Below are 70896 nucleotides of genomic sequence, written 5' to 3'. Positions count from 1 at the left end.
ATTAAATCAAAAAAATATATAATTCAAACAATTAAGCCAAAAGTTATGTCGTTCCGAAATTTACATCATTTTAGGGTATAAAAAATTGAATGAGGACTATACTCAATTGTTTTGGACCCACAAATACATATCCCAAGTTCATTAATACATGTACACACTACACCAAAAAGGGCATTTTAGCACGGCAATTTAGTAATGCTTAAATTACGTTGCAATTTAGTAATGACGAATGTAGTGACCAGTATATATTAGCCACGTGACCAGAGTTAATAAAAAAACATGAGCTCTTTCAAAAATAAAAAAATAGCATGGGCACACGTTAGGACCGTTTCTTTTCTCTTCACCATAAAACCCTATTTCTCTTTCTCTCTCTTGCTCTCAGATGCGATTATTGGTATGATTTTTCGTCGAGGTTTCGCTCTCTCTTATTCAAATATTGTTCGATTCTTATAATAGCCCTAACCTAATTAATTAGTAAATTAAATGTGATTGAATAATTAATCATGTAATAGTGAGTAAAATTAAGTATAGGACCTAATTAAGGGAATTGGGGTCACTTTTGAGGTAAAAAGTGTACTCAGTAAAAATTAAGGGGTATAAATGGGTGTAGGCAAAAGTACCCAAAGTATAAAAATAATAGTGGAAATATTCCTAGAAAAATATTCCAGACACTTGAGTAAAGTTTGGTAATTAATGGAGTTGAATAGATAGATGAACCAATACCCATTTTATTCCACTTAACTTAAGTTAAGTGACTAGACCACAAAAAGAACCCAAAATCCCTCCCATTCCTGTCGACCACCAGAAGAGGAAAGAAAGAAAGGAAGAGAAAGAGAAGAAGAGAATGAGAAGAGGGAAGAAGAAGGGGGAAACCCTAGGTTGAGCAAACCTTAGCCAAATTCGTCCATTCCAAAGCCTAAACCACTCCAAATCCTCCCCTCTTTCACCAACAAAGCTTGATTTTGAGTGGGAGTCTTTGTGGAGTGGGATTTTCCTTGCTTTTTGGGGCAAAAATTTGGGGTTTTGAGGAGATTGAAAGTGATTTCTTCCATGGGAGCTTAGGAGGTTAACATCCCTTGGTTGTATACCCCATTTTGGTAAGATTCTTCTCCTTGAACTCTATTTTCATGAGTTTATGTTTAGATGAATAGTGTTTTAGGGTTTGTGATTATGTGAGTAAATTGGCTATGTTCTAGGTGGATTGAGACTTAGTACATGTTATGAAAAATGCTAGGAATGACGTTTAATCGGTAGAAATGAACTTATTTAGCTATTTGATTGTGCTTTGAAAATTGCTAGGTTGTATACTTAGTTTGTGGATTTTCTTGCATTGGTAAACAATGAGTTGGTTGAATGTTAATTGTACCTATATGATGGCTAGGATTGAGCCTTGTGGATTAACGTTGGAGGACCAACCATTGGAGGAAGCTATGGAACTTGATTAGCTCACTTAAATTGGTATTGATTGTAAAGCTTGGTTGTTGAGTTGGTGAAGAACAAAGGTGGACTGAAGCTTTGAGGTAAGCCTTCGGACCTTGGGTGTAATTCCCTTGATTGTTCCACCAAGCCCTGATTGGGTAGTGGTTGTGATAGTGTATATAAATGCAATGAAATAGTGTAATGATTTGTTATACGTATGTGTATGCTTTGGTGTGGCATAGGATGGTGTTTCCCTATGTTGGTATGTTGCATGACGATGCATAAATCATACTTAGTAGTTTAGCTGGCCAGTAGGACTATTTGCATCTGAGTATCCTTAGGACAGCTTGAGAGCTCGAGGGATTTCTCCTGGAGATGTTATTTACACTTCACATAGATATGTATTTACTGCATATTATTGTTATTGCTATTACACTGTTTTTGGAACTATGGGGTGGAGAGATGCTCCAAGGACCCCTGGTTTACTGGATATATTCGTATATCTCACCCCGTGTTGTGGGGACCCCCTTTCAGGTAAAGATGCTGCAGGAGCCACCAGTGGCAAGTGGCCTTATTTGGAATAGTAGTGATACATGAAGATGCTGTCTTTTGAGATTATACATGTTATTTTGTAGTTTACATGTATAGGATTGTTCATTGATAGATGTATATCCTTTTTTATTTGAATGGACTTAGCCTATGCTCATGCCTTTGGTTATCTCTTTAGCGGATGGGAGCCAAGGGAATGATCATAGTAATTTGTAAGCTAAGTTCCCTGATTTGTAATGAAGATATGTTGTAAATGATGCTTACTTTAAGTTATGTGTATGTATGCACTTTGTAACATCCCCGTCTCGAGCCGGTTCAATTAACATACATATGATATAAACAGATACAGCGGAAGACTTATCTTACGGAAATACGGGCTAACTTTTTTTTTCTTCTTAGCTTCATACAAAGTATAACCAAAATCGGACAGAGTAACCTCTGTAAATCGGACAACTGAGGATTTTCCAATCTCACTCCCAAGAGTTCCTGATAGACAGTTTCAATAATATTCATATTCAAAAGTACCAGTCATGCAATATAATCAGATACCCATCCATGGGCGCATGCAGAATTTGGCTCTGTGCCACTAATCTAACAGCATGCAGTCCAATACATAAACATAACTGAATACTACATAGTCATATCAACATGCCTGAATACAAAAGGTACATGCATCAACTGAATGACATGTACAAGACATATACAAAATACAGGATCTAACATAATGATCCATCACTACGGAAATACGAAATACATAGGTACACTCCAAAAAGATTAGTAGCCTACAGCTACTCAAAATACTGATCCGTCAAACGTCTCAGCCCCGTGTCGTGTCCCTACCTAACGAAGGCTCACCGGAAGTCTGTGCACCTGAAAATGTTGCCCCAACGAGGGGTAAGATTTCAAATCTCAGTAAGCTCCGGGTATATAGAGAATTCTCCATACCCCTGGCTCACTCCTGCATGAAAGTCAGATACAGAGTATACCAGTACAACATATAACAGATATCATAACAGAACAGAACATATAACCATATCATAACAGAGGTGTGCGCTGTAATTCCCAAGGGATGACCCCAAGCGGAATTCAATGCACGTGTTCCCAAGGGATGACCCCAAGCGGAACCAGAGTATCTCAGAGGTGTACATAGTCAATCTCAGGAAAGTCCTAAGAAGACATCAGTGTACCAGAAGTCAATACAGAATTTATATCAGAACCAGTCATATCATATCATGTCATATCAGATCATTTCATATCATATCATATCATTTCATATCATATCATATCATATCATATCATCAAATAACTCTATATGAATGCACCTATACAGAGTATCAATGCAGTCATAGAGTCCAACCATAGTCCACTAACTATGGTGGAGCACTCAAGTAGGAAAAGACTCCTTAAACATAGAGCTTACCTCTTGAAGCTTTACCAATACGCTTACTTGTGGAACAAGTTACTTTTATCGCTTCAAGAGATTTCCGATCCTTCTCAATCCTTAGGCACACCTAGAGAATAATTTACAATGCATCAATAAAATGATACTATGCCATGATTATTTCATAAGCATACATTTTATCGCTTATTTTCCTTTCTTTATATTTTTGCCAATTCTATGCCAATACACAAGTCTAGACCTCTATATACCCGTTGACATTCTTTAATTTAATCAAGCATTTCCTTAAGAATTTTCCACATAAATCACGCTATTTTCTTTAAAGTCGCGGGCATACCCTTAGGGACTCAAGGTATTTTTCAACCATTTTTCCTGTCATTTCACTTCTTAACTCATCCATGGGTACATTAAAATGCAACACATTTTATTAGAATAAAATGTAACCAATATATATATACCCCTAAACATCCTATAGTTCGAAACATAGAGCAAGTATTTGTAGGATTTTTTTTCCAACTTTGGCATTTCCACCAATTCATCCATTTACACTACATTCCAACATATTTTACCTTTTCAAACATACAATAAAAATTTGCATGATGAACCCTATATAACCCATGAAGGCCGAAACCTAGGGGAAAGGTGCACAAGGCTTTTCAATTTTTTTTTATCACAAGTTGATGCTTACTAACACTATCCTTCCTAACCAACAACAATCCATCATAATTTTCACCTACTTGCACACATAAAACCCCTCTCAAATACATCAATTAAAATTTGCACAATAACTCTCATTACCCTATCAAAGGCCGAACATAAGGAGGGAAAACATATGATTTTCTCTACTTTTTAACATGCATCAAAATGCTCCTTTTCATTACTTACATCCAAGGTACCAAGGATTCATCAACAAATCAATTTTTAACTCATAATACTCTCCCATCAAAACATATCTATCAATTTATAACTTAAATAATCAAGACAACATAATGAGAATAGAGGTTTGTTACCTCCAACAACTACCCCAAAGCCTAGAAGTCCTTTACCAAAAGGATCTCCACCAAAAACTTCATTTTTGCCCTCTTGATGAATAGTGCACGAATTTGGAGGAGAGGATAACTCTTCACACACTCAACAAAACCTCAAATTGATGGTTGGAATGGGTTCATTGGGTGGTTTACAAGCAATTTCATGTGGTGGGTCTTTGAATTTGGAGTAGAAATGATGGAGAATCAAGGAGGAGAAATTCAAAACCCTACCCCCCCTTCTCCAATGGTGCAGCTCGGGTTTGAGAGGGTGAGAGGAGAGAGAAACTGATTTGGGATAATGAGACTAAGTCACTTATAAGGCTAGCACATGTGGCCTTTTTTAACAGATATTTTTCTATCGCGTATTTTACTTAAAATGACCCGGAACTTAACTTAAAGCTACGGACTTATTTTTATTTTTTTCTGTCCACATTTACATTCATTTTTATTTCCCAAGAAACAATATTCATAATTCACAGTACAGTTTCTGCACCGTTTTTGACGAAAAGCACTGTGAACCACTAACTGTACTTTATTTATTTTTGAAACTTAACACTTATAAACTTATCATTTTCTTGGGCCTATTTTGACTTGTATGACATATATTGGATTTTCTTACTCTTATTCCATCATTTACTTATTTTCTGGACTCTACCGGTTGCTCAACAGCAGTACAAAATATCTGGTAGAAACACTATTCACGAGATTTTCACGGAAAGTGCCAGACTATACAATTTTTCATTCTGAACTCATATTTGTCGTCAGAATTGTCAAATTATGTCTCTCAAATCATTTTTCTTATTTAAGCTCTACCGGTTAATTCACAAGATTGTGAATTCTCCGACAGAACGCACTGTTCATAATGTAAAGCCTGGCAACTTGCAAGGATTAACGACTGTCCCCACACACTAACACGAGACTTTTCAGTGTGCTTTGTCCTCACTCGCACACTTCCCGGGAAAACTTCCCATGAGGTCACCCATTCCAGAATTGCTCCAAGTCAAGCACGCTTAACTGTGGAGTTCTTCCGATCCAGGCTATCGAAAAGTAGATGCATCTTGTTAGTATAGGTAGTACCGATTAATTCTTATAAGTCATTCCCAACTGTACCGTCTCATACCAGCACAGTCTCTGGAATCCCTCTCTTTCGGGTGTTGATTCGATTCATTCATGTACCCCCGTCCTTAGAAGCCTGCCAGGAGCCGCTCCTTGTCCATGCCCTTTCGCACCGGCGATCACTCCCCGCCCTCGTCAGCGCCCGGGATGTTACATGCCCACCAGCTTCCGCCTGGTTCGTCCTCGAACCACACCGTACTGGATGAGAGGCCCTGCTCTGATACCACTTGTAAAGCCTGGCAACTTGCAAGGATTAACGACTGTCCCCACACACTAACACGAGACTTTTCAGTGTGCTTTGTCCTCACTCGCACACTTCCCGGGAAAACTTCCCATGAGGTCACCCATTCCAGAATTGCTCCAAGTCAAGCACGCTTAACTGTGGAGTTCTTCCGATCCAGGCTATCGAAAAGTAGATGCATCTTGTTAGTATAGGTAGTACCGATTAATTCTTATAAGTCATTCCCAACTGTACCGTCTCATACCAGCACAGTCTCTGGAATCCCTCTCTTTCGGGTGTTGATTCGATTCATTCATGTACCCCCGTCCTTAGAAGCCTGCCAGGAGCCGCTCCTTGTCCATGCCCTTTCGCACCGGCGATCACTCCCCGCCCTCGTCAGCGCCCGGGATGTTACATGCCCACCAGCTTCCGCCTGGTTCGTCCTCGAACCACACCGTACTGGATGAGAGGCCCTGCTCTGATACCACTTGTAAAGCCTGGCAACTTGCAAGGATTAACGACTGTCCCCACACACTAACACGAGACTTTTCAGTGTGCTTTGTCCTCACTCGCACACTTCCCGGGAAAACTTCCCATGAGGTCACCCATCCCAGAATTGCTCCAAGTCAAGCACACTTAACTGTGGAGTTCTTCTGATCCAGGCTACCGAAAAGTAGATGCATCTTGTTAGTATAGGTAGTACCGATTAATTCTTATAAGTCATTCCCAACTGTACCGTCCCATACCAGCACAGTCTCTGGAATCCCTCTCTTTCGGGTGTTGATTCGATTCATTCATGTACCCCCGTCCTTAGAAGCCTGCCAGGAGCCGCTCCTTGTCCATGCCCTTTTCGCACCGGCGATCACTCCCCGCCCTCGTCAGCGCCCGGGATGTTACATGCCCACCAGCTTCCGCCTGGTTCGTCCTCGAACCACACCGTACTGGATGAGAGGCCCTGCTCTGATACCACTTGTAAAGCCTGGCAACTTGCAAGGATTAACGATTGTCCCCACACACTAACACAAGACTTTTCAGTGTGCTTTGTCCTCACTCGCACACTTCCCGGGAAAACTTCCCATGAGGTCACCCATCCCAGAATTGCTCCAAGTCAAGCACGCTTAACTGTGGAGTTCTTCCGATCCAGGCTACCGAAAAGTAGATGCATCTTGTTAGTATAGGTAGTACCGATTAATTCTTATAAGTCATTCCCAACTGTACCGTCCCATACCAGCACAGTCTCTGGAATCCCTCTCTTTCGGGTGTTGATTCGATTCATTCATGTACCCCCGTCCTTAGAAGCCTGCCAGGAGCCGCTCCTTGTCCATGCCCTTTCGCACCGGCGATCACTCCCCGCCCTCGTCAGCGCCCGGGATGTTACACATAACATAGTCATGATTACAGTCAAAATACTCAGAATCACTCACTGAACCTAATTATGGCATTTAAATCCTTAAATTAAATCTCTAATTAAGATTTACCATTTTGGGTCATTATACACTTTATGTATTGGACTTGTTGAGCTGGAAACTTAATTAGGTACCTAGTGATAAATTGAGAAACGTTGAGAAAACAAAGGAGATGCTGCCCAATTTTAGTCTAATCCATGGGGAGAGGTTGAAGAAGTACTAGGAATAAGCTTGGAAGCATGGACATGTGAGGCTTGTCAAATGGGATTCACTTCTCTTGGGTTTAGAATTGAAAAATGAGCATGTGAAGAGTTCCTGGCAGCGCGCTTAAGCGCCCTGCTGCCCCTGCGAGAGACATTGCTTTCTGCCGTCGCGGGCTTTAGCGCCCAAAATGGGGGCTTTAGCGCCCAGGTAGCGCGCTTAAGCGCCCTGGTTCGCGCTTAAGCGCCCTTAGCGACTAAAAACGATTTTTCTCTCTGCCGGTGGGCGCTTTAGCGCCCGATAGCGCGCTTAAGCGCGCGCGGCCTGTGTCCAATATAAACATGTATTGTTATAATTGTCATAACTTGAGCTACAAAGCTCAAAATAAGAAGCGGTTCGAAACCATGCGTAGCTAATAAAGAGAGGAAGACATTTAACAACCTCTGGTCTAATATAATAAAAGTATGATGTTAAGCTTAATTTATTTTATTCCGCAATGTAATATGGTTATGATCACGCAATTGGGCATTACAAATTCGGCATGTTTTAAAAAGAAAAATTTAATCGGATTTTAATTGAACCCATGTGATTGTAACTGCGCTTAATATCATAATGTGATGTTAACAAACCGGTTCTAGAACGGGGTGTTACATTTTATGGTATCAGAGCAGTTTCTTAGGGAAACTTGTGGACTATTGTTATATCTGCTTGGTGTTTGATGTAACGCCCCGTTCTAGAACCGGTTTGTTAACATCGCATTATGATATTAAGCGCAGTTACAATCACATGGGTTCAATTAAAATCCGGTTAAATTTTTCATTTTAAAACATGCCGAATTTATAATGCCCAATTGCGTGATCATAACCATATTACTTTGCGGAATCAGATAAACCAAGCTTAACATCATGTTCTTATTCCATTTTTAAACCATTAATTTACTTCTTATTTATTTCCCAACTTCTACTATATTGTAGATCTCTTCGTTAGCTACGCGTGGTTTCAAACCGCTCCTCATTTGGAGCTCTGTAGCTCAAGTTATGACAATTTTACTAACTCAGGTATATGCTGAAAAACTACGCGGGCAGGGCGCTTAAGCGCGCTCCAGGGCGCTTAAGCGCCCACAGACAGAGGGAATTCACATTTTTTGGCCACCAAGGGCACTTAAGCTCGCTCCAGGGCGCTTAAGCGCGCTACCTGGGCGCTTAAGCCCCCATTTTGGGCGCTAAAGCCCCAGGCGGCAGAAAGCTTTTGGTCTTCACAGGTGCATCAGGGCGCTTAAGCCCCCTCATGGGCGCTTAAGCCCCCTGAGCAGGCTTAAGCCTCCATTTGCAGGCTTAAGCCCCCTCTTCTGGGCAATTTCCTATACTCATATTTTTCATGTATCTTTCTTGGGGAATCAATCCTACACATTTTACAACCTATTTAACAAGCTTGCGATATCCCTATATCATTGCTTAACTCTCATCCTCTCATCATTGATTTAACGGAAATTGGGCAGCATAACCTTTGTTTTCTCAACGTTTCCCAATCTAACAACTTAGCTCCTAATAGACAATTCAGCTCAACATTTCCAATATTCATCATGCATTCATAACCTTGAAGTAAATAACATTACACAAGTTTAATTACATAACGAGGAACTTAGCTACAAAAGGCTATGACCATCCCTTGGCTCTCATCAACAAAAGAGATATCCAATGGCATGATCATAGGCTAAGTCCATCAAATATAACGAGATATACATACGTCAATGCTATCAATGATCAACCCTATACATGTAAATCTACAAAATAACATGTATGATCTCAAAACATCATTTTCTTCATGCATGATCTACTGCGAAGAAGGCCACTTGCCATCAGAGACTCCTGCAGCTTCCTTACCTGAAAGGGGGTCCCCATAACACGGGGTGAGATATACGAATATATCACAGTAAACCAGAGGTCCTTGGAGATCACCCCACCCTAAGGTTCACTTTCGATGTACACATAATCATAATAGCTTAACACATTCTTATCAACAAATATCACATGGACTTCCAAGAGAGATCCACTAAGGGTTGTTTCTCTTAGGCTCTTACCACATGGAGATCCACATAGAGCTGTTTCCAAGGGAAGTCCTTTCCTCAATCTAGGAACCTCCAAGAGGGATCCACATAGGGTTGTTCCTCTTAGGCTCTAACCACATGGAGATCCACATAGGGCTGTTTCCAAGGGAAGTTCCTACCAATCATCCTCATCATAATACTATCACTCATAACCTCAATCACAATCCTCAACCATTACCTCATTCATTATTGCTACTTCTATAACCATTCCTCAATTACTCTTAAACAATCAAACATCAACCAATAATCATCAATCAATCATAACATGTATCAATGCATGAATCAATGCATGAGCATACAATCACAATCATAATTACATATCACATCTCATAAACCATTTCTCCTCCATGGAGTATGGTGGAACACTCAATGAGATCAACCCCAAGGTCCAAAGGTTTACCTTGCTCTTGAGCTTTCCTCAATGGCACACAACCCCAAGGGTTGGTCACTCCACTTGGTCTTCTTGCCTAAATCCTATCAACACAAGGAATACAATCAAACAATGCTAACAATGCAAGGAAATCCATATTTCCAAGCCTAGATTTATCCAAACATCAAAGCATACTAAAATAACACTATAAACTCATTTCTACCGATTAAATGTTATTCCTAGCATTTTTCACAACATACTCTAAGCCTCATTCTTCCTTGAACATAACCAATCTACTCAACATTTCATAAAAACCCTAAAACACTATTCATTAAACCCTAACCATGAAATTTTCCAAGAAAACAAGGTTCAACGGTTAGAATCTTACCACCAATGGTCACACAACCAAGGATTGATGGCTCCTCAAGCTTCAATGGAGGTTGAAGCTCCCAAAACCCCAAAATCTCACAAAGGGCTGAATTTTTGAGGGGCAATATCCCTCTCCACAATGCTCCCCACTTAAAACTAAGCTTGGATTATGAAAGAGGAGAAGATTTAGAGTGGTTTAGGCTTTTGAACGGATGAATTTGGTTGAGGATTGCTCCACCTAGGGTTCTCCCTCTCCTTTCCTCTTCCTTTTCCCCCTCTTCTCCTTCTTCTCTTCTTTTCCTCTCTTCTGCACGACGGGTTGGGGAGGGACAATTGGGTTTCTTTTGTTGCATTGGTCACTTAACTTATGTTAAGTGACTTTAAGCGGGTATTGGTTCGTCTATCTATTCAACTCCATTAATTACCAAACTTTACCCAAAAGTCTGGAATATTATTCTAGGAATATTACTATTTTTATTTTTATATTTTGGGTACTTTTGTCTACACCCATTTATACCCCTTAATTTTCACTGAGTACACTTTTTAACTCCAAGTGACTCAGATTCATTTAATTAAGCCTTATATTTAATTTTACTCACTAAAACATGCTTAATTATTTAATTAAAATTAATCAATTAAATGCTTAAGTTTGGGGTATTATATTTGATGCTTTATAGTTGTTTTAGTACTCTTTATGATTATTACATGTGTGATCACTAAGTGTGGGTCTGATCAACTCATTTCTTTGTGTAACATGTGTAGTGACATGACGAGAAATCGAAACAACCCTGGATCATCGAATACCAATGCTCAGCCAGAACCTGTTTTGGCTGCTTTAGTTAGGCCCCGAAGTGGTCGTGGGCCAACAGTTGGACAGTCTGATCCTGTTGCGGTCACTATGGAAGATATGCAAAGGGAACTGGCTGCTAGTCGACAGGCTAATGAAACCTTGATGAAAACTAATGAAGATGCTCGGACTGGCATGGCCGCGAAGATGAACGAGTTGAGGACGTTAAGGGGTGTTAGACCTGCAAACCGGCAACCCACTCCTCCTCCTCACACTGCCACGCCTTCTCCACCTCCTTTACAGGAAGAGGGTGTAGCGGGTAACAATGAGGGTGAGGGTAGTCACCATTCTGGAAGTCATAGTCATCACCGAGGTTCGTCAACCACGCGTAGAGCATGTTGATGAACACGAAGCGGAAGAAAGGAGATTGATGGCTTTTCAAAAACACAAACCTCCTTCTTTTAAGGGAGGATATGAACCAATGGCGGCAGCAAAATGGCTCCAGGCTATAGAGAAAATCTTCAGGGTGATGAGATGCCATGAAGCAAGGAAGTTGGTCTACTCCGTGTATATGCTAGAAGAGAAAGCTGAGGATTGGTGGACCAATATAGTGCAACCCTTAGAAGCTGAAGGCCGGGAAATCACCTGGCCGTTGTTCGAGACGTTGTTCTTGGATAACTACTTCCCTAGGGAGGCTAGGGAACAGAAGCAGAATGAGTACAATGATCTAAAGCAAGGGTCGATGTCAATTGACCAATATTTTGCTAAATTCAATGAATTGGTGAAGTACACCAACTATGGGAGAGCCTTACCTACTCCAGCTGAGATGACCTCCAAGTTCCGATGGGGCCTGAATGAGAAGATGTCTCGGAAGATGTCAAATTGTGACATCCGAGAGTTTAGCAGATTTGTGAATCAGTGCCGAAAGGTAGAAGAAGTATACAATGTGTCCAAGACCAAGAAGCCTTCTGAGACCCAAGCACCGAATGCTAAAAAAAAAAGCTTAAAAAAAGAAGCTAAAAGCTGTTTGAAAATTACATAAAAATTTTGGCTTAAAAATTACTTAAAAGCACATATTTCAAGAAAATTATCTCTCTCTACCTTTATCACTCTTCATTTAAAAAAAAAAGCACATAATTCAAGAAAAACAGATAAGAGCTTAAAAAAGGAGCTTTTAGTTTTCAACTTTTTTTTTTCATTATAAAAAAGAGAGCTTTTCGTTATAAGAGCTTTTCCAAAACTTGTTTGGCCTAGCTTATGCTTATAAATAGCTTCTAGCTTAAAAAAGAAAGGATCCAAACAGACACTAAGATTATTTAAGACTAATTAACACTTGGTAATATCAAGAGAGTTGCATTTGAGATTAACATTTAAGAAAGTAAAATAATGACCGGACACGCCATTGCATGTTTGGAGACTTTTGACTCCTCTCTTTATTCCTATAATGTATATAATAGTGTCAGGCTCTAATTTCTTGTCCCAAATATTCACCGGAAGATGATAGATATAGGGATGCTAACAGAGTATTTTTCTGACACCCACTTGAGAGACCCCTGAGCAAACGTGTGATTGCCTCTATTCTCTTTGTCTTCAGGAGAAAACCCAACCGAGTATGTAAACTTCTGGTTCACCTCTGTGAATGTTATCTGATCAGAGCTTACACTCATACCTACTGCCAAAGGCACGTCAATTTCCAGAGAGTAAGTTGAGTTGGCGGGTCCAACATTTGTCAGCGTTCTGGTGTAGAACTGTGAAGTGTTCCCCAATTGAATAGAAAATGAAGGATAATTGAGCTGTGCTTCCGTTATGCTTTTTACCTCAGAGCATTTCACTTTCTGTTGCAAAATAAGAGAAACTTGTCTGTCAGTGTAACCCAAACCACATAAATAAGGAATGTAATCATCTGGTTGGATATCATAAACAAGGCCTGGATCGTTTGCTTTGGAAGGGTTAACATGTCCAGCACCAGTAGCAAATACATCAGCTGGTAGAAGCCTTTGGTCCAATATAGGTTTCCCTCCAAGGTTTACAACATCAGCACTTGTCATGATTGCTGACTTTATAGCAGCAGGGGACCAATCTGGATGAGAGTTTTTCAACAAAGCAGCAATGCCACTTAGATGAGGACAAGACATTGAGGTACCTGAAATCATGTTGAATGGTGGTTCATTGTTGTCCAAAGATACAGGCCATGCAGCTAGAATGTTCAATCCCGGTCCAATTATGTCCGGTTTCAGAATTCCTGGGCTTGCTCTGCTTGGACCTCTAGAAGAAAAGGAAGCAACCACAGGTGCAAGTGGGTCTCCAATAACAGTTCCTTTGAATAAGATTGTGGCTGTTGGTGTTAGAGTTGAATTTATATAACCTTTGATGGCTAATCCAGCACTGTGACTTACGTGTACAGCAGGAAGGACATGAACATCAGCAAAGGTATTAAAGTCTTCAATTTCACTGCTCATGAGAATCATGGCCACACCACCAGCATTCTTAACTTCTTTCCCTTTGGCTATTCTTGCAATGAGTCCACCTTGCTCGCAAAGCACTACCTTTCCCTTAACATCCGAGTTTCGTAAGGATCCAGGTGCACATAAGGCAGAGGAACCATTCCCAATTGCACCTGCATCAACAAGAGGCAATAACGTGGGTGCAAAGTCTTTGGGTTGGAACACTGATTCACCATCATATTCTTCCCCATCCCCAAGTCTCGCTGTTGCTAATATTTTTCTGTCAGTGGAGCTTGCACCAACGGTGAGAATCCATGGAGCCTCATTGGACAATGTGTTATAATCAGGACCTCCGTTACCGGCTGAACAACTAACGAAAATTCCCTTCTGAATTGCACCAAAAGCACCCAATGCAATAATATCTTCAAAAAAAGGTAGAGAGGATCCACCAAGGGACAGAGAAAGAACATCCACACCATCTTCAATGGCAGTGTCCATTCCAGCTAATATTGCACTTTCAGGACAACCCTTAATGTTGCAAACCTTGTAAACTGCCAAGTGTGCATCGGGTGCCATGCCAGCTGCAGTACCGTTAGCATTGCCAAAGATATTAGCACCTTGTACGAATCTTCCAGCGGCTGTGGCGGCTGTGTGAGTTCCATGACCAACATCATCAAATGGAAGGGTTGAATTCCTTGAGTGTTGGAGAAAATTCCTTGCGCCGAGGAGCTTGTTATTGCAAGTCTTCTGCCCAGTGAATTCACAGTGGCCATTCCATTTTGCTGGTGGAAATGGCATTCCTTCATCGGAAAAGGAAGGATGTGCTGGGGATATCCCAGTGTCCACAATTCCAATTATGATCCCTTTGCCACGGTTGGAATCTTTCCATAATCCTTGTCCCTGTTGCAACCCCAAGAAGCTTGGAGTGTGAGTTGTATGTAAAGAGAGTATCTTTTCAGGCCGGGCTGACACAATCTCCTCCTTGTCTTCCAGAGCTTTAGCTTCTTTTGGGGTTAATTTCACTGCGAATCCATCAATCACATTTTTGTATGAGAAAATAATGCGCTGCTTGTTCAGACTTTTTGTACCATCTGTTGGCAGAAGTGAATGGTACCAGCTATGCAAATCCTCAGATTCAAGAGAAAATAATCCATCCTGAGGCTTTTTAACGTGAACAATGTAAGTTAATAAGCTTCTCTGATCTTCGAGTTTCTCCTTTGCTTCTCCGAATTCTAGATTTTGGTGTGCTGAAGTATGTTGAACACTTAGCATGAAAATAAGGCCAAGTTTCCATGCAAGTTCCACCTTGGTTTTGTTGGTCATGTTTGCAGAAGAAATAGAAAATCACTAGTTCTTAGATTGCTAGTAACTGGACATACCATGCAGTTTTATACATTGCGGAATGAAGAATAGGGACATGGGTGTTAACGATGGCTGTGGGGAATTACAATATTGAAAGGCCGTCCTAAACAATGCTAAGGTACATATCAATTATCAAGTAAATTAAAGCAGTTGCATGGTGATGCCCGCTATTGGTTTGTCTGGTCGTCAATCCCGGTGGCATTAGACACAAAGTCCATACTTGTGTCTAATATATTTATGTACAACAAGATTAATGTAAATAATTCCAATTTCAAATTACAGTCCATACTCTAACACTCCTTTGCCTTGGTTTATTAAAATTTATTTAGAGTTAGAAGTTAGTGGTGCCGTTCAATCTAAAACAAATAAAGTAGAAAAAAGAAAGTTTCACTGTTTTGGTTTTATTCAGACAATAGTATATTAATCCAAAAAAGGATTACAATTGAAAGGTTGTCACGAATCAGCAGTCATCAACTATACGTCAATTCTAAATTAAATGATGAACTTTAAGCAGATGATAATATTTTGGACAGAATTTTGCTTATAATTAGCTGTCTTGTTTTTTGGTAGAAACTATGCCGTATAAAAAAAAAAAAAAAATTCTGTAGAACTATGCCGGATAATTTTGATCTATAATTACTTTGCCTTGACTTTTAAATTTATATTAAGAGAAACTATTCATTAATTGGGCAATAATTCAGAAATATGGTTACTTTACTTAGGCTAATTAAATATAAAATTAAGAATAATTTGTAGCTTAAATGTTTTGTAGTTGATTCCATTTTCTGCAGCTATAATCTTGAGGTTCCTGGAACCTGTAGAATAAGAAAAACGACGGAAGAAGTTCTGATGCTATATTCCAACATTAACTTGAATCTGTGCTTGTGGTTTATGCTGACTTTCTATACTGAATTTATCATAAGGCTTAAACATATTCAAACATTCTCTCGTAAAAATCTCAATAAATAAGATTGTAAAGAAGTAATTCAACACAAAAGCTTAAGATGTATTAGGTATAGCATATCTGTATTAAGAAATTTCACAATATTTAATTATTTTTATTAATAGAATGGAGTTGTGAGAATTGAATTCGTGACAACTTGGCCACTAAAACTCTGATACCATATAAAAAATCAATTTAATCTAAAAATTTAAATTGTCACATTGACTATCTTAATAATTTTATATTTCTCTAACAAAATTTTTAAAACTATCAACTTTCTTGCTAGTCTTTCTTTTTTTCCTTTCTTTCTTGCTCTAATTTGAGATTTAGAAAGATTTAATCCTGATGGATATAAATCATGAGATAATGGAGGAGGCTCGTGTGCATTCTCATTGCTAATGTCTCTTAAAACTTTTTTTTAACCACTGCCTTTTTGTCAGATATGCGACTATGGAAAGTTACTTATTGGCCAAGAATATTAAAAGTTACGCTCCTAGTTAAAAACGACCTTTATGGATATACGTATCATTGGGAAAATCTCAATTTTAAACAAATTCCTATTCTATAATTTCTATGTGGTATGTTCACATATAAAGCTTCAGCCTCCATGGCTTAAGAAAGATTTAGACAAACATTTGGATAAGATCTGAGGAGTGAGGGCAGACATTTGAACAAAAACTATACAGAAAACATTCCCTGATTGTAAAGAACCTTGAGGTCACCACCCCAAAAGCTAGCTTTTGGGGTGGTGTATTCCAAGGTTGTTTACACTGATTCACATTACCAAATAAGAAGTGCTGGTACAGTTCAAACAAACTGAGATCTTATTGTAACAAATTAATTACTATAGTGAACTTCTACAGAGTGAAGTAACCCATTAGAGTAGCTCTTGAATTTTTGGAGACATTTGATCCTCTTCTTTATTCTTTTTTTTTTTTGGGAGACATCTCTTCTTTATTCTTGAGTACGTATCATCACACTCTGGCTTCATGCATGTAGGTATGTATCACTTGAAAATGACAGATATGGGGATCCTAACAGCGTATTTGTCAGATGACCATGTGAGAGAACCCTGAGCGAAACTGTGGTTGCCTCTATTTCCTTTGCTTTCTGGGATAAACCCCACTGTGTACGTAACCTTCTGGTTCACCTCGGTGAATGTTATCTGACCAGGGCTTACGCTTATACCTAACGCCAAAGGTACATCGATATTCACGGTGTAAGTTATATTTGCAGGTCCAACGTTTGTCAACGTTCTGGTGAAGAACTGTGAATCAGACCCCATTAAAATAGAAAATGAGGGATAATTGAGTTGTGCTTCAGGTATGCTTGTTATGTTGGAGCATGTGACTTTCCTTTGCACAATAACAGAAATTTCTCTGTCACTGTAATGCAAACCACACAAATAAGGAATGTAATCCTCTGGCTGGAGATCATAGATAAGGCCTGGATCATTTGCTTTGTTTGGGTTAACATGGCCAGCACCAGTGGCAAATATGTCAGCAGGTAGATTCCTCTGGTCAAGTATGGGCTTGCCTCCAAGGTTGACTGTATAAGCAGTGGTCATGATTGCTGATTTTATGGCAGCTGGGGACCAATCAGGGTGTGAACTTTTGAGCAAAGCAGCAATGCCACTGAGGTGAGGGCAAGACATTGAAGTTCCTGAAACAATGTTATAAGCTGGGATTTTGTTGTCTACTGACACACCCCATGCAGCTAGAATGTTCATTCCAGGTCCAATAATGTCAGGTTTTAGAATTCCGGGGCTTTCCAAGTTTGGACCCCTGGAAGAAAATGCAGTAACTGCAGGAGCAAGTGGATCCCCAATTACAGTTCCTTTGAATAAGATTGTTGCGGTTGGTGCCAAGGTTGAGTTTATGTATGCTTTGATAGCCAAACCAGCAGCATAACTCACATGCACAGAAGGCAGAACAACAGGAATAGCAAAGGTATTGAAGCCAAAGTTTTCTTGGTTGGTGAGGATCATGCCCGCACCACCAGCATTCAGAACTTCTTGTGCTTTCGAAGTAAATAGACTTTCTCCACCTACATCGCATAACACTATCTTTCCCTTGACATCAACGTTCTTTAAGGATCCTGGGTCACAGAAGGCAGCATCAGAGTTGTTTCCAAATGCACCAGCATACGCAAGTGGCAAAAATCTCTGAGAAAAGCCTTCGGGTTGAATTAGCGATTCCCCTTCATATTCTAACCCGTTTCCAAGCTTTGCGGATGCTGCTATTTTTCTGTCAATGGTGCTTGCACCAACGGTGAGGATCCATGGGGCCTCATTTGACAGAGTGAGGTAGTCAGGGCCAGAGTTTGCAGCTGAGCAACTCACGAAAATTCCCTTCTGAATGGCAGCAAATGCACCAATTGCAATTGGATCAACATAGAATGGAGAAGAGGGTAAACCGAGGGACAGAGAAAGAACATCCACGCCATCATCAATGGCTATGTCCATTGCAGCTAAGATAGCACTTTCAGGGCACCCCACTTTGTCATTGCATACTTTGTACATTGCTAAGTGTGCATTAGGTGCCATGCCAGCTGCTGTGCCCAGAGCCTCGCCAAAAACACTGGCGTTCAATACAAATCTTCCAGCAGCCTCTGCAGATGTGTGTGTTCCATGGAAGAAATCCTCAAGAGGAAGATCATTAGTTGCGTTTTTTACTAGATTTCTTGCACCAATGAGTTTGTTGTTGCATGTTCTATTCCCAGTGAATTCACAGTGGCCTTTCCATTTTGCTGGTGGAGGTGGCATTCCTTCACCGTTAAAGGATGGATGGGAAGGGTCTATACCTGTGTCTATAAGCCCAATTATGATGCCTTCGCCAAAATTGGAAGCATTCCATAATCCTAGTTCCGGTCGCAGCCCCAAGAAGCCTGGACTATGAGTTGTGTGTAATGTAAGGGTCCTTTCGGGTCGGGCTGACACAACCTCATCTTTCTCTTGCATGGCTTTGGCTTCTTCTGGGGTCAACTTCGCTGCAAATGCAGAGGCCACATTGCGGTAAGTGAAAACCATTCGTTCCTTGTTGGGTTTTTCATAAGTTTGTGGCAGGAATGAGTGGTACCAGTTATGCAACTCTTCTTCTGATTGAAGAGAAAATATACTCTCGTGCTTTTTGACATGAACTATGTAAGTCAACAAGCTGTCTTGCGCTTGGATTTCCTCTACTTGTTCTTCGGCCATTGAAGTTGAGTTGACGCAAAGAATGAAGATGAGACCAAGAAGCAATACTAGGTCCATCCCATTCTTGCTTTTTTTCTCCATGATTGGAATTTGCTAAACAAAGAGAAAGTTGATTGGGCTTGGGATTGCTTGTATTGGCCTAATGCCGTGCATGTATCTATATATATACAGTGGAAAACAAAAAGGGTGTGATTAACAACGCGTAGTTGCATAGTTTTACCACTTGGGAAACAAGAACATGCAACTTGCCGGTCTCGGACGGCTTATTCTAACTGCATTAAGTACGTTCATCGGTACATATAATACGGGTAACAAAAGGTAAATGTACCATGCGAGCTTTTCTATGTTGATTTGTACGGACATGGTCCGGTGTTGATAGGGACAGAGTACACTATACATCTATGTTCTAGAATATTTATTCTTGGACGTTTGTTAGAGGAAAAAATCTTTTTATCCGATTTTCAAAAATATTGTGGAAGAATGAATTTTCTGAATATGTTAGGTAGGACAAAATATCCGAAAGCGTTGGGTTAATTTTCTTGATGTTGGTTGTGTTAAATTTTCCCTTGTTATGAAAATCTTAGAATATCACCTCCTCGGTGGTATATTCTTGGATGGTTTTTTCAAAAAAAAATTACACACAAAATAAAATTTTAAAAAAATCAAATTTTCGAAATTTTTTTAAAAATCTCATACCAAACGTGTGTAAATATGATTACCAATCTCAGTTTCCCTCGAATCCTAAAAAAATCTCCTAACAAACATCCGGTGTTAGCTCGTGGGACGAGAGAAAAAAAATAATTTCTCCAAATGTCACACATGGTGGAAGGACCACTACTATGGCATTGAACCACTCAAAATATTTCTCAGTCGTATAAGTTCTACGTCATAAAAGACAAGTTTTGTTTTAGGAAAAAATGTTTGTCTTTTAAAATGACACAACTTATATCATTTCACTCATATCTACATTTTTATTTTGTCCACTCTCTCTCTCTCATGATCTATTTCTTTCTCTCACTTAACATAATACAATTTTACATCCTTTAAAATTACACGCACTTTTCCCTTTGTTTAAGTATAAAAACTTTAGGAAAAAAAATACTTGTTCTTTTAAATGACACAACTTTTATCATTTTACTCTCACACAAAAATGAGATTGACAACTTTTTTTTTTGTCCACTCTTTTTTCCCGCAATTTATCTCTTCCTCTCACTTCAAATAATATAACTTTACAAATCACATATATTTTTCCCAAAAACTTAATAAACCACGAACCATACGGATAAAGGATTACATATTTACATGGTTATTCTAGCTTAGGTTTCGAAGCAACCATGTTAAAAAAATTTAAAAAAATATATACTTATGATTTTGCGCGACTCAACCAGACTAATCCATTAATTGACCGGTGGAGAAATAAAAAGTTTTCAAAAAAGATTGGGCAGAGCAAAAGCAGCGAGCAAACGGTGGACATTCCGGCGACCCCGGCAATGGCACGCATTGGCCATCGAAACCTACTTGTCTCGAATATGTTGACGGCAGCGATCATTGCATCACGGTACCTCTCCTACATGGGTGTCCTCCTTCTAAAGAAGTACCTCCTCAGCTTCTACGATTACCGTTACCCCATCTTTCCGACAATGCTTCACATGTTGTCCTGTTCTGCTTACAGTTAGGGGGCCATCAATTTCTTTGAACTGATTCCATTTCAGCACATTCACTCCAAGAAACAGTTTATAATTAGATCTTTGCTTTGAGTGCAATCTTTTGCTTCTCTGTAGTTTGCGGGAACACTTAACTGAGGTACCTACCGGTTTCTTTCAACCAAGCCATTGGAGCCACTACATAGTTCTTCACAGCTGTTTTTGTTTTTCTTTATCACTTGCAAGAAAGAGTCTTGTGAGGTTTACTTTGCATTCTTGCCGGTGGTTTTGGGGAGTGTTCTTGTCAGCAACAGTAGTGAACCTTTGTTCCATTTGTTTGGGTTCTTGGTTTGTGTTTGTTCCGCTGCGGGACGTGGCTCTAATGGCAGCACTCGTATTGCTTCCTTTCACTCTCTACATTGAAGAAAATGTGGCATCCCTTACGCTTGAGAAGGCCAGAGGTGATAGGGTTTATCATTTTCTTGTTGGTTGGGAACGCAACTGTTGCTTATTTGGTGAACCTTTCGAATTTCTTGGTCACCAAACACACCAGCGCGTTGACATTGCAAGTGTTCGAAATTGCCAAGGCTGCTGTGGCAGCTGTAGTTTCAGTTTTGATATTCACGAATCCTCTAACAGTGATGGGCATAGTTGAATTCGCCGTTACAATAATGGGTGTGGTGCTCTACGGCGAGGCTAGGAAAAGATCCAAAGTTACAGTAATTGGACTGTATTTGAAAAAGGGGGAAAGTTTACTATGCAGTGATACTTGAAAAATTCTCACATGTTGTATCGGACACTTTCCAAGAGGTATTGCACATACTTAAAAAAAAAAAAAAAATGGTTCAAATATTACGTATTCTGACATGTTGTATCAGACACTTTTCAACATACATGGTAGAAATTCAAAAAAATGGTTCAAATGTTGTGTTGTGTTACATTTTTAGTTCCAACTAATAGATTTGTCGGATCGCGATTATCATTTCATTAAATTTAATATAAATATTTGTGATGTCTTTTATTTTTTTGTAAAATTGATGGGTATTATAAGTTTAACTCTATTTTTTTTGTTAAATTATTGAATATTAAATATAATGTACACTATATAAATTAAAAACATTATTTAATATCAAAACATGTCCTAACATGTCGAAATCTAACGTTTTTTAAAATTAACGTGATGGAGTGTCATGTCATGTCATATCCCATATCAGTGTTGGTGCAATATAGGGGGAAGGGGAAAAGCATTAGGTCTATTTTTTTTTTTGTTAAATCATTAAATATTAAATATGATATATAATATATAAATTAAAAATATTATTTAATATCAAAACATGTCCTAAAATGTTGAAATCTAATGCTTTTTAAATTAACGTGGTGGAGTGTCATGTCATATCTCATGTCAGTGTTGATGCAATATAAGGGGAAGGGGAAAGGGGTTAGGTCCATTCGACTGTGTTAATTTTTTTTTTTTTCTTAAACCTGTTTTGTAGAATAGTTATAGAAATAAGTGTTTTCTGTATTTATTTATTTTTTTAAAAGTTAAAAGTCAAAACACAAAATAAAAATAATTCAAACATATTGTCTAAATTTGATTCTAAAAATAAAAAAATAGTTTTAATTTTAATTTTTTTTTTAACAAAACATGACTTGTCAAAAAAATTATTTTTAGAAACAGTATTTAAACACCGCGTTATGCTTCTTCTTTTTTTTGTTTTATTTTTTAAAGCTTTTCCTTTTTTTTTAGCGCTTTAATATCCTCCTTGGTAGGGGTAGAGAAGATAATTCTGTTTTTTAGCGCTGCAATTTGACAACATAGATACGTGATTCAAAGATGAATAACTTATATGGAGAAAAATTCTCCTTCATTTCATTTTATCAATTGTGATATTTAATTTTGGTATTAATTCATTTTTTAAAAGTATTTTCAAATTAATACGGTCAATTTGTTGACCATATGGGACAAATCTAGTACGCCAACAGTGCAATCAAGTTGAGTTTGTTTTTCTTAGCATTATCACAAGAGACAATGGACAAGAAACCAGGACTCAAAAAAACTCGGAGCACGTTATATTTATAAACTTTTTTGTTTACAAACTCTTACAAACTATACTATATTCTCTCGGAAGAATACAAATTTTTACAAACTACACTATGTTCTCCCGGGAAAACACAGTGTAAATTGTAAAAGAATTCAAAAAAGTTTGTAAACGGATCCTGTACTAAAAAACTCATCTCATTTGCACTAATACATATGTATATATGTAATAGAAATGCGAGTTAGAGGATGTTACATCTATTATATAAAAAGCAGTAAAGATAGCTTAAGGGTTATACACTTGCCTTTTAACGATTTTATTATTGGAATGGGGTCTGGGGTAGTTTGTACAAGATACAAGTGATGCTGTTAGACCTTAGTATGCTAACTTCTGTTCTAACAAAGCAATTTTCTAAGATTCTGTGTACAGTAAAAGAATCATCTGAGAAGAGTTGTTAGGCGCCTGTCAGATTAGCAAGGAAATTTCAACTTCAACTTAGCAAGGAAATTTCAGATGTCCATAACAAAAGCTTGTTGCACATTGACCCTCGTTTGTAGTCGCTGTCACCGAATTCCCAAGCTCCTGGACCATTTCAGTTGAGAACCGAAAATATAACTAATCAAATTTACCAAAAATGAAGAGCAGTAGAGCCAATTATGCATACCAATATAACTAATCAAATTTACCAAAAACGAAGAGCAGTAGAGCCAATTATGCATACCTCCTTGCACTCAACATAGTACTACTGGCTTCAGTGATGCAACCGTCAATCCCACTATGAATTTGCTTTCCCCCAAATATGAAAGGCTTTTCCTACATCATTTGTGTCAGCTAGAAGATGAATATTTAACGTCTATTTAATGTGGTAGAATAGTATTCAAAATTAAACGGGGGAAAAAACAACCAATATGAAAATCGTAGGCTAAATATAAATCATATTCTTAAGGTAGTGCTATTATTACCTTTCGGTCGAGATGAACAGAACTTCCTATATTTTCTTTTGAATCCTTGCACCCATAAACAAATAACTTAGGATGATACTAAGAGAAATGAAAATAATCCAAGATCGTTACATTCAATTCAAAATCATAGAAGGAAAACCTTTCTGTACACCCTGGAATGCCGAGGCAGTTTCAACTGGGATCCATCATTTGACTGGACTTCAGATGTTAAGGACAGCTGCTAACATTTCAAAGAAAGGAGAATGACTTAGAATTGTGGAATCAGTATATTTATCAAAACTAAATATGTACGGAGCAAGAAAAAGACTAGCACGAATTCACCTTGTTAAAGAGTTCAATTGGTGGGTTATGCTGAACCCTCTTTTCAGTATGGAAATTAAATTCCTGTATGAATTGAAGCAAGATGTGATATCGATATATTTTTCTTTCCAGACGAATATTAAAGGGTAAAAAACAGACGAAACAACTCACTGTTGGCACGGTGTTCTCCTGCTTTCTGTTCCAGAAAACACCAATATCTCCTTTACTTGAAAGTATCTGCACAGGCACTTTACAGTTGCTAGTTCAGCAGATCAAACAAATAACTGGGAAATGAAAGGTAGAACCAACAGGATACAGACAGCAGAAGGAAAATGAAAAATTGTAATAGAAATTCATCTGAACTTCCACCCTTTTATTGACATCCTTCAACAATCAAACTACTTTTATACATATTTACAATTCCTTTATATTAAAGAAAAGAAATTATCCACCAATTAGAATAGCCAATATCATTTAACAGATAATACTTTCGTTCACAATATTTTACTTACATTGACTTTAAGATTAAGTACAATAACTTGAGTTCTACATAAAGTTTTCTTAACGAACTGTTTCAGAAATAATTTCATGCTAATCCTAGATTGGGTCATAAAAACAAAATATCTTCTAAGATTTCATAGACTTGTATATGATAGTGTTTTTCAAATAAAATTTGAATGCAAATATAAAAGAATAACAAGTGAAACCGAAAATATTACTGAGCACCGAAATGTTGCATACTAAACAGTAATTTTAAGATGCAACTTCCTGACAACTAACCGGTTAGTGAATGTAATATAACATCGACCTAACCATATCTCACAAGGTGAGGTTGGCTCTACATGGACTAGTCCAACACCATTGGACTCTATCAAAAACCATTTTATTTAGAAAAACAATTTGTGGGATTAAAGAATAATAATGAACAAAAATACAAAAGAAAAAACCTGGTGGTGAAAATATATTGTTTCTTTGGTTATTAAATTTCATCTTTAATTATGTTTTTTAATTCCAGACACGGATAGCAATTATATAATATTATAATTATAACAATTTTCATATTTTCATTAAACACTGGTAAAACTGCTGTCCAGGTATCTTCTTCTAAAATTCATTAATAATGTCTCATTACCTTCTTATTAAGAGGCCGAGCTTTAAAATTATTGTCAAAATCCAACCCATCATGCTTTGGAGCACTCATGGCAGATGGCCTATGCAAAGAGAGTATTTTGAAGTTAGTACCATTGTTTCATGATTTATCGAGTTAGAATTAGCATTTATCCATGGTATTTGTTACCTTCTCAGATCCCTGATTCTATTTTCTGTAGCAGAAACAGCTTTCTGTTTGTCCAAATCCTGCAAGCAGTAAGCATCAGTTTCCCGTAGACTAATCCTATCTATCTTGTAACAGGAGACTAAAGCAAGTAAATGCAGGTCAATAATAAGATATTGCCGGTTCAGGAATTTCATAACCAATGCATTTCATATGAACTGGGTATAAGAACATTGAATGACATTGATAATACACGATGATGTAAAGAAACATCAATCTTGCAACTAAAAATTGTATGAACTAAATTAACCTTATCAGAATCATTGCAATGAAGTGAAGATGATGAAGTAGCAGATGTGTGCTGCATGGCCCTCTCCCATGTCTTGAGGTGAAATTCCTGAGAAGCAAGATGAGCTTGAAGCTAAATAATGCAGAAGAAACTAGTTTGCCTGATTAATGGTTGGTTCAATTCTTTTCCACTTGTAACAATTGATGTGTTAGGGAAGTGTATCATTATGTCTAGGTTCAATGTTTTCAGCATATGCTTCTCTTTTCTCTCTCTCAAAAATGGTGATAAAACTAGATGAATTATGAAAGCAAGTACGAAGAGCTTACTTGAAAATCTGGCATGCGTGGGGTGCTCCTCTTAGGAAGTGGTAATGTAGGAGCATTAAGAATCTTCATTATGAGCATGATTAGTTAGAGGAGATGATGGAAAGATACACCAAAATATACTTAACAAAACCAATTCTATCCACAGCAAGTACTAACTTTTCTGTTCAACGGGTGTGCTTTGAATCTGGGAGCAGCCACTGTCACATGTTCTGCCTCTGCAGTATTTTTGGGTCTGGAAAGAACACAATAATATCTTGACTTTAACTATGTGAGGAAGAAAAATCATCATCGTCAATATTTCACTGAACACCACAATAACAAACCTAATCCTTTGTGCTCTATGAGCTGTTTCTAGCTCTGGCTCTCTAGGAATAGTAATCTTCAGCTTGGAATGTCCAGAGTTTTGATCAACAGTTACAACCTGAAACAATATACAAATTTACAGAGCGCCAGCATGTGAACCTCTTTCCTGTTGCTCAAGAAATACGACCCTTTGCCCAAAGGAATTTAACTGCTCTTGCTATTCTACAAACCCCAACTAGTTTGGGATTAAGGTGATGTTGATGTTGTTGATGCTATTCCAATTTGTAACTTAGATAATCAATAGAGAGCACTCTTTATTTAATAAATTTCCACTCATAACAGAGTTGTATCAGGAAAACGATAAGGATAGAATTTTATGTCTTCTGTTTACAAAATCAAATAGGGAAAGAAAATAATGAATGACAAAAAATGGGCAAAAATATATATAGGACACAATATGAGCATCATAGCCTTCTGCATTAGTATTCATACCTTCTTTGGTGCCTTGTGGACCAAATTGGCTTGTTGCTTCACATCACCAACCTGTCATAGAGAAGATATGATAAGTATTTCAAATGCCCTGTCTAAAATAAATGGAATGCCAACAGCAGTTAAGACACTTTAAATTCCCTGTTCATGATTCAAGTACTTCCATGCCACCCAGCCAAACATGGGGCCAAATTTAATTCTAACAATCTATAATTTATTAAATTGTTAACCACTATCGGCTAAGCTCTCACAACTTCCTTAAGAGCATTTTTTATACATAAAAATGGAACACAATCTTAACATTATATTCATAAGAACGGAATATTAGCAACTTACTGGGAGTTGCACAAAATTTTACAACACCAAATGTTCAATTTTAAGATCAATTTCCGCCATATATCTAAGCAGTTCAAGCAAGCAAACAAAACAGCCATTTAGGTAATTACTAGATGATCAGAGGAAGAATAATGGTCCAATTCACAGACCTTCCGCAAGAGACCACCCTCTAATTTCTGCCGCTTGGCAGCTTGGCTTTCTGTCCCAGAATAGGTAGTTAAATTCATTTCCTTGTGATGAGCTTGTAGCTTCTGAAACCTGAGAACAACAGAAGAGTTGCAGATGATATAACGAAATAGAGTTTTTTTGACATCCGCGGATTAGAAAGCTAGATAATTGCTGCCATATAACATCACAGCATCAAAGAGAAAAACTAGGGAATAAATGAAGAAATATTCCTGCAGCCCTAATAGTTCATGTCTTTTGAACCATGACAAGACAAAAGGACAAGTTTCTCCAATAATCACCTTGAGTCAAAAATTCGAGGGGCCCGATTTTGCTTTGCCAATTGACTAGCTGTAGGTTTCATCAGTGTTGAACCCTTCATCATAGCAGGCTTAGCCTTAGAATTCAAATTGCCACTGATTGTCTTACTGCTAAATGTCATTCCTGGAACGAGACATAAATTCAAGTCAAGCTCATACAGATAATAAAAAAAAATGCTGATATAGAGAGAGGGAAAAGGGGTGAGATTGGTTACCTGTAGTTAATTGTAACGGTCGCGTAGCAAAATCTTGATGAACTCCACCCAGCAAACCAGAGATGTTCCCACTCCGAAATGGAAGATTAGATTTGGCATCATTAACGGAAGTTGCGCATTCTGGATTTTCAAATTCTGGAAAGGCGCTAACACTAACACCGTCCTCTCTCTTAACTAGCTTTGCCACAAAAGCTGAAATGGAGGAGCAAGAATAATAATAACAGTTACCAAACAAATGTGCATTAATGAAAGAAAAGAACGAAAAGAAAAGAAAAGAAAGGGTTGAACGAACGAGAAGGAGGGTAGCTTCCGGCGGTTTCAAACCAAACTTCGGATTGGCGAGCTTGAGCAGGAGTTTCTTGTGAACTGAAATCGAAGAAGCGAGCTGCATCAAACTCGTAATCCAGGTCAATCTCGTGAGCAACAAACACCTGATTCTCTATTTCCATATCTTCCTCCTCCACCATCATCATCGTCATCATCACCACCGTCACTTCTTACCACCAAGATGGGTTTTGATTCAAATGCCAAATCCCATCATTATTTTTATTTATTTTGAATAATATGTATATTTTTGGTGCCTTCAGTTTCATGTAACGGAAGTGACCCCAGTGCCAAGTCCTTCTTGAAGTATTTAGTTCTGTTTTACTTTTGACGATTATTTACAATTAATATTAGATATTATATTACACTAAATAATAAAATAGGAACCTAATAAATTAATTACCATTAATAAAATATCATCGGTTTTCTCATTCTGTTTGTCTTGTTGCGCCAGGACCTGTGTGAGGCAGGCATTAGTGCGTAACGACTAACGATCCAAAATTTGAATTTTATTGGCAGTCTATTGGACCGATTTACCCTTCGGATGCTGCTGGCATTCCATTGGATGCTTTGGGCTTTGTTTCGTGCTGTCACTGACTCACTGTTCACATCATGTCCAATGTCCATCATACTGCAAACTGCAATTTCGGCGCCTCCTCGTTTACCTTTCGCTATCCATTGAATTGCGAAATTCTCCTTAACGGTTCTATTCTTCTTACTCTGTCACGCTCCCTTGGGCTTGGGCTTGATCTCTTTAGCACATGGGTCCAATTCACAGCTGGGCTTGTAACACGCGGAATTGAAAGAAAAGTCTGGTGCCCCGACCAATGTGTTCCTTTTTAATTTTATTTATTTTATGATGATAAATTATCTGTGAAAAAGTGTTGCATTCATTACATATTTTCCAAAGATTTCACAAATTTTTTCAAAATCTGTTGACATTTTCTAAAAGAAAAATTAATTTTAATTTAACAGAATGACTACTTAATAAAGAGCATTCTAAAAAAATGAGAAAATTAGTTGTAATAAACGAATAAGATTGATAATAGACACTCCCCTTATGGCTTATAGAGTTAGGGAATTTTGTTGAAACTCAATATGGTAGATGCACGTTGAAGAAAAATCAAGGTATAACTATATTTCGAAAAAAGAAACACTAATGAAAAACCGTATAACTATAATTGGACCAATTGTTTCTTTGGCATATTTTTTTTTTATTAAAAGCTACTTTAAAGTTCAAAAAAAAAAAAATAGTTATAAACCCTAACTCAGGATTAGTATAATAATCGGCTCAAAAAATTGAAGCTTGTGGAATTATCCGAGAGATCTAATTGCTTTAAAGAGATAATTACGGTTAGTATACCCAAAAAAAAAATTAAAAAATAAAGCTAAAAGTTATTTGATGATTATATAAAGCCGTTATAAGAGTTTTGAATAAGAGAAAATAATTTATTATTATAATGAATTACTAGGGTAAAGAGTATAATTGATAAATACAAATTTAAAATAAAAGTTAAATTATAAAATAAATATGAGAACTCTAAAAAATTAATATATATATTAAAAATAAAAATAAACATTGGTTGCAGCATACAAGAAGAATTGCCAAAAAAACTCTTCTATAATAAGAACTTTTGTAAAAATATATTTGACTAAGCTTGCGCGAGAAACAAAAAATAACACTTCACAAACGGGCACCAAGTGATCGTAGACTCGTAGCCTAAAGATCATTCGCAGAATTTTGCAGGATTTAATAGATATGAAGTTGGAAATGAATAACAGGCAGTTTTTGTTTTCCCCTTTAACACACGTGAAACTATAGAATAAACAAATGCCTTTTATTGCAAAATTGCAAATGTTATAAGAAGAAATAATGGTAATATAAAAATGAATGCAAAAGAATTTATGTCCTTTGCTCTTTTTTTGGGTATTGAATGCCTAAGTAATTTAACAAATTTCTTCCATGGATGCTCTATCTGGTACCTCCTTTCCTGGAATAATTTAGCAAATAAAGCAATTACTTTGATACTGAGTTCCATGGAAAAACTCTAATTGGTTAATGTGATTCCAATCCATTTGTAATGGACTTAAGGACTTGGACAACCTCAGCCATGCTTGGTCTCCTTAAAGGATCCTCCAAAGTACAAATGAGTCCCAATCTCATAACCTGAATTAATTCATTCTCAGCAAAGCCAATTAAATTTCTGTCAAAGCAATTTGAAGCTGAGCCAGTCTCCAATAAACCTCTTACATATTCACACAAAACCACCACCTCATTTGTGGTTGGACTTTCTACAGGCTTCCTCCCTGTAACAAGCTCCAAAAGAATGACCCCAAAACTGTAAACATCACACTTCTCACTCTGTCTCATGCTTTGAGCCAACTCTGGTGCAACGTATCCAACTGCATTATGGAACTTGGTCAGACCGTAATTATCCAATATGGGAAGTAACTTTCCTAGCCCATAATCAGACAACTTAGCTTCATAATTGTCATCTAAAAGTATGTTAGAGGATTTAAGGTTTAGATGAAGAATTGGAGGTCGACAGTCATGGTGGAGATAGGCAAGGGCTCTTGCTGTTCCAACTGCAATTTGGAACCTTCTAGACCAAAACAATTCCCTATTGCCTCTACTGGTGCTGGTTCCAGGATAGCCAAGCCCATGTAGATTATCATAGAGATTCCCGTTTGGTACAAACTCTGATAGAATCAACTGCATTGAAGAGGACCAATAGTAACCTTGAAAAGCAACTAAATTAGGGTGTTGAAGGTTGCCTAGTCTCCCAATTTCAACCTCAAATTCCTCCTGGTTTTTTATCCTTCCCAAAGTCTCAAGCTTCTTCACTGCAATTGAGATGCCACCTTCAAAATCAGTTTTGTAGACTGTGCCGATGGATCCGCCACCAATCAAAGACTCTTTGTCAAGCAATGCTTTGGTACCTGCCTCCCAATCTTCATATTTTGATGGTAAACTTTTGCTGAAGAGTACCAGCTTTCCAATTATAACATTTGATTCTGATGATCCAGGAGGTGTGCTCTCAACAATCATAACCTGATCATCATCTTTTTTTCTACGACGAGCCCTAATATTCATGATGGTCACCAAACAAACCCCAGTTAGAATTACAGCTGCAGCAACAATTGCAACAATTGCAGACACACTTAGAACTTTAGTCTTCCCAGGAGCTGAAGGTGATCTAGTTCCGTTTGCTGAGCAAGAGGTGTCCAAAGGAACACCACAGAGAAAAGGATTATTGGAAAAGGCAGATGCACCAAAACGCTGTATGGTTGCAATATTAGGAATGACACCGGAGAGATTGTTGAATGAGAGATCAAAATGTGTCAATTTTTGCAAATTTCCAAGGGAAGGAGGGATTGAACCAGAAAGTGAATTATGTGACAGATCTAGGTATTGGATCCTTGATAGGTTTCCTAGGCTTGGTGGGATGCTTCCATTAAGCTGGTTATGATGTAGATCAAGGGCTTCCAGGTTTGTCATTTTGTAAAGGGTCTGAGGAATCTCGCCCTCTAAGTTATTACCAGAAACATCCCTGCAGCAATACAAAAGAATGAACTCAGATTTGATTCAGAGGGTTCAAGTTAATAATGTACAGCAATTTGAGAAAGTTACAGAACTCACAGCTCAAGAAGAAACTTGCAATTGCTTATATCAACTGGAATTCCGCCAGTGAGGTTTAGATTGTGCAAATCCAGCAATTCAAGTAGCTCAATGTTGCCAAAACCCTTGGGAATCATTCCACTTATGGAATTATTACCCAATTTGATAACCAATAGTCCTCGCAATTCCTGAATATCAACTGGGATACTCCCTTCCAGCCTATTCAACTCCAAGGCCAAGAGCTTTAGGCTCTTGCATCTAGTTATGCTGGAGGGAATCTCCCCATCCAAATTATTTCCCGAAGCATCAAAGATTTCTAATTTCTCACTACAGGTAGTGTTCTCAGGAATTTGTCCTTCAAACCCATTATACGATATATTGAAATAGGTAAGATTTTGCATTCCAAAGATGCTGAATGGGGCCAAATCGGTGAATCTATTACTACCAAAATCCAAATGTGTCAGACTTTGGCATGCCGAAATGTGCTCTTGCACACTCCCTGATAAGGCATTGCTTCTCAAAGATACATATGATAACCTAGGAATATCACAAAGTCGAGAAGGGACAACCCCATTCAGATTGTTGAAGGAAAAATCAAATCCTTCGAGGTTGGAGCAATTCACCAACGAGTCAGGAATTGGACCAACAAGATTGTTATGAGAAAGAGAAACGAACTTGGTTTTGTAACAGTACCTAAACAATGCTGAAGGTATCCCCCCAGTGAAGCCATTCTTTGATAAATCTAGAAAGCGAATGCTAGGCAAATCACCTATGAACTCAGGGATTGAACCAGATAACGCATTGGAGCTCAAATTGATCTTCCACAACGAGTGAAGATCAGCATATCCTTCTGGGAAATTACCGGAGAAGCGATTCCCAAACAATGTCAATATCCTCAACCTCTTCAACCCCGACAATGCTGGGGACAAAACCCCACCCAAGCTAGTGTTCCAAAGGACGATTCTTTCTACAAATCCTTCCAAGTTACAAGAAACACCGATGTAATCTTGGCAAGGGTTTCGACTTGAAACCCACGAACTCAAGCTGTTGCGGGGATCATCCGTGATGTTACCCTTGAATTGAAGTAAAATCTCCTTCTCAGTTGCCGGTGAGACCGTGACAACAGACCAAAGCAAACACAGGATGGCACACAACAGAGCATGAGAGAGATGAATTTGACTGTGTCTTCTCATGCTCGAAACAATGTGATCACCCCTCAGGCATCATCGCTGGCAGAACTAAAATCAGTTAACAATGTTTGAGGTTTTTGTAAATGTCGGTCCAATGAGAAACAAAACATCACGGTCATCACAAACTGAGAGCATTCTCATTAAGGGACAAGGCTTGAAGGAGAGAGAAAGAAAAAATAAATAAATTATGGGTTTAACATTTACTCAAGTAAAGTTCTGTAAAACAAAGTACCAGTACAATCTCTACTTCTTCTCCTTCCGAGTTCTCCGTCAAGCATCAAGATCGAAGATTCCAGAATGTCCTATGTGGCTGTGCCTCTGTGGGTGTGGGTGTGGGTGTGGGTGTGTTTTAATTTTTAATGATTTGGCTTTTGTGGGGCTGAAATGGGAGCATAAAAATCGGAGCTTGAAGTTGTTGGAAATGAATGGGGGGGAGTAATTGTAATAAAAATGAAGATGGTGGAAATGGTGGCTGTACCTTTGCTGGAAAGGAAACAGGTGAGACAGTGAGAGGCAATTAAATAAACTTCTTTTAATAGGTTGTGATGCATAAATTCAGAGATCGCCACCAACTGAAGGCTGAACCACGTGCATGATATGAAAGAGCCCCTTCTCTCTCTATCTAAGTCCTTTTTGAGGAAATGATACCCTTTAACAATGCAAAATCCAATCTGTTTCTGTGAGTTGAAGTTACTGGATATTTTTCTTAGGATATTCATATTGTTGGGTTGTTTTACTTTATTTAGTGGATGTTGTTATGGGTAGTTATTACTTTCAACTATTTTTTTATTTAAATTTTTATTGTGAGAAATAAAAAATAATCAATCAAAGAAGAATTGATTTTTTTTATTACAATATATGCTTGAAGCAGAGTTCATTAGTTGAACTCAATTTCCCAATTTTTTTCCAAAAGAGGTTTTACCTATTACTTACTCTCTCACCATCACTACGTCCTGGGTTGTGTTAGTGTAGGCCATGTTTCTCTAGCACGGAATTTATTCTTCCCCAACCACCACAGTCACTGTCATCTCTCTCAATTAGTATGCAAGAGAACAAAGGTAAATAGGTTAGGAATACAGAAAAGAAAAGAATAGAAGAAACAAGAGGAGGAGAGAGGAAAAGAAAGAGTTAAGAAGAGTGTTTTTGTTTGTCTGTAGTACCGTTTTCTGGCTAAGGTTTGCTTTATGCTATCTATCCGTTTCATTAGCGACACTTTAACGCTGGTTGGAATTAGTCGTAATTAACAGTTGATTACTTAATCATCTGCAGTAGCTAACAAAAGAAAAATAGTCACATCAACAAAACATGTATAAATGCACTTGATAAGTTGGGTTTTATTAATTAACCTTAATTAGTTTCAATTCTTAAGGACCATGAAAGATAATTTTTAGAAAAAGCTTCTAATTGACCAAATGTTGCAGTTTGAAAAAAATAAAATAGAGAAGTATTGCTAAGTTAGTAGTTAGAGTAATATTATATTTTCTTAACGGATCTTTTTAATTTTACATCACTTAAAAAATTCAATGTCTTAACAATATTTGATATTTTTAAGTCATTAGAAATTATTAACAAATTTTTTATTAGAATATTCTAACAGTTAACACAAACCACACCACAATGATGAACAGTGACCAATGTACTACACATTGTCATTTTTTATCAATAAGTCACGCGAACAGTAATATTTGTCAAAATGACACGTGCCCGAGTTCGCTATAGCAGAAAGCAAACTCGATTTGCTGATGTAACATGTTTTTTGTGGTTATCCAATTCTCTACTAGGTGACAGTTAATATCCCTCTGCTCTGACAAAAACATAACATGAGTCAGTGTCACAAAACTTCGCTAGGGATAATAGCGAACTAAATAAAATTAGCTGTTGAAATATGTGTCTGACACACACAAGTTCGCTACACTAAGTAGTGAACTATGTGCAACCTATAAAAATATTTACTTCTAATAACTTATAAGGGGGTGTTTGGTAGGAGCTTTTTTCTCATGTCTGACACACACAAGTTCGCTACACTAAGTAGTGAACTATGTGCAACCTATAAAAATATTTGCTTCTAATAACCTATAAGGAGGTGTTTGGTAGGAGCTTTTTTCTCATGATACTCAGGCATTTCATAATGGTATTTCAAGTTGTTCATATTTGGTACAAGTTTTTAAAAAATTCACCCAGTAAACTGATTTGCCCATCATTTCTTGTTTCTTTTAAAATTGTGATGAAAAACATTGTTTAAGAATACCACGTCGAAGGTGGTATTTTGAGATTATTGGCAAAATGGAAAAAGAAGCGTGATGTAGATGACGAAAATAACCATCTTCTAACCATATTTGCAATATTATTTAGTTAAGAGTTACTTTCATAATTTCACCCCATTTTCCCAGCAATATTTTACATTCAACCAAACATAGACTCAGAAAACTTAAATCAATTTCCCCAGTAATATTTTGGTCTATCAAAAAACTTTTTTCTAACTTTCCTATAAAACTTATCTTCCTACCATATTCCCAGTAATTGTAATTCCCTGATAAAAAAAAGTTTTTCCTCTGCCAAACATCCAAGGACCTTCTAACATATTGCTTTTGCAGAGTTGATGCTGAGTAAACTGACAAGTATGATGCTATTGTACTGTTTGGACTTTTATTTTTTCCGTACTGTTTGGACTTTTCTAAACACCCAGCCAAAAATCCTTCCCATCAACTGAATTTTGAGTAGACTATGTATTTGAATCAATTTTTAAAATAATTATTTTTGTAAATTTTGGTAATTTTTTAATATAAGTAATTATTTTTTAAAAACAAATATACACGGAGTATAGAAAAGAATTATCTCATTTTTTATCTTGATATAATTATTTCTTATGAAAATGATCTCAATCAATCATATGGCAAATCAATAATAATGACCATTTTCTTTTTTCTTGAGCCACCTCTATTTGAAAGGCACAGCTACACAGCCTCGTCACTCAAACATAATAAAGCCTCCCATGTCTACATAATCACCTTGTAGCCATATAACAACATAATAGCATCATCCTTTTCAATTTCTTTGTTTGGAGAGAGGTAGAAAAAATAAAAAGATGCAAGGCAAAATTGAGAATGACTATGTTTTCAATCTGAAGGGCCAAAACAGTCCACCAGAACAACTCTTCTTCTCGAAGCACCTCCAACAAAAGCTTTTGGCAATTCTCCTCTGTGCACTTCAAAAATGCAGTGTCATTTTGTTCACGGCATCTTTGGATGTTTGCAATTTTACTGATAACATTATTCTTCTTATTCTCAATGTTGCCAAACATTCCTATTCCATATTCTTAATTCTGGCACCAACCTTTGAAGCATAGAGGATGACTGTGTTATAACAAAAGAAAACAGAGAATAAAAATAAAAATAGAGTGTGAAGTGCTGGAAACTTGTGAGGTATATGCACTTTTTGATGAGTAGGGTTTAGTGTTTGAAGATATAGGGGCATTCTTTCTCCTCAGCAGCAACTCTTGCAAAAGCAACATGACCTAAGGTCTTTTATAGGTTATTAGAAGTAAACATTTTTACAAGTGGCATGTAGTTCGCCTCTTAGTGTAGGGAATTTGCGTGTGTCACCACATATTTGAGCGGCTAATTTTATTTAGTTCGATTTTCGCTTAGCGAACTTTAGGGACACTGCACATATTCTGCTTTTGTCAAGAGAAGAAAGATATTAATTCTCACTTAGTTTGCTACACCCAATAACAAATTAAATAATCACCAAATATATGTCACATCAACAAATTAAGTTCATTTTTTGCTATGATAAATTTGAATACGTGACATTTTGACAAATATTACTATTCGTGTTACATGTTGATAAAAAAATTGACAATATGTGATACATTTGTCAGACTTCCCCCACAATGAGGAATAAATTTTTGCTACTACTGCTGTATCAAAGATTCAGTACATCCCATCAACAAAAATATTACATGTCAGTTAATTTTATTTTATTTTCTGTCAAATTTTTTCTCTCTCTTCTGATGTGTATTGCTCTCATTGATGAAATGTACTGAATCTTGATACAGTAGTACCAAAGATTTATTCCACAATGAGACGGTGAAAGGCGGAGCCCATAATGCATAGGTGACAGATATTTGCCACGCGGCATTCACTTTGTGGTGTTAGGTGATTTTTGGCCATCGATTTAAAAAAAAAAGTTATTTTATTTTTCTTTTTTGGTTTTTCAGTTTTCTGAAAAGTCCTTCTCTTTACCGTTACTTCCTTTTGTTCAAATCTGTCCTTTTGCATTTGACTAATGAAGAGGGGCCAGACTCATTCACTTAAGTTCTGGAATTTTCCTTTTTCTTTTTATTTTTTTTAAGAGGAATCTTTTTTCATTCTTACTCAATACGGTTAAAATGAACAATTTTGACACACAACACTCAAGCATACATGTTATTCTATTTATTTTTTTCATATCTATATTGTTTATCAATCTCCACATCGTGAGATCAAAATTTTAAAGAAAAACAAATATAAATAAAATAATATATTCTTATAAATAAATAAAGGGTAATAGTTTTCTCATGTAGTAGGAGATAAATATTATCTCCTACAGACTCATATGTGCAGGTAGGGTCCACTTTCAGGAGGAGAGAGAAAAAGAATAAAGTGGAACCCAAATTGAATTTGTGTGTGTAGGAGATAAATTCTACCTTATGTGACATAAGAATAATAAATCTCATAAATAAATACATAAACATCTCGAAAAGGTTTCTCGTTTGCCACGTTGGCACGTTTTGACTGCCGTGTTTGGAAAGGCATATATTTAATGCTTTTTCTATCTAATGATAACAAAAATCATGTCTGGCATATTTCATTAGTGGTCCTTACACTCCAATTCTTCTCTCTCTTTTGTTTTTGCATAGGCAGCCCAGCCTCTGATCTTATTTCAATAATAAAATTACTTAAACTGCTAATCCATTCCGTGCATGTTAAACAGTTCATTTAAATCCTTGGTTGGTGCCTCTATGGCTCTACTATCTCATGGATCAGCTTCCAGGTAGACCCTCCCTCCCACTAAAGAGTACAACCAATCTTAACTATCGTCCCTTAAAAAAGAAAACAAATAAGAGGACCCACTGACATGAACACTTCAACAGTTCCCCTTCTTTTATGGAGTCCTAGTCATATATACCCTTTCCATTTGTAATGGCATTGAAATCGAATCTATACCTGTTTGTTTATGTTGCTGTGAAATAGACAATTGTTCAAGACATTGCCTTAAGTCGACGTAATATATTCATTAAGCGTCACTGAGTTCTTACATTTGCATAACGGTGAATACAACCAAGAAATATTAAGGAGAACAAATTTCTTTATCTTCTAAATATGTGGTGTTTATATATTTTTTCTCTCTTTTTGTCTTCATATGGACTACGTACACTTTTATGTAGGGGTGGACAAAATAATTAAAAAATTGAACCGAATCGCCTATTAAAATAACCGATTTTTAAAGAACTAGTTCATGAACCGAATCGGTTTTAGAACCAGTTTAAGAACCGAACCATTTTGAATCGAACCAAACCGTTTCTGAACCGAATCGAACCGTTTTCAAACCGAACCAAATTGATTTTTATAACTTTATTTTTAATATTTTTTTCTTTTCAAAAGAGGGTCGACCCGAACTGGTTCAGAACCGAACTGTTTCCAACCGAACCGAACCATTTAAGCCAACTCTGTCGGTTTTTCAAAAAATCTGATTCAGTTCGACTCATGCACATCCCTACTTTTATGTATGTAGAAGATAATTTTATCTTCTATATGAGAAACATTAATCCCAAATATATTTTTATTCTGCACATTTCTTTTAGGAAAAAATATTTCTGCAGTTAATGCAAATAAGTTATCTGCATTTATTATCAAAACAACGTCATTTTGGTATTGAAATCTTAAAAAATTATAAATATAAAGACTATTATAATCCTGAAATAAATTAAAATTATAAAAATACCATGATTTATCCCCCAAAACGACATCGTATTAAGCTTACTACAGATAACTTATCTGCAGTAATTACAGAAAAAACAAACCCTTTCTTTTTAGGGAAATAATTTTCTTATGTTGTAGGAAAATGCTTATCTTATGTTGTAGAAACAAGATTGTAAGTGGGACCCATAAGTAAGAGGAGAGAGAAAAAAAAAAGAAATGGGACCCACCTAGCTTGTGTGTGTGTAGGAAATGTAGTTATCTTATGTAAAAGTAGATAAATATAACCCTTCTTTTTATAGCTAAAACGGAAAAAGAAGTATCCATTGCCATTCTTTAATTTTTTTTTAATAAAAGACAAGGGTAGAAGATGTATTCAAGGAATCAAGTGCAGGAATTAGGAATCACAATTTTTATACCATATCCTGTAAAAGCAGTTTGGCTTTCATGGTAAAAGGAAATGTTATTAAACCAGACTTCATTATTGATCGAAGTTTTAGGTTATTGGATCACTGGTTTAATTAGTAAGTTATTAGTTCAACTGCATCACTCGATAAGTATATATAAATCTATAATTTATATTAAAAAATTTATAAATATAATGAAATACCTATAAAAAAATACTAATTTCAAATATTTTAATATAAAAAACAATAAATTACACATTGTTGTCCAACAGAAAACCAATCAAATATATAATACTTGATGTACATAAAGAAAACATATAATACTTTTGATATTGATGTTTCAGGTTCAGTAGACGACATCTCTAACTATAAATCAAATAAAAATTCAATGAATATTACATAACCAAGATAATAATTAGTATTGTAGGTACATGATTAATGTAAATCAATAAACAACATATCACGCAAATATTAAAAAAAAAAAAACAAATCATTTGCATATGAAAGTAAAAAAAGAAAAGCATCAATTGATGAGAACAAACTAATTTTTTTATGAATCGAGCCGGGTCACTGATTTTTACAAAAATCGATCGGGTCACATCGGTTCTATTATATAGCCGATCCAATATGAAAATCGAACTAGTTATATGACCGGTTCACCTATTTTCGGATCTACCCGGTCGGGTCGATCTGGTTTTTATAACATTGGTAAAAGGATATAAAAAAAAAAACAAATGGTGGTAGCTCAGTTGGTAGCATGGAAGCTAAGAAAGTGAAAACAAAATGACTTCGGTTTGATCACCACATGCCACCTCTGAGAGAGATTTAAATATCTTAATCCCTAACTCGTCGTGTACTCCAGATTAGTCCTATAACTGACTCAAAAATTCAAAGTTTGTGAAAATAACAGAAAAAGCTAACTCGCCTTAAAAAAATAATTAGAATTGAATTAACTTAAAAAAAAAAAAAAAGACATGAAGAAGAGAGAGCCTAGAGGGAATAAACATTTATAATGAATCAGTACATACATCTTGTTCAAATTTATTATCAAGGTTTATTTCCTCTTTTTTTCGCTCTCTCATTGTATACCTAAAGTAAGACCAAAAGCAAAAAATAATTAAAAGTATTTACAAATTCTTATCGGGAGAATAGCTTCTGCTGCAACTGCAGAAGGCTATTCTCCTGCTTAAGACACGTTGTTTTTTTTTTATATTTTTATTTTTATTTTTTAAGTTAATATATTGTGGAATCCATTAAAAAATAGTGTGTGCTGCAAAAAAAATTCTTCTCCCATGAAAGGAGAAGAACAAAGCCCATTCTTATCATCTACGTAATTGTTACCTGGATTTGATTTTGATCCATCCTTTAGTGTATTTCAATACACTATTATCAAACTCCTGTCAACTAGAGTCAAACTTTCAAAAACTTTACAAGCTAATTTCCTCTCCCACTGGATCAAAGGTGAATCCAGTGATTACTTTTTCCCTCTATTTCCATTTTTAATAATCAAATTCTGCGCCGCACTTAAATAACTCGGTTATTTATTTACTGCTTAACAGAATCATGATCGTTCTTTCCCAAGTATTGTAAACATTCTTTTTTTTTTTTATCAGCGAAGGTTATATGGGAGGCGATCAGGCGACCATATATATATATATATATATGGAAAATGTTTTTCAAAATTATCTCATACAACATATAAAAAAGTGAGCGAGATCTACTAAGAAAAAAAGAGAGAAAGAAAAAAATGTATCTTATCTCTTTTTTTGTGTATTGCATGAGATAAATTGTCTCATTTAACATGAGAAAAATAAATCTCTATATATATATATGAGCCAGAATTATTTCACACTATATATATATATATATATTCAAAATGAATTTCATTCATTTTTTATGTGAATGTGACATAAATAAAATTTTATTTTAACAAAAACAGAAATATTTTTTCAATTCATAGTTCCTGCAACCACAAAGACAAGCTCGTCCTGTATAAATCTTCAAACATCGATACAAGTGATATGTTGTCATTAATGGGAAAAGAATCATAACAATGTCCTAGTTTGCTAAAATGAAAGGAAACACTAAAAAAATAAAATGTAATGAGAGATAATGATGAAAGCTGCAGGACCAAAGGGATGGATCATGGATATAATCATGACTGTTAGAACACTCATCTCGAATTCTGGAATTAATGATTAATTCGTTATGTTTCTTCGCAATTTACTTGACGTCCACGTAATTAAGCATGTATACCCATTACCCCCGTCGAGCTTTCAATTTTTTTGTCCAATTTTTAACGTATTTACTTGTCTAAAGTTTTCTTCTAGGAGAACATTACACCTGAACATAAAGAATAAAGATATTCTAATTACTAAAAAATTTTACTACTAACTTACTATCAATTACATCACCATTGGATCAAAGAAAGAGAATCTTAAAAAAAAATTGAAGAGAGAAAATATTAATCTAAAAGTAATTGATTAGATAGATAGTAAATTAATAATGAAAAAATTTTGTAATAAGAATATTCCTCCTCAGGTATAAAAGGTGTGAATGTTAGAGCTATACCTATACGACAAACCAATGAAGATATCAGATCATTACTGGTCAAGCATGTAGCTGTAAAAGACAGGAAAGATTAATAACTAGTCAAACTCAAAGGGAACAGCAGACACCATGTGAGTCGTACCCAATCAAACTTAAATATTGTATACAGCAGAAGTGTAAACCATACATGTATGTAGAGTGCAAATATCAGCCATCGAAGAGAAACTCATGGCTCACAATAACTCACTCCCTCCCCTCCCGGTCCCAGTTTTGAACTCTTTTTTAAGTTTTTAGGTACTTCTATAGAGGTTAATAGCCAACATGATTAAAATAATTTGGACTCGTTGGGCTTGGTGGGGTGGAGATGGACGACTCGCTGTTGGTTTCCCTCATTTGAGAAAAACTTCAATGTACCGGAAACATCAAATTATGTATTCCCTTTTACTAAAAAAAGGAGTTGAAGTTCCATTTTACTCATTTTTTTTTTATATTTCCCTTTAAATCCTAAAAAAATTCCCTTTTTAATAAAAATGAACACTAAGTTCAATGCTCCAGGTGCATTAAAGTTTTTCTCTCTTCATTTTGTATTATTGGTTCTTGTGCTTTCCTTCATAATAAAAGAAAAGAAAAATGATAAAACAGAGAGGACTAGAACATGGAATCGACCATTTGGCAAGTCAACAACAACGACATATTTCATTTAATCCTGCCGAGTTTAAAACAATCACTCTAAAAGTAGGAATTTCATTCATATACAAAGTCAAATGAGATGGAAGCAGCAACAAAGAAACTAGTTTCTGTAGAAAGGAAAAAGTTATAGAAATGCTGATGTCAGTCGTGTTAGCTTGTTCCTTGATCACCACTTCCTACCCTTTAAACATTTGACGTTCAACCCTCACATAGATGAGGTTACTTAATAAATAAAACCTCACCCAACTGGGCAGTGTGCATCAATGTGCCAATACGAGATAGCAGTAACTGCCTCGTGCAGCCAGCAATGAAATCCAGACTAAAACTACTGGATTATTGTAACAGCAGCTCATCCTCTTTTCGTAACTCCTTGAGCCGTCTCTTAGCATAGACAGTGAAAAAGATGGTTGTAGCTACAGTTATGCAGAAGCCAACAACATTGAGGACGGTTTGAGGGGCAGATAGAGTGTGCTTTTTATGCGAAACATTAGCCAATGTGCGTATCAAAACTCCCCTGCAGCCAAAGACAAGGAGACAATGAATTCAAGAGGATATTTTGCGTCATTAGTTCCTATCTTTGTAAACATTATAAACAAACCAACATTTTAACTGGCTAACATAAAATACATGTCAAAATGCAAGGATAGGACTATAAGTTAAGGGCAACCACCGTTGTTATTAGCCAACAAAATATTTATTGATGAAGATAGATGAAATGAAGCAAAGAAATAAATAACAATGAAGATAGTATTGCAGATCAAGGGAGTCTGAGGGGGAACATAAGAGGAAAAAGGTAAAAGTCCGAGATAGAATTGACACAGGAATGATGTTTTTGGTGCCAAGTAAATATTAGTTTTCAAAACAAAAACATTAATAAAATAGTGTCCAGCTGGTGAGAATCTGTTATGGGTTTGTTATTTTATTATTTTCTGAATTGTTGGGTTGTTTAAGTAATGGGTAGTTATTTTATTTATTTTGTTATTTGAATTTCAACTTTGCTAAAGGAAAGGTCATAACTATTAGTGAAGCCTATCTCGTGTTAGTGGGTAGTTACTTTTATGGTTGACTTGTATTATCTATTTAAACCTTGAAGTATTTGAATAAAGATCATAAGATAGTTTACCAAAAAAAAAAGATCATAAGATAAAAAACAATATTTTGTGCACTTGTTTGTGTGCTTGAGACAGGTACCCTTAGTTGAACTCACAGCTTGGTATCAGAGCCTAAGCATGGAAAAACTTTATCAAAGCCAGGCATGGAGAAAAGTTGGAAAAACTAAAAGATGCAGTTCAGGCACTCTCCATTCAATTGAAGGAGATGTTCACCAAACTCTCCAATCGGCTAGATGCTCTAGTACCAACCACCAAACTCTCCTATTTCCATTGTTCTCATTTCATACGTGAGGCTTCCACACCCAAATATTTCTCTCTTTCTCTCTCCACCAAACAAGCAACCCCCCTTAACACTACTATTAAAAATTTCAATGCGGTCAAAGTGTCTCAATGAAACAAGGCCCCTTGACCAAGACCCCAAATTTTTGGTTTAGACATGAGATATCCAACAAGAAATTCACTTCTAAAATTCTTTGAGAAGAGGAAAGAAAGAGTCGTGGCTAGAGGACATTTTCCAATCAACAGCAATGAAGAGGTGGACATGGATATTGAAGATGATTCAATTACTTGATGTTGATCTTACCCTTGAGGACGAGTAATTTTTAGGGGGAGGGATTGCTAAGGGTTTGTTATTTTATTATTTTCTGAATTGTTGGGTTGTTTAAGTAGTGGGTAGTTTTTTTTTTTTTTGAATTTCAACTTTGCTAAAGGATAGGTCATAACTATTAGTGGAGCCAATCTCGTGTTAGTGGGTAGTTACTTTTATGGTTGCCTTATATTATCTATTTAAACCTTAAAGTATTTGAATAAAAATCATCAGATGCACTTGTTTGTGTGCTTGAGGTAAAGTTCCCTCAGTCGAACTCAAATCCCCTATTTTCTTCCAAAATAGGTGTATGTAACAGAATCAAACAACCTATGAAGACATACTGATTTATTTTCTTACACCCTTTCCAAAAGGAACTTAGGGAAGACAAAAAGGATGTCAATACTCCATAACATTCATAACAACACAACACAACAAACTGAATTTATTGTTATTTAAAATATGTTTGCCCTCTCCCATGAATGTGCCATCCAGACTACTGTAGAGTGCAGAGATAAAAAATAATCTAAGAGGAAGAACAATCAGATATAACCTTATTTTTTATTTTATTTTATTTTTTTGGAAGGGGTGTGTGTGTTGGGGGGTGGGGTGGGGGGGGGGGGGGGGGGGGGGGGGGGGGGGGGGGGGGGGGGGGGGGGGTGTTTGGATGGGAACAAGAGGTTCTACATGTGACCAGTCAGTCACTTTAGTATTACTCCGACCATTATTATAACATTACCCACTTAAACGACAAATACTAGTATATTGATTTATTTGAAGCCATCAAATGTCATGCATGAAAACAGATCATTTGCTCCCTTCTATACAAAGTCATATTCAAAACCCAAGTGAAGATCTAAATAAGGATAGAAAGACACCACTGTTCTAAGAAAAACAATCATTTACTTCGTGGGTAAAGTATCTATTCACCTAAACATAATATTTCCTATGGTCAACTTCAAGGAGGAACAAAAAGTGAAGACATGTTACGAAGATGCTTACACAATAAATGATGCACTTGTTGATCAACAAGTATTGCTCTGTTAAATCAACAAACTTCAAAGACTATAAACAAATAATTGAGTTTGGTTGGAAACACAGATAAAGAAATTTTATGATGACAACAAGAAGCCAAAAAGGCAAAGGTGAGAGCAATCTTCTACCCCACAACCATGGGACTAAAACAAATTTGAAGGACTATATCAGTTTTACCATTATATTAAGATTCATCAATCCACCAAATTATTTCTAGATATATTTATTGATGACTATATAAATTATCAAAGCCAATATTGCAACGAAGGGAACCATGAAAACATTGTAAAGAAAGATGGAGAGTCTGAAAGAGTCTCAACTATATCAGGCATTAAAACCATAACACCAAATTTAAGCAATCACCACTAAACAATGAGTCATAATGTAGACAATTGTCTTTTCTTGAAATAATCATACTGAGCAAAATATACTTATGCTGGAGGCATAGCTAGCCGAACCAATTACACAACCTAAATCCACAGTATGGTATAATCACCCAGAAGCGAGCAAAAAGTGGTCAGGCTCTATATTTTCTGATGTACATGATAACTTTTTTTTTTTTGTAAAAATGTACATGATAACTTTTATATCTACACGAAAATGTTTGATACTCAAGAAGCAATCCATCAAAGAATGCTAATAGCCAGGCAAAACATAAGCAAACTCCTAGTATAGAAAATAAGTGTGTATCAGAGAGAGAGAGAGAGATCCTACGTATAGATTGAAGCAACTATATCTGGTACCATTCCTACCAAGGATCCGAACAAGTAAGGCCCATACTTAACTTTTGTCGCCACAGCACAATAGTTATAGATTATGTACGGGAATGGAGAAACCCTGATTAAAACAACTGCCCGAAACTGATGAAACAAATTTCCTCCACCAGCAGATCTTAGAACAGAAGCTCTCTTTGGATGCTGTTCTAACCACCCCTGCAAAGAATGATGAAATGTTGGATCCTAATTAGCACGGGTAAGGTAAACACAAGAAGATAGAAACCAACTTAGACTGAAGACAAGGCACATACTTCAATTTTATGTTGGAAGATTGAACCGATAAAAAAAGGGAGGGATACTCCCACAGCTACTGCAGAAAATATCAGCAAGAACCCAAAGCCGTAACCAAATGTCATCCCAGCAACCCACATAGAAGGTGAGGATGGCAAAAGTAGGGTTGGGAATAGTGCTACAGAAGCAAACACCAGAACAGCTAACACTGGAGTACTGAATGTGTTTCTCTCCCAATTTATTATAGGAATAATCACCTGAAAGTAAAAATTATGTCATCAATGAGATAGGTGATTAAACATCGTAATTTACAAATGGTGCAAAAATTGAAAAGACAATGTTTCATTAAGAGCCTGTTTGGTACCTCTCTTTTTTAAGCTAAAAGCTAATCTTAAGCTAAAGCCAAAAAAAAAAAAACTAAAAGTTGTTTGATGATTATATAAAAATTTTAGCTTAAAAGCTGATACAACTTAAAAAAAAAAAAAAAAACTCATCCTAGGAGCTATTGACTTTTGGCTCTCTTTTTTTGGTTATAAAAAAAACTAGCTTTTGTAAAAATTTGTTTGGCCTAACTTCTGCTTATAAGGAGAGAAGCAAAAAAAAGACCTCCCAAAGAGTCACTTAACCTATACTTTAAAAGTTAAATACACCGTGTATCTTTCATGATAGATGCAACCAAAAGAATGTAAAATACACCAATCTGCATCATCAAGAGCGCACGTTTCCATCTTAAGGCAGAAAACAATCATGGACAGTACATGGCTAATCCTAGATATAAAGTCTCAACTATTATTTCCATTGCAACAAAATGGATTTGAGCTATCTAAATTGCCAAGGTTCTCCCTGCCCAAAAGTAACCAAATACTGCATACAATACAAAGTAAAACCAAGCCATGATGTGAACTTTTTCCCTCTTATAATTAAAACCACAGGCATAGCAAAACCAGAAAAGCTATACAATGAAATAGCAGATACTTGCATTCATGATCACGACGGTGAATATCCGTAGAAACAAATCTTTCCAAGAATCATGGTTTTCGTGTCACGCTGTGTGTTCAAAACATTAAAATCATTATCAAACCCCTCAATTCTGTTTCATTGTCCTTTGTGTCCTCTGCTCTACGATACCAAACCCATGGTTGCTGCTATTCGCAATTTACTAAACCGTTACCGCATATACAAATGCAAATGTCAAAAGCGAAAAATTTGAGAGGGAAAAACACAATAAGGGTAGTGCAATGAATGTGGCAGAAAGGAAGAAGAAAAAACCTTTTCTATGAAAAAGGGTCCGACCCATTTGAAAACAACAAGAGCCAAGAGCCCCAGGCAAAGGAAAGACACCACCAATTTAACCCAATACCACAAATCCGCTCCTCTCGCCGACGGAGAAGGTTCCGTGTCCGTGGCCTCTGCCTCCTGTTGAGGTTGAGAATCTTGGAGGCTCCATCTCAATTTGAAGTAGTCACCACCATCCACCTCCCTTGTGCGACAACCGTCGTCAATGTCATCCTCCACGATATACGTCATTGAAAGCCCCAAATGGATTTTACGGTGGCTTCACCACCACAGCTAGAAAAAGTGAATACAAAGAGTAACACTCTCACGAATGGTTCATGACTTCATGGCTATTCGGGACCCCCAAATAACGGTTTTGCTAATGGAGAACAGAATCCACAACCTCTCGTCCCCACGAGGAAATGACCCAAGGATAAAAAATTAAAGGGAAATCATACTATGTTGCTCGAAAAAAAATAATAATAATAATAATCGTATATCACCCGTTATAAGGGCATTTGACATATTTATCCTTTAATTACTTAAAAATTATCACTTCATCCCCGTTTATAAATTATTTAAAATATTTGACATTTTCATTAAATATAACATCAATATATCTCTATTTGGCAAAAACTATACTTGAGTATAGAACAATATACTGGAGTATATTGTCTTGCTTGAAGGTGTTCATCATTAGTTGAATTATTTATCAGAGCATGTACCCTCTTACCCGAGTATCCACACCAGATACTCATGTATATATCGAGCAAAAACCTTCAAATGAGTGGGTTTCAGCCTCATTTGTCATCACCCGTTTTCTACCCCAAAATTTTCCTTGTTTCTCATATGTATTCCAGGTCATTAAGTTTGTATTCCATCAGATGGTCTCCAAAACTTGTATCTTGTGAAAGCATTTTCATTACACTAACAAATTCAAATTTTTTTAAAAAAATCTGAATCCAAGCCAAACCCTAGACCAAATTTTGTGTTGAAAGATGAGTTCAAGTTCAAACAGTTATCCTGCAATTATCTACCATAATAGGAGGCAAATTTAAGGTCCCAATGGTGTCCGATTTGAAGGAAAAACGAAAACGATTAAAATCAAACGGGGCACAACATACAATGAACTGAAGGAGAGAATTCACCAAAAATTAGGGCTATAAGGCAGTCAATGTATTCATCACTTGATATAGCCAAGTTAGAGACTCTAGTTGATAAGAATACAATATGGTATCGATACAAATAATAATAAAGATGTGGAGTTTGTCACAAATGCATGTGATGACCAGAAAGTACAAAACATTATTGAGATATATGTTGAAGTTAATTATGGGTAGTGTTCATCTTTACCCATACATACAAGCAAGCTTCACAATATATTGTTCAAGAAGACACAATTGTCAGTTTATCTGCACATGCACAAGGGTTAAGTCAGATAACATTGTGGGAGGGAGATGAGGATGAGGAGGAGGAGGATATGGACAGCGGTGAGAAGGGAGAACCTGAGAGTGTTATTCCACAAGGTGATTCGTTGATACTGACGTGGAGGGTGGTTTTGACACTGACACGAATACGATAAGCATGAGTTCTCCGGCTATGTCCCCATTTCATGTTGACCCAGTTAGTAGTGGTAAGTTATTAAATTACAATTTTTATTGAACATTTTATATTTGTGTTGTTATTGTTTTTGACAAAAAAAATATGTTTTAAATGTAGAGCAAGAGATTGAGCCATTTTGGAATGAAAGTCAGCATTATTCTTTCATTAATTGGGCATACCCTGATGATGAGAATGAGTTGTTGTATGGTGAGGAATACTTGCACGGTGGCTGAAAATTAGGAGATCCTTTATTTTAGCAACAGGAGTACGGTTCCAAATACGAAATGCAACATTCCATGAAATTATTTTGTATAAAGGAGCATCGTACAACTATAGTTGAAAAAAGCGATGAGCATAGATTTGTGATGAAGTGCAAAAACCATAGCGACAGTTGTTCCTGATATGTTAGGGCAATCATGTCTAAGAAAGGAACCAAATAGGTGGTTCGCAAGTAGGGTAAGGATCACACCTGCCTGAGCCAGGCTCTTTCCCGGGATTATAGATAGCTTGATTCAGAAGTTATATGTTCATCCATTATGGGTATGTTTTGTATAACGTGCATTTAAATATCGTTTGTTTATGTTATTAATTTAGTGAAAAATATTTATTGCTTTATTTTGATAGGTATGTTAAAGGAAGATCCAGTTGTGAAGCAGGCCTGATTCAAGAGAGGATACATCAACTGTATGGATACAATATATCCTACAAGAAGGCTTGGAAGGTAAAAATGAAAGAAATTGTCAAGTTATTTGGTGACTAGGACAAATCATATGCATTCTTGCCCAATTGGCTGACCTACATGACACAATATATAGTGGGTTCTACATTCCATCTTGATACCGATCAACACTTTATCCATCATCGGCTTGTCAGTGATAAGGTTGTCTTTTATAGAGTTTTTTTTACATTTCACCAGTACATTGAGACCTTTAAATTCTTAAGTTGATGCTTCAAATTGATGGTACTCATATGTATGGAAAATACAAATGAACCATTTTGATTGCATCGCCTCATCATCGTTATCCCCTCCTCCTTAGAAGCAGGCTAAACAGCAGCAGCAGGCTCCTTTATACCCTGTCTATGCCCTAACTCGAGTCCTACTCTGGACTCCAAACGTCCCACTATAGACTCCATCCAAGTCCACCACTTGCCCTGGTCTTGTCTAAATCCCCCCAAGTCATGCTCCAATGTATCGATGCTCCAATGTCTCGATGCTCCATGTCAACCTGAGCATGGATGACATGACATGATCAACCGTCCATCCACCCTCAGGAGCTGGAGGATCTGGCGGCGGGGTAGATGTGCACGTCCACCAGCAGCTGGCTCATCTTCCTCATGAGCAGGAACATCAATGTGATCGCCTGCAAGTGCAACAAGAATATTAAATATTAACATTTTAACAGATTAAATGTACAAATTAAATATAATACATCATCATCATCACCTGCAAGTGCATACCTCCATCTCAGCATCATGGTGGAGGGGGACTTCAGGTGGCATAGGTGCATCCTTATACACCCACGTAACATTACGTAATTGCTTAATCCCACACGGTTTGAATAGATGCTCCCCAAACTTGGCATTCCAACCTGTATGTGTCCTCAGTGTCTCTGTATGCATATGCACACCAAAATTATGCAATATCTTTTGCACTAGGTATATATAGGGAAGGGGGTCTTTCTTGACTTTGCAGCCTTATACATCAAGATGCATATATAATGCTTCTATTTCACCCTAATCTGGTGACGGATGGCCCTCAAAATCACCCTCCAACACCTTGGAGTGATTATGCGGGTGTTGGAAAATAATGTGTGTGTAGACATAATGTAGTATACAGGCAGGCATAGATAGGTTGCCTACAGGATACTGAACAAACTGGCTGGGCTTTGCATCAGCCCTCAGGGTCTCCTGAATAATCGTCTCCTGATCATAATCCTGAAAAACATAATGAGACTCTCTGTCGTATTGGACTGCGTCTGCATTAGCATCAAAGTTATAGCCTAGGAGCTCACCGTCCATATAGGGGCATTCATGACAATATCAATACTACAAACGCGGGAAGTTAGCTTGTCCCGTAAGTAGTGGAGGTTCCGGTAGAACGCCCTCACTATAACCTACGAATAGGGGCACTCCATCTCAGCAAGGTCCAGGAGACGTGTCTATCCCAACAGTGTCACAATCTCGAACCTCTCCATCTTGAAGAACGCTGAATGTAGTGATTATGGCTCACATATGACGCGGCTCATGAAAGACTTCACAAACCGATTGTGTGATGCCACATCATCCTCAAATAAATACCCAAACGACATCTTAGGAGCCTCCTCAAAAGTTGGCTCAGGCTGAGAGGTTGAGGACTCATCTTGGTGGCGCTTTGTCCTCCTCTCCGTCGGTGCTGTTTTCTTCGAAACATTTCTGTCAATCATTTTTCAGAATTTCAACTTGAAAAAACACAAAGGATAAAATTATTTTTCAGAAGTCCATGTGAAACAAAACAATTGAAGTCTTGTAAATTGGAAAACTTGAAGATAATGACTAATTTCTTACACTTTTGCTATATTAGATAATTTAGAAGTTGATTATAATTAATTTTCGGAATAAACCAGAATTCTTTAAATGAAAACAGAAAGGAAAAACCTATAAATGAAATGATCAATTTTCGGAATAATTTTGGTATATATCAGAATTTTATTTTCAAAAATCAACAAAGAAAAGGGCAAAACTGAAAGGAAAAACCTATAAATGATAAGGACACATCAAGCAAGAGAAGAACTCATAGAAATCATAGTTGCAATATGAGAAATGTCTAGTCCCAAATCGTGCTCCAAAATTGCGCGGGTAACACCTTCAAAACACCTAAAATCGTGGATGAAACGACCCAAAAGGAAAGGGTTTTTGTTCATGACACTGAAATGAGTGAAATAACCGGTGCACTTTGAAGGAAAACTGGACGAAATTGAAAGGAAGAGGGGCTAGGGTTTCTGGTTTCACAAGCTCTGCCCGAGTATTGGTTAGGGGGGAAAATGAGAGAGGAAAGGGTTTTTAAAAAACCAATTCGCTACAGATACTTGAGTATGCATGGTGATACTCGGGTACATAATTCACACCAAGTTCTTAGAATATGAACACTACTCGGGTATTCATGTACTATAACCGGGTACTTATTTTTTATGCAATCCACGCAGGTATAGTTTCATATACTCGAGTACATAATTGGATCAACGATCAAACAGGGACAGATGAGTGATATGTTTTGAAGCGGGGGCGAAGTGGTAATTTATAATTAATTAAAGGGCAAATGGGTCAAATAGCCCCCATTATAACTATGGACCTCCGAAAATAGTTATAACAATAAAGTTATTTTTTTTCTCTTTCTTCACAAATTGTCGAATGACGTGGAGAGAGAAATTCTTTTTTTAATAGTATAACTATATACCTCCGAAATACATAGTTATAATCGGTGACATAAAATAACTTTTTTTTTCCAGTAACATGAGAAAAAAGGGACCCAACAAAAATATCTTTTGCAAATTGCAATTGAGCAACATGGTTTTAGCCGGTGTTATCTAACTCGGACTGATTATTAACTTGGTTGGGATAGTGGGTCATTATTCAACCACATGAACTAATTATATAATAAATTAATAAATATATAATTAATTAGAGTTGATTTAATGGTAAATGCTATAAATGATAATGCACATGGTCTAAGTTTGAATCTTATTAGTGATGTTTTTTAAGCATTTTAAAAAATTGATGCTGATATAATGCCGGTTGAATCGATTAAGGATCAGTTTATCAATGTTATATAAGGCAAATGCATATCTGATCTAATATCTAACATAAACCGATTGAAGATTCGGGGTCAACCGATCGATCCGTGTATATAACACTGTTTCAGCTATGTGGGCCTCCCTCCACTGCTTCTTCTCTTCTGTCTTCGTCAATAATAATAAAAATAATTTGTTTTAATCTGATTGACTTTTTATTATTATATAGATTTGGTTAGCGAGAATTGATAAGGATAATCTCTTATATAATTTTTTTATGTCTTTTACCGTTAGCTCCTCTCACACGCCGTTCTAAATAATTTGATGATTGATTCCTTATAATATTGTAGTAATTTTAAAATAAGAATTTTCGTAGTATTTTGATAATTATTCAATTAGTCCGATTCCATCCGTCATATTGGGACAAAGCTTGCCGTACCAAATTTTATTAGATTATCAGGGATTCGAGCTAAAGACATGTTTGGTGGTTGGTTCTTTACTTTCTAGATATGTGCAATTACTATGAGTCAATGACTATTGGATCAAGAATTTCGTTGCTTTTGATCTAGCAATTTTTTATTTGGAGTTCACTTCTATTCTCTCTTTTTAAAAAAATAAAAAATAAGAATAGAGTACTATGTTACATAGTATTATATCACAGACATAACAAGTCATACATGTTAAGGAATATTGCGGCAAACCCCATTTTTTATTAGGCATTGCCATCGTTAACAGGGTTTAAGGGAAAAAAGGAGCTGCAATTACTCACTCAGGTTAACTGGGGAAAAAACCGATGTAAACGCTGCTTCAAAATAAAAACATGAATTTAAGTAGGGTGAAGCTGTTGCATAATGTTAATTGCTCGCATCTCTCACTCTTCCATGTTCGAAAACCACCAATTTTTCTACGATTCGGGACCAACATCTCTTCTCCATTGTCGATTCGATTGCATTCACACTTCCCATGTATGTATTATTCTCATTTTGCACCCATTTCTTTTTTCTTTCTACGTAAAAATACATATAATTACTGTGCCCTGTTCTATTCACTGCGCAGACGGGAACACCAAACTTTCTCTCAAATGTGCACCGTTAAACTCTTCGGATTCCCTCGCACCCGATCCGCTCCCCATTCACCCTTCCGACCCGACGACCCATGTACTTCCTCATCGTCTCACTCCATACCCATTTTTGAATTTTTTGCTACCACGATTAAAAATAAAATAAAATAAAAATTGTTGCTGTTATAGCTATAAACTCGTGACTTACATAAACTCTACATGTTATACTGTATTTTTGTAATATGATAATTAAATGGTGTTATTACAGGCTCCTTGCCCTATGCATACTTTGATCAGAAATTTCTCTGTGTATGCGTAATTATTATTGCATATGCTGTAAAACGTGCTGTCATATATTAATATTAGTAGATTTTGAAGTTTTATTCGTTTCACTTTTTCCTTCAAGATTTAGAGCATGCAGGCTTCTTTCCTGTAATCAGGTTTAAGTTTTGAAATTTGTGCACGTAATCAAAACCGAAGTAACGTAGGGCATCTTTGTTTTTGGTTATTTTGTTTCTTTCCTCAGATGGTGAATCAAAATTCAATGTCTATTCTGAAGATTCTGAAGCAATCAAATTCATTTCTGCCTCATGCAGTCCTTGCTAGTACACTGCTAGCTCTAATCTTCCCACCTTCTTTAACATGGTTTACTAGCAGGTCTATGGATGATCTGGTTGATAAAAAATATTGTTTTATGATTATTTGCATTTTTTGAGAACTTGAACTTGTCAGATGATTTGCAGCAATGAACTGGTTAATATTCTAGCTCTATTCTAGAATTTCATGCTGAATCTCTTTCAACTGCAAAAGCAAAATGGAATGTAATGGGGCAAACTACTGATGACTGGAATCCAAAATCCAGCACGGACAATTTTTTATTTTTTATTTTAAATGATTTCAGCCACAAATTCATTATTATGTGATTTACTTGCAGATACTATGCACCTGCCCTAGGTTTTTTAATGTTTGCAGTTGGGGTTAATTCAAGTGAAAAGGACTTCCTTGAGGCATTTAACAGGCCAGCAGAAATTGCCACTGGTTATGTTGGCCAGTTTGTTGTGAAGCCTCTTCTTGGATATCTGTTTTGCATAATTTCAGCGACTGTATTTGGTCTACCGACAGCAATAGGTGAGAGTGGTCCGTCTTGATATTAGAAAGAGCTGTGGGATATACTTTCTAATTATTGGTGGTAAATTGAATCAGGCGCAGGAATGGTATTGGTAGCTTGTGTTAGTGGAGCCCAGCTCTCAAATTATGCTACTTTTCTAACAGACCCCCAGATGGCACCATTAAGCATAGTTATGACATCGCTGTCCACTGCTTCTGCGGTTTTTGTCACGCCACTCTTGTTACTGTTGCTCATTGGGAAAAGACTGCCTGTAGATGTAAAAGGAATGGTGTTTAGCATTTCACAGATTGTGGTGGCACCTATTACAGTTGGCCTGCTTCTAAACTGGTAATACGATAGTTTCAGCTGAATTTATTAATAGTAAGTGTTTGCTTAAAAGGTATCATCTTTCTTACATATTCGTTTTTACAGCTTCTTTCCCCATATTCGTAATGCTATTCGACCATTTTTGCCTCCACTATCGGTATTGGTTGCAGCTATTTGTGCTGGAGCACCAGTGGCTATTAACATTGAGTCTATTTATTCCCCCTTTGGCGTTGCTATCCTTTTTCTTGTTGTTGCTTTTCATTTGTCATCTTTTATAGCTGGTTATATCTTAAGTGGATTTGTCTTGCGTGATTCTCCTGATGTGAAGGCACTACAACGAACAATTTCCTTAGAGACAGGTACAAGTTTTTTTTTCCATTTTCCTCCATCACATGCCCCTGTAGTAGCATATTTTACTTGAGTAACTTCGTTTATCCAACGGCAGGAATGCAAAGTGGCCTCCTTGCCCTGGCTCTTGCTAATAAGTTCTTCGAAGATCCAGTAGTGGGTATGCCTCCTGCAGTTTCTGTAAGTTCTCCACTCCTGTTAGATTCCAATTACTGTAATATACGTTGGCAATATAAATCGTCTTTACGTCTCTTCTCTTTTACATGTATGTGTTACTCTATGTACATTTGTGTCTGAACGAATGAATAATATATTTTTTTTAACAAAAGAAAATGGGTGAGCTATGATTTTAATGCCTTCTCTGCATATTTATATAGCAATGCAGCTGATTGCTTCCTTGTGGGAAGAGTGACTATTTTGCCACAGTTGGCAAAAAAATTTACCAGATTGTCACGCCAACGCCAACAGTAAATTTTGCCAAAATGTCACGTTGTAACCTTAGCCGTCGTTGAAGAAGTCTGAAAATAATTAAGAGTTAAGATAAGATAATGCGAATTAGTTATATTTTCAGACTTCTTCAACGACGGCTAAGGGTGCAGCGTGGCATTTTGGCAAAATTTACTGTGTTGGCGTGGCAGTCTGGTAAATGTTTTTGACAAGTGTGGCAAAATTGTCACTCTTCCTTCCTTGTGTCGGAAAATGCAAAGCTTTTGTTTTTCGTCAAGAAGATAAAGGGCTTTAAATCTTCTGTAGTGTAAGCAATATATTGTTGCATGCTAGTCTCCGTAGAGAAGTATAGCGCTGGTTAAAAATATTATTCTATTGCAATATAAGTAGCTTATATTTTGCCTGCAGACTGCAATTATGGCTTTGATGGGATTTGGTCTTGTCCTGATTTGGGCCAAAGGAGGAAATAATGAGACAAACACAGCGCCTGAAAGGTATGGATATAAGGGTATATACTGCACATTGGTCCATCTTGTATCTTAGCCATCATCAGTACTGATGAAGCTATCACAGGAGGGACCAACGACAGGCAGAGTGATATCACATTGCCTGCTTGATTCTTTTTTTTGATATTATTTCAATTTTTCTCTACAAAAATATTTTAGAAATTCTTTGATGAACTTTGTTCTGAGAGTATGTTTTGAAAACTTGATGATGCTCCAGTGATGGCGGCAACTCTAGCGATGACGAAAGCTACAACAGTGATGGCACTGGCAGCTCTGCTGGTGGCCGTGATTTAAAGTGAAAGCAAAGAATAGACGTGGTAACGTGAATAAGAATATGAAAATAAAACCAATTGAAGTGTGTTCTTGTTTTTCTATTCTAAAAGCAAAATATGTAAGCACGCTTCCAAAACAACTGGTTAAGACTTAAGAAACATGTAACTAAAAACTAATTTCAACTAGCATTCATGGTCGATATGGTAGTTGTTGGGACAACGCCATAATTGTCTAGGTTCCAATGCTGGTAGAGGGAGAAAAAAAAAAAAAATAATAATTTCAAGATCAGAAAACAAAGGGGGCTGTGTGTGTCTTCTTGTTTAAGTGCCTGTTTGTTTTAGAGTTTTGGCACCTCAAAAGCTAGATTGCCATAAACGAAACCGAGTTCATCAGTAATCTATTTTTGTTTATTCTAGTTTATTGGACCCATGATTGAGCCCTAGTAAAACCAATTCATATTTTAAGCTTTGCTGTGCCTGTAGGGGCAATCCATGAAATGCTGTGAGAAATGGATCCCTCTACAACTTGAGAAAAATTACATGAAATCTTAATCATTAAAAATATTCTGTTGGAGGACAAAATATCTATCTTGAATATAATTTAACTACTTTTAACAGTGAAATGCATAATTGCATTGCTTTGCTGTAAAGGGTATAACTCAATTTTTATTTGAATTTGTATATCTAGTAACAGAAATAAGTAGTTTCGTCAAGAAAAATAAGTATGATAAAATAAAAAATTGGTATCCTTAAATATTATTATATTATCCTTAAAAAAAATTGTATTTCGTTTTTTGAAAATTGCAAATAATGAGTTCAACTTATCTAATTAACCTTATTTTTTTTTTTTGATAACAATTAACCTTATTTTTACAGCCATAAAGATGTTCTATAGTGAGAACTTTCATAGTTTGAAAATGCAATGCATGTTTTACGGGCACACCCATCTCACATTCTAGCTGCTAAGGGTGTAGTTCGATGTGGTTTAATTTTTTTATGTCGAAGTAGATTGATTTTTGAACCGGCTTTAAAAAAATAATTTTTTGATGTAGTTTGATTTAGTTCACAATCCAATTCTATTCTTTTAGTTTTTTTTTTTTTTACACATATATCCTCCCGTTTATGAAAGGGAAGTGGCACCATTATTCATTTTCAAAAGCAGAAAATAAAAATTCACAAGGTCTTCATAGAAACATTCGTCGGAATAAACTAACAACAATAAAGGATTTCCTTCCACCACTCTTCGTTAATACTATTAAAAGAAAGAAGAGGGAAGTGAAAGGATATATATGAATTATCTATAAGAATAATATTTATTAAAGTAATATAATTTCTAGCTTATTCTAATCCATAAGAGGTTTCCTCTAAGATTATGTTTAGTTTAGATTTTAGTAAAATTATTTTAAAAAGAACAAAAAATGTAATGTTAAGATAATTAATTTATGAGTTCGCTTTATTTGCAGTTACTGCAGATAAGTTATCTGCAGTAAGTCCAATACGACGTTGTTTTGGGGCGAAAATCATGGTGTTTTTATAATTTTAATTTATTTCAGAGTTATTATAGTCTTTATAATTATAATTTTCTAATCTTTCAATTCCAAAACGACGTCGTTTTGAAAGTAAATGCAGATAACTTATCAGTTAATTATACTTGAGAATGACATTTTAAAAGAAATTCTAAAAAGTCATTAGGATTGATCTAGTGGTGAGGGATTTGAATATGTTGTATTAAGTTATATGTTCAATTTTCACTTGTATAACTTTTTTTATTATTATTAAAAATATATTTTACCACCTTTTACTTGTTACACAAGGGCATTGCAAATAATGTTAATAATAAAAAATATATTTTACCACCTTTTACTTGTTACACAAGGGCATTGCAAATAATGTTATTAAGATCGGCTCCGGTTTGAGTTGCAGACAAAACAGAGTGATTTTCTTGCATCAAGTCTGCATGACTGTCATCAAACATGATTATGGCAGTACTTTATCTAACAATTTATAAACTATATACTTCTCTCTGTTTTCGTCGATATGGAACCTTTAAATCTGATGGCTTTCAAAATCGACACTATCTTCTTCTCCGAAGCAAACACACAAATTATTATGTCCTTTTTTTTAATTATTTGCATCACTACTCCAAACCAATTTCCGCAACAAAAAGAAATATTATGTTCTTAATTTGGTGATGGAAGATGGAAAGTTTGAGGATTTGGTGGTGTGAGAACCTGGGGGAAGTGCTAGCATCTCTTTGTCACAATTGAATACTGGGTTTTCTCCTTTAATTTTTGAGGTTTCAATAGGTATTCTATGACAGAGTCCCGTGAAAGCAAAAAACACAAAAAATAGGCAGAAGACAGAACTGGCAAAACAACGAAAAGATTCAGATTTTGAAGTTGTTTGGAAGAAATTGGAATTGAAATTCAAAGGGGAAAATAAAAGTCGTAACATGTGTTGAGGATTTCCCAGAGAGAAAGGGTATGCATGACAAACCATTCTGTTTCCTGGCACTGTTTCTGAAAAGAAACAATTCTTTTCTATTTCTGTATCTTCGAACAGTTTCTGAGAAAAAAAAATATGTTTGATAACATGTTCTTTTTTTATTCGGAGAATGAGATTGCGTTTGATAACATAATAAATAGTATAATAAAATATAATTCCTGTTAAGCATAAATTTTTTTCATATTACACTTTCTTTTCCATATGGTGTGGTGGTGGCGGCGACAATGGCGACGTGGTGGTGGTAATAGTGGCGGTGGCAGGGGCGACGATTGTAGTGGTGGTGGTAATGCCATGGTGGTGGTGGAGACAACAGTGGCTACGACGACGGTGGGGGTAGTTGGTGGCGGTGGCGAGGGTAATGGTGGTGATGGTGACGGCAGTGGCTGCGACGATGGTGGCGGTTGTTGGTGGCATGGTGGTAGTGGTGACGACAATGGCTGCGACGATGGTGGTGTCGACGGCGGTGGTGGTAATGATATGGTGGTGCTGGAGACAGCAGTGATTGCGACGACGGTGGTGGTAATGGTGGTCGCGGTGACGACAGTGGCTGCAATGATGGTGTGACGGTGGTATGGTGGTGGCGGTGACGACAGTGGTTGTGGTGATGTTGGTGGTGGTAATGACATGGTGGTGGTGGCGGTGGCTGCGACGACAGTGGTGGTAGTTGGTGGCGGTGGTGACAGCAGTGGCTACGACGATGGTGGTTGTGGTTGGTGGCGGCAGTGGCGTGGTGACGGCAGTGGCTGCAGCATTAATGGCGGTGGCAATGGCAGTAGTGGTGGCGATGGTGGTGGTGGTGATGGTGGCGGTGGCGGCGGCTGCGACGATGGTGGTGGTAGTTGGTGGCGATGGTGGTGGTGGTGGTAGTGACAGCAGTGGCTGCGACGATGGTGGTGGTTGGTGGCGGTGGTGGTGGCGGCGGTGGCATGGTGGTGATGGTGACGGCAATGGCTGCAGCAATAGTGACAGTGGTGGTGGTGGTGGTAGTAGTGGTGGTGGTTGTGGTGATATGGTGGTGGTGATGTGGCGATGGGTGGAGGTGGTGGTGGTGGTGGTAGTAGTGGTGGTGTGGTGGTGGTTGTGGTGATATGGTGGTGGTGATGTGGCGATGGGTGGAGGTGGTGGTGATGGTGGCGGTGGAATCGTGGTGGTGATGACAACGGCATTGGTGGTAGACGGCAACAATGGTGGTGGTGGTCGTGTCGAGATAATGGTGGTGGTGGAGAGTAATTGAGAGAGACAAGTGTTTCTCATTTTGTGACAAGGAACAAAAAAACAGAAATTTATTTATTCTTTTTTCTGTTCCCCAGCACAAAAATTAAATCGGTTCATCCCGGGAACAAAAAAATAAACTGATTTTACCAAACAAGTTTTCTATCCATTTTTGTTCCAGAGAACAGAAATTAAAAAAGAATTGATTCCGGGAAGGTTATCATGCACACTCAGGAGAGTGAATTTGTTTTTTGTTTTTGTTTTTTGGGTTGATCTTTGGAACCCAGAAAAGATTAGGACATGCATTTCCTGAATCAAAAATGATAAATCTAAGATGGGGTTTTGATGATGTAAAATATTGGAAAGTAGATTTTTTAAGTTGATAATAAATATTGGGAAAAATGTTTGTCCTTTAAAATAACATAATTTGTGTCATTTCACTTTCACAAATAGGTGAGACCCATACCTTTACTTTTTTATCCATTCTCTCTTCCTGATAATTTATCTTTTTCTCTTACTTAAAATGACACACCTTTACATCCTTTAAAATGACAGACACTTTTTCCATAAATATTTTCTTGTTGGTTGAAGTTAGTTAAGGGATCACATGTAGGGGTGCTAAACAAACCAGGGGCCTTTGGCTCGGCTCGTGAAGGCCTGAGCTTACATGTCTAAAATTGGTTGTTAGTACCAGACATGGACTTGTATAAAAGCTCGTTTAATAAAAAAGGCCTTAGTTTCTAATTCAAAAGCTCGGCCAAAAAGCCTCTCAGGCTGGCCTAGTATATTATTTTTTATTTATATTTTATATTTTTTATACTACTTGTAGTAGCCCCTTCTTTCTCCTCAATCCATTTCACTCCATTTTATTGGTTTAACAAACTTTTTGAATGATTTTGTTCTATATTATGTTGTTTGGATATAAATTGAATTTATAAATGTTTATTGAATTACTAATGTTGTTGATTGTATATTCTATTTGGAAAAAAATTTGTTATCTTATTTTTTTTAAACAAACTAATAGGCTAAACAAGGCTTTTTTTTTTTTTGTAAATAAGTCAGGTCGCAGGCCGATAGTTATATTTATAACAGGTAACAGGCTTGGTCAGGCTGACACATTTAAACACAGTCTTAGCCTTTTAAGACTAAAGCTCGGCTCGGCTCGACCCGTTAACACTCCTAATCACATGGTTTATTTTTTTTTTAACTCTTCAACTTAAAAAATTATTACTTGTCATGGTCCAGCTTATCTCTAAAGTAATCAAATAGTACATTTTCAAGCTTATGTGTATTTGTTCATTTTATTAGCAAGAATTTGTTTTTATTAAGACAGTGTGCATCATTTAATAATTACATAAAAAATATTTTGTCATTATATGTTGCTCAGAAAAGAAAAATAATTATTTGAATATATATTAATCAGATTATTAAATCAATTTTTTAATATTTTTTTTTATATATAAGTGATTTAATCAGCAACCTACTGATTCAACCAATGATACATTGATCTACTATTCCTACCATTGACCAGGTTGGATTTTATAACATCGATTGCAAACCTTAATTGTCATGATTTCTGATTTTTGTAATACTTGGCCATAATCGTAATCATTGCCTACAACTATGACATTTTTCTCATAATTTCATAAAAAGATATAATTGATAAATTTAGTTTGTTCATAATAAATTACACAATTAATTTTATTACGTCTTCATATAAATTTTCACTTTATATAATATAGATATTAAAAATTGTAAACAAAATGAAATGATTGTTACTTTCCTACATCATTAACAAAAATTAAAAAAAAAATCCAAAAAAACTATAAATGTAAGGGAATATATATGAATACCCACCGTCCTTAAGAATAAGTATAATCATCCCCTAATTTTATATAAAATAAAATTTTGAAGTCTTTCAGCATTACCTCCTCTCACTCGCCCAACTCTAAATAATTTAATGATTGTATTCCTTACAATATTGTATTAATTTTAAAATAAGACTTCTGGGAAGATGCAAAGCGGTTCATTTTATTAGTTTTAAGTATAATTATATAAATTTGTAATTGCTTTTTTTATTGGTACATTTATAATCGGTAGGAGTGGCAGTATGGGTTGAGACCGGCGGGTCAACCCGCCAACCCGTCAAAATGGGACGAGTTGAGTTGAGGTTTTTAACCCACCAACCCACATCAACCCGCCCTGCCTAGAAGTGGGTCAAAACGGGTTCAACCCGTCGCGGGGCGGGTTGACCCGCCGGATTATAATAAATTTTTTTTTTTTACAATTAGTTAGTATTTCATTAGTTCTTAAATTTTTGTGATATTCAAATTTTTTTTTTATCTTAGTACTTCCTAGAAAAAATAAAGAATAACATTTTTATTTATGACAAATGTTATCTATATATAAATTTTTAAAGAATGTTTGACAAATATTAGTATACATTTAAGATTGAGACTAAAAAAATATAGAGAAGTGTGAAATAAAATAAAATAATATTAGAAAAATTTATAAAATATAATTTATTTTTGAATTTTAATTAATTTTTTTTAATTGTCAACTTGCCAACCCGCCAACCCACCATAAAACGGGATGAGTTCATTTTTTCAACCCATATTGTTTGACGGGTCAACCCGCCCAGCCCCGTTTTTGGCGGGTTGGTGGCGGGTCGGGGCGGGTCAACCCAAATTGCCACCCCTAATAATCGGTGCTTTACTCTCTAGACATGTGCAATCACTGTAACGTATAATGTACTGACCCTTCAAAAAAAATTTAATTTGTTGTGTCTTCCAACACTTCAACACATATTGCAGTGACTCGAAGAAAAGCTTAAAGATTGCGTCGCGTTTTTAGTTTCAACTATTAAATTAGTTGAATTATGATTACCATTTTATTGAGTTTAATATAAAAATTTGTGATTACTTATATTTCTTTGTAAAAGTGATGGGTATTATAAGTTTAATTTTATTTTTTATTAAGTTATCGAATATTAAATATAATATATATTACATAAATTAAAAATATTATCTAATATCATAACGTGTTTTAATATCTCAAAATCTAATATTTTTTATAATTAATTTGTTGGAATGTTCTATTGTGTCATGCATCGTACATCAAGTCAGTGGCGATACTAGATAGACTGTGAGTCTGTGACTATTGGATCAAGAATTTTGGGAACAGTGACCAAAATGCCACGCTAACAGTAAAATTTCTCAAACTGCCACGCAACATAATTCGCTACACAGTGTAGCGAATTATGCATGCAAGTAATTCGCTATACAATATAGCGAAATATGCCACGTCAGAATGCACAGAACCAAAAAGTGTCATGTCTCATAATGTTGAAATTCGCTACATAGGGTAGCGAATTTCAACAAATTTGACACATGACACTTTTTGGTTCTGACGTGGCATATTTCGCTACACTGTGTAGCGAATTATTTGCATGCATAATTCGCTACACTGTGTAGCGAATTATGCCGCGTGGCAGTTTGGAAAATTTTACTGTTCACGTGGCATTCTGGTAATTTTTTTGTCAAAACGTGACAAAATGGTCACTCTCCCAGAATTTTGTTGATTTTAATCTAGTCATTTTTTTATTTGGAGTTCACTTGTATTCTTTTTTTTTTTTAAATAAAATTAAAAACAAGAACAGAGTACTAAGAGCCCGTTTGTTTGTACTTTTGAAAAAAGTAACTTTTATCTCTTCCTTATTTTAGAAGTCCTTTTTATAAAAGTTAAAGCTATTTATATTTTTATAAAAATATTTATATTTTTATAAAATATTTAAATTTTGAAAAAAATATTAAACTTTTGACTTTTGCTTTTTTTAGAAGTTAAAATTTTTAGCTTCAGAAAAAAGTAGGTTTTTGACTTTTTTTGTGACTTCTGCTTTTTTTTAAAAGCAGACATCCAAACGAACTAAAAATGAAAAGTGCTTTTTTTCAAAAAAAAAAGCAACTTCTGAAGAAAAAAAGCCCGTATTTTTTTTTTTTGAATACAAGTTACATAGTATTTTCTCACCAGCATAACTAGTCATAATAAATATTAGAGTAAATATTCATTTTGGTCCTAACAAAAAATATGGTCTAGTCCTTTACAAAAATAAATTAGTCAATTAGTCCCTAACAAATTCAAAGTGGACTCATTTAGTTGAAATCGTGGTCCCTCACAAATTCAAAAAAGATCCATATTAATCCCTTAAAAGGATTAAAATGGGTCCACTTTAAAATTGTTAAGGACTAATTGATTAATTTATTTTTGTAAGGGACTAAAGGGGAACCGTAATTTTGTGTTAGGGACAGAAAAAAAAAAAAAAGTGTTTACTCTGAATATTAAGGAGTATTGCGGCAGACCCCATTTTTTATTAGGCATTGCCATCGTTAACAGGATTTCAGGGAAAAAGGATTCCCAGTTGCGCTGCAATTCCTCACTCTGGTCAACTGGGGAAAAAACTGATATAAACGCTGCTTCAAAATAAAAACATGAATTCAAGTAGGGTGAAGAAGCTGTTGCATAATGTTAATTGCTCGCATCTCTCACTCTTCCAAGTTCGAAAACCCCCAATTTTTCTGCGATTCGGGACCGACATCTCTTCTCCATTGTCGATTCGCTTGCATTCACACTTCCCATGTATGTATTATTCTCATTTTGCACCCATTTCTTTTTTCTTTCTACATAAAAATACATATAATTACTTTGTGCCCTGTTCTATTCACTGCGCAGACGGGAACCCCAAACTTCCTCTCAAATGTGCACCGTTAAACTCTTCGGATTCCCTCGAACCCGATTCGCTCCCCATTCACCCTTCCGACCCGACCCAGGTACTTCCTCATCGTCTCACTCCACACCCATTTTTGAATTTTTTGCTACCACAATTAAAAATAAAATAAAATAAAAATTGTTTGCTGTTAGCTATAAACTCGTGACTTACATAAACTCTACATGTTATACTGTATTATTTTTATAATATGATAATTAAATGGTGTTATTACAGGCTCCTTGCCCTATCCATACTTGATCAGAAATTTCTATGTCTATGCATATGCTGCAGAACGTGCTGTCATATATTAATATTAGTACATTTTGCAGTTTTATTCTTTTCACTTTTTCCTTCAAGATTTAGAGCATGCAGGCTTCTTTCCTGTAATCAGGTTTAAGTTTTGAAATTTGTTCACGTAATCAAAACCGAAGTAACGTAGGGCATCTTTGTTTTTGGTTATTTTGTTTCTTTCCTCAGATGGTGAATCAAAATTCAATGTCTATTCTGAAGATTCTGAAGCAATCAAATTCATTTCTGCCTCATGCAGTCCTTGCTAGCACACTGCTAGCTCTAATCTTCCCACCTTCTTTAACATGGTTTACCAGCAGGTCTATGGATGTTCTGGTTGATAAAAAATATTGTTTTATGATTATTTGCATTTTTTGAGAACTTGAACTAGTCAGATGATTTGCAGCAATGAACTGGTTAATAATTCTAGCTCTAATCTAGAATTTCATGCTCTATCTCTTTCAACTGCAAAAGCAAAATGGAGTGTAATGGGGCAAACTACTGTACCTGTAATCCAAAATACAGACCGGACAATTTTTTTTTTTAATTTTTTAAATGATTTCAGCTACAAATTCATTATTATGTGATTTACTCGCAGATACTATGCACCTGCCCTAGGTTTTCTGATGTTTGCAGTTGGAGTTAATTCAAGTGAAAAGGACTTCCTTGAGGCATTTAACAGGCCAGCAGAAATTGCCACTGGTTATGTTGGCCAGTTTGTTGTGAAGCCTCTTCTTGGATATCTGTTTTGCATAATTTCAGCGACTGTATTTGGTCTACCGACAGCAATAGGTGAGAGTGGTCCGTCTTGATATTAGAAAGAGCTGTGGGATATACTTTCTAATTATTGGTGGTGGTAAAATGAATCAGGCGCAGGAATTGTATTGGTAGCTTGTGTTAGTGGAGCCCAGCTCTCAAATTATGCTACTTTTCTAACAGACCCACAAATGGCACCCTTAAGCATAGTTATGACATCACTGTCCACTGCTTCTGCGGTTTTTGTCACGCCACTCTTATTACTGTTGCTCATTGGGAAAAGACTGCCTGTAGATGTAAAAGGAATGGTGTTTAGCATTACACAGATTGTGGTGGCACCTATTACAGTTGGCCTGCTTCTAAACCGGTAATACGATACTTTCAGTTGAATTTATTAATAGTACTGTTTGCTTAAAAGATATCATCTTTCTTACATATTCGTTTTTACAGATTCTCTCCCCATATTTGTAATGCTATTCGACCATTTTTGCCTCCACTGTCGGTATTGGTTGCAGCTATTTGTGCTGGAGCACCTGTAGCTATTAACATTGAGTCTATTTATTCCCCCTTTGGCGTTGCTATCCTTTTTCTTGTTGTTGCCTTTCATTTGTCATCTTTTATAGCTGGTTATATCTTAAGTGGATTTGTCTTGCGTGATTCTCCTGATGTGAAGGCACTACAACGAACAATTTCCTTCGAGACAGGTACAAGTTTTTTTCCATTTTCTTCCATCACATGCCTGTTGTAGCATATTTTACTTGAGTAACTTCATTTATCCAACGGCAGGAATGCAAAGTAGCCTCCTTGCCCTGGCTCTTGCTAATAAGTTCTTCGAAGATCCAGTAGTGGGTATGCCTCCTGCAGTTTCTGTAAGTTCTCCACTCCGGTTAGATTCCAATTACTGTAATATATGTTGGCAATATAAATTGTCTTTACGTCTCTTCTCTTTTACATGTATGTGCTACTCTATGTACATTTGTGTCGGAACGAATGAATATATATATCATAGTAGTCAATAGCGGCGCCATTGTGCCGCAAGCCGCGCCAGTGGCACATTGCGGAGCTTCGTTGCAACCATCTGCGCCGCGCCGCACCAAATCGCAATAGCGGCCGTTGCGGCCGCATTTGCGGCCAAATCTCACCGCAATAGTGTCGTTTTATGGTTTTAACCCTAATCCACTCTCTCTTGTGCGTCTCTCTTCTGCCTCTCTTGCTTTCTTTATTGCGCTCGTTTCTTCCCTTCTCAACTTTTCTCTTATAATATTGAAGTTCAATGTGGAAGCCATGAACGAAGAAGCAAAGCTTCAAGTGAGAGAAAGAGTGAGAGAGAGAGAGAGATGACGGAGAAAAGGAGAAAAAGTGAGAGAAATAGTAAGAGAGAGAGAACAGATGAAGGAGAAAAAGAGAAGCTGTGAGAGAGAGAACAGATGAAAGAGAAAAAGTGAGAGAGAAAGAGATTCTGATCTATCTTTATTCAAAGAAAAGAAAAGTACATTTGTCAGAAAAGTGATTCACAAGTGTTATAGTAACAACGGGTAAAACTATTTCTATATCCCAAAAAAAAAAAATGTATCATTAAAAGGTAACTAAGGTAAAACACTAAAGTAACTAAGATAAATCTAGTAAATCATTAAAGTATAGTTACAACTAAAGGTAGTACAACTATATAGCTAAAGTTTGGACACTTATTACTAAGAGGTAACATGTTATTTTTAATTTTTTATTATTATTTATCTTTATTTTTTTTTTATTTGTATTTTTTTTATTATTTGCATTTTTTTTAGGTGTTATTATTTTTTTAATAATTTATTATGTTACACACACATATATATACATATAATTTATTTTTTTAATAAATATATTTTTTTCGCTATTTCCGCAACCACAACCCGCAATAACGCTATAAAGGTTTTGAGGGTTGGCCGCATCAGGCCGCAATCCGCAGTTGATAACTATGATTAGGGGTGTCAATATAGGTTATGACACGTGGGTCGACCTGCGACACGACACAAAAATTTGTGTTCGGGTTGACCCGTAAAGAAATTCGTGTCGTGTTCGTGTTGATGTATTCGTGTTCGTGTTGGCCTGTATTTTTATTTAATTTTTTTAATTATTATTATTATTATTATTTTTTAAAAAAAATTTAATTTTGAACCATTTTTTTAAATTTTTTTTTGTCAATTACCATTTGGACCCCTATTTTGCGTGTTATTCGTGCCGTGTCGTGTCAACCCGCAAAAATTTCGTGTTGTGTCAGTGTTGAAGATTTTGACACGAATAAAAATTCGTGTCGTGTTAGTGTTGATGTATTCGTGTCGTGTTAACCCGTTTTGACACCCCTAACTATGATATATATTTTTTTTAACAAAAGAAGAAGGGTGAGCTATAATTTTAATGCCTTCTCTGCATATTTATAGCAACGCAGCTGATTACTTCCTTGGTTCGGAAAATGCAAAGCTTTTGTATTTCGTCAAGAAAATAAAAGGCTTTAAATCATATGTAGTGTAAACAATATATTGTTGCATGCTAGTCTCCGTAGAGAAGTATAGCGCTGGTTAAAAATATTATTCTATTGCAATATAAGTAGCATATTTTGCTTGCAGACTGCAATTATGTCTTTGATGGGATTTGGTCTTGTCCTGATTTGGGCCAAAGGAGGAAAGAATGAGACAAAAAACAGCACTTGAAAAGTATGGATATAAGGGTATATACTGTACATTAGTCCATCGTGTTTCTTAGCCATCGTCAGTACTGATGAAGCTATCACAGGAGGGACCAACGACAGGCAGAGTGATATCACATTGCCTGTTTGATTTTTTTTTTCTTTTTTTGAAATTGTTTCAATTTTTCTCTACAAAAATATTTTAAGTTCTTTGATGAACTTTGTTCTGAGAGTAAGTTTTGAAAACTTGATGATGCTCCGGTGGTGGCAGCAACTCTAGCTATGACGAAAGCTACAACAGTGATGGTGGCAGCTCCGCTGGTGGCCGTGATTTAAAGTGAAGGCAAAGAATATGCGTGAATAAGAATATGAAAATAAAACCAATTCAAGAGTGTTCTCTTTTATCTAGTCTAAAAGCAAAATATGTAAGTAAGTTTCCAAAACAATCAGTCAAAGACTTAAGAAACATGTAACTTAAAACTAATTTCATGATCAGAAAACAAAGACCCCGTGTATCTTCTTGTTTAAGTGCCTGTTTGTTTTAGATTTTTGGCACCTCGAAAGCTAGTTTGCCATCAACGAAACTGAGTTCATCAGTAATCTGTTTTTGTTTATTCTAGTTTATTGGACCCACGATTGCACCCTAGTAAAACCAATTGATATTTCGAGCTTTGCTGTAGGGGCGATCCTTGAAATGCTGTGGGAAATGGATCCTCCACAATTTGAGAAAAACTACATGAAATCTTAATCATTAAAAATACTCTGTTGGAGGACAACATCAATCTGAATATAACTTAACAACTTTTAGAGTAAACACCATTTTTAGTCCCTGTTAATATCTACGAAGTCCTTTTTAGTCCCTGGCAATAAAAAAGGACCAAATTGGTCCCTTAAATTACAAAAAAAGGGTCATGTTAGTCCTTATGTCAACTCCCAAATATGTAAAGTGACTATTTTCTTGTACTTTCAGGGATCAATTTGGTCCTTTTTTATTGCTAGAAACTAAAAAGGACTTTGTAGATATTTCCAGGGACTAAAAAGGGTGTTTACTCCAACTTTTAACAGTGAAATGCATAATTGCTTCGCTTATGCTGTAAAGGGTTCTCATGTATTTGATTAATGATTCTAAGGTATAACTCATTTTATTTTATTTTTGGTGTGGCAAGGTATAACTCATTTTTATTTGAATTTGTATATCTAGTAACAGAAATAAGTTGTTTCGTCAAGAAAAATGAGTATGATAAGATAAAAAATTGGTATCCTTAATTATTATTATATGATCCTTGAAACTTTTTGTATTTCATTTTTTGAAAATAGCAAATAATGAGTTCAACTTATTTAACTAACCTTATTATTAAAGCCAAAAATATGTTCTATAGTGAGAACTTTAATTCTTTGTTTAAATTGTAAATTATACATTGTTAATCAAACTATTTTTGCTAAATATTTTGTAATAATTAAATCTTCCATAACTACTCTTGAGTAGGGGTGTAAATGAGCCGAACGGCTTGTCAAGGGCCCAAAGTTTGGTTTACTTTAAGTTTGGCTTGGCATGATTTGTTTAATAAATAGATCAGGCTCAAGCTTTAAAAAAGCTTGTTTAGCAAACAAGCTCAAGTTTAATTTAATGATGCTTGACTTGAAAGGCCGTGATCTGGCTCGATATATTATTATAATAAATAATATATTTTTATATCACTAAATTATTAACTCTATTTTTTATATCAAATTGCTCATATGAAGGTGTTGTTGGACTTTGGAGTAAGTGTTAAGTTTCCCTGGAGTAACATGATTATTAACCTTTGTTCCAATTTGAGGATAAGAATGATGGTGACATGAGATGAGATTCAATTGTTTGTCGGGTTTGTTTGGTTATTTTAACAAAGGTCATAGTAACTGTTATTTTTATTTTTTTTAATATTACAAACTGTTATTACTGA

General features: G+C 36.2%; 7 protein-coding genes and 1 pseudogene across 9 annotated transcripts; 3 read left to right on the top strand and 5 right to left on the bottom strand.

Moving 5' to 3' along the window:
* Window positions 1-12458: 12458 nt before the first annotated feature.
* Window positions 12459-14738, bottom strand: LOC133302089 (subtilisin-like protease 3). Its single transcript, XM_061501812.1, has one exon. It carries the CDS (start codon window positions 14736-14738, stop codon window positions 12459-12461), a length of 2280 nt encoding a protein of 759 aa, XP_061357796.1.
* Window positions 14739-16726: 1988 nt separating this feature from the next.
* Window positions 16727-18997, bottom strand: LOC133302088 (subtilisin-like protease 1). The gene has a single exon (XM_061501811.1). It carries the CDS (start codon window positions 18995-18997, stop codon window positions 16727-16729), a length of 2271 nt encoding a protein of 756 aa, XP_061357795.1.
* Window positions 18998-20250: 1253 nt separating this feature from the next.
* LOC133302087 (probable sugar phosphate/phosphate translocator At1g12500) lies at window positions 20251-21332 on the top strand (annotated as a pseudogene).
* A 1787-nt stretch (window positions 21333-23119) lies between these two features.
* LOC133302086 (protein TPX2-like) lies at window positions 23120-28055 on the bottom strand. The gene is made up of 17 exons (XM_061501810.1): window positions 27869-28055; window positions 27577-27768; window positions 27344-27485; window positions 27026-27134; window positions 26544-26594; window positions 26072-26169; window positions 25905-25980; window positions 25749-25811; window positions 25366-25530; window positions 25158-25261; window positions 24993-25071; window positions 24032-24097; window positions 23882-23944; window positions 23700-23777; window positions 23561-23605; window positions 23320-23411; window positions 23120-23180 (listed from the first exon to the last, which is right to left on the bottom strand). The coding sequence occupies exons 1-17, from the start codon at window positions 28053-28055 to the stop codon at window positions 23162-23164; spliced, it is 1629 nt and encodes a 542-aa protein (XP_061357794.1). The 3' UTR covers window positions 23120-23161.
* A 1776-nt stretch (window positions 28056-29831) lies between these two features.
* LOC133302150 (probable LRR receptor-like serine/threonine-protein kinase At1g12460) lies at window positions 29832-32793 on the bottom strand. The gene is made up of 2 exons (XM_061501900.1): window positions 31541-32793; window positions 29832-31451 (listed from the first exon to the last, which is right to left on the bottom strand). The coding sequence occupies exons 1-2, from the start codon at window positions 32710-32712 to the stop codon at window positions 29957-29959; spliced, it is 2667 nt and encodes an 888-aa protein (XP_061357884.1). The 5' UTR covers window positions 32713-32793; the 3' UTR covers window positions 29832-29956.
* A 9547-nt stretch (window positions 32794-42340) lies between these two features.
* On the bottom strand, window positions 42341-47741 carry LOC133302151 (uncharacterized). Its single transcript, XM_061501901.1, has 4 exons — window positions 47326-47741; window positions 46077-46313; window positions 45764-45981; window positions 42341-42830 (listed from the first exon to the last, which is right to left on the bottom strand). Exons 1-4 carry the CDS (start codon window positions 47581-47583, stop codon window positions 42650-42652), a joined length of 894 nt encoding a protein of 297 aa, XP_061357885.1. The 5' UTR covers window positions 47584-47741; the 3' UTR covers window positions 42341-42649.
* A 5779-nt stretch (window positions 47742-53520) lies between these two features.
* Window positions 53521-56795, top strand: LOC133302085 (probable sodium/metabolite cotransporter BASS5, chloroplastic). The gene is made up of 9 exons (XM_061501809.1): window positions 53521-53665; window positions 53757-53857; window positions 54287-54417; window positions 54695-54888; window positions 54964-55216; window positions 55301-55554; window positions 55641-55723; window positions 56399-56484; window positions 56714-56795. The coding sequence occupies exons 1-9, from the start codon at window positions 53521-53523 to the stop codon at window positions 56793-56795; spliced, it is 1329 nt and encodes a 442-aa protein (XP_061357793.1).
* An 8081-nt stretch (window positions 56796-64876) lies between these two features.
* LOC133302100 (probable sodium/metabolite cotransporter BASS5, chloroplastic) lies at window positions 64877-69462 on the top strand. 3 transcript variants are annotated; one of them, XM_061501836.1, is made up of 8 exons: window positions 64877-65120; window positions 65214-65311; window positions 65728-65858; window positions 66137-66330; window positions 66409-66661; window positions 66745-66998; window positions 67081-67163; window positions 68898-69462. In XM_061501836.1, exons 1-8 carry the CDS (start codon window positions 64973-64975, stop codon window positions 68979-68981), a joined length of 1245 nt encoding a protein of 414 aa, XP_061357820.1. In that variant the 5' UTR covers window positions 64877-64972; the 3' UTR covers window positions 68982-69462. The 3 variants fall into 3 exon arrangements, with proteins under 3 accessions (XP_061357820.1, XP_061357821.1, XP_061357822.1); XM_061501837.1 differs by lacking the exon at window positions 65728-65858 and having other exon boundaries at window positions 65080-65120; XM_061501838.1 differs by lacking the exons at window positions 64877-65120; window positions 65214-65311; window positions 65728-65858 and adding an exon at window positions 66014-66047.
* The last annotated feature ends 1434 nt before the right edge of the window (window positions 69463-70896 follow it).

Source organism: Gastrolobium bilobum, unplaced genomic scaffold, assembly GCF_033153095.1.
Source record: "Gastrolobium bilobum isolate Gb01-03AN ecotype WA unplaced genomic scaffold, APGP_CSIRO_Gbil_v1 utg5726, whole genome shotgun sequence".
Lineage (NCBI taxonomy): Eukaryota > Viridiplantae > Streptophyta > Magnoliopsida > Fabales > Fabaceae > Gastrolobium > Gastrolobium bilobum.
The sequence above is the reverse complement of the archived record's forward strand: the minus strand, read 5'-3'. Positions and strand labels throughout refer to the sequence as shown.

Coding starts and splice junctions, on each gene's coding strand:
- LOC133302089 (XM_061501812.1), bottom strand. CDS start 14,738: ATGACCAACAAAACCAAGGTGGAACTTGCATGGAAACTTGGCCTTATT.
- LOC133302088 (XM_061501811.1), bottom strand. CDS start 18,997: ATGGAGAAAAAAAGCAAGAATGGGATGGACCTAGTATTGCTTCTTGGT.
- LOC133302086 (XM_061501810.1), bottom strand. CDS start 28,055: ATGACGATGATGATGGTGGAGGAGGAAGATATGGAAATAGAGAATCAG. Junction 25,531..25,748: donor CACGCATGCCAGATTTTCAA/GTAAGCTCTTCG, acceptor CTTGCTTCTCAG/GAATTTCACCTCAAGACATG. Junction 23,778..23,881: donor CAATTGAACTCTTTAACAAG/GTGAATTCGTGC, acceptor AAATGTTAGCAG/CTGTCCTTAACATCTGAAGT.
- LOC133302150 (XM_061501900.1), bottom strand. CDS start 32,712: ATGAGAAGACACAGTCAAATTCATCTCTCTCATGCTCTGTTGTGTGCC. Junction 31,452..31,540: donor TGCAAGTTTCTTCTTGAGCT/GTGAGTTCTGTA, acceptor GTATTGCTGCAG/GGATGTTTCTGGTAATAACT.
- LOC133302151 (XM_061501901.1), bottom strand. CDS start 47,583: ATGACGTATATCGTGGAGGATGACATTGACGACGGTTGTCGCACAAGG. Junction 46,314..47,325: donor GACCCTTTTTCATAGAAAAG/GTTTTTTCTTCT, acceptor TTTTACTTTCAG/GTGATTATTCCTATAATAAA. Junction 42,831..45,763: donor ATAGTTGCTTCAATCTATAC/GTAGGATCTCTC, acceptor CTTTGGCTGCAG/GGGAGTTTTGATACGCACAT.
- LOC133302085 (XM_061501809.1), top strand. CDS start 53,521: ATGAATTTAAGTAGGGTGAAGCTGTTGCATAATGTTAATTGCTCGCAT. Junction 54,418..54,694: donor TTAACATGGTTTACTAGCAG/GTCTATGGATGA, acceptor ATTTACTTGCAG/ATACTATGCACCTGCCCTAG. Junction 56,485..56,713: donor ACAAACACAGCGCCTGAAAG/GTATGGATATAA, acceptor ATGATGCTCCAG/TGATGGCGGCAACTCTAGCG.
- LOC133302100 (XM_061501836.1), top strand. CDS start 64,973: ATGAATTCAAGTAGGGTGAAGAAGCTGTTGCATAATGTTAATTGCTCG. Junction 65,121..65,213: donor CTTGCATTCACACTTCCCAT/GTATGTATTATT, acceptor TTCACTGCGCAG/ACGGGAACCCCAAACTTCCT. Junction 66,999..67,080: donor AACAATTTCCTTCGAGACAG/GTACAAGTTTTT, acceptor ATCCAACGGCAG/GAATGCAAAGTAGCCTCCTT.